We start from the raw sequence: 66,681 nt of genomic DNA, 5'->3' as shown, positions 1-66,681 counted from the left end.
CCGCAGGGAGCCGGGTTGTGGTGGAGCCTCGGGGTCAGCCCAGGGCAGGGCTTGGAGTAGGTGGGGTTGGCCTGAGAGCTCTCTCATTTGGGCTGATTTCTAATGACCGTTTATTCCCTGGGCATAGCTTTCTCACCTCTTAGTCCTCCTTGTGTCTTCTGCTTCCAGCCTTAGTCCCTTGTCCACACGGCCCGAGTAGGATCTTTCCAAAATGCAGATCTGGTGGGGCCACCGCCCTGCTCAGATGCTTTCTGTGGGTCCTAGAATTAGCCTAGAAGGCCAGACTCTTAGTGACATGGCCCTTGTCTTCTTCCTCTCCTGGCCCACCTCTCACCTCTGTGCCCGTGTGCCCATGCTTCCCTCGGCCTGAACTCCCTCCTGATGAAGACCCTCGTCCCTCCAGGCCCAGCCCAGGCAGCCCTCTCTGTGATGCTGACCCTGAATCCTCTCAGCCCAGCTGTTAGCACTCATTGGGCCCCCACAGCTCTTGGTACAGATGTCACTGCCCTGATCAGAGTGGCTGCCATCTGCGACCAACTGGTTCAGGTGGGCATTCAGCTGGGTCACATGCAGCAGGCATCAGTGACCCAGCTGACCACCTCTTCAGAGTGAAATGGAATAAAGCTCTTTGAGCCTTGGTTTTCTCATCTGCAAGATGGGGATAATGATAATGCCTACCTAGTGTTCCTCACTGGTTATCTGGAGCATGACTCAAGATGATTCTTGTGTGTGCTAGGCAAGGGTTCTGCCAGCTGGGGACGCAGCTCTGTGGTAGGGCCCTCGCCTGGTATGTGTGAGGCTCTGGATTCTAGCCCTAGCACTGGGGTTGGGGGTGGGGAAGGTTGGGAAACACTTGTTGGGTTCTATTTACTCCTCTGCAGTTAATTATTACCTGCCCCAGCCTCAGGGCTAGTGCAGGTCCCCCTGTGGGGTGCTGTCCAGGGTGCTGAAAAGGCTGATCCTCTCCCAAGAGATGAGGCTAAACTCCAAGACCTACCCAAGGTCAGGTGCAGTCTCTCCTTCCCTTCCAGGCTATGGCATCCTGGGTCCCTGCCTTCACAAGGCCAGCAGGCCCTGAGGGATGTCCAAAAAAATGTAATGTAATCCACATACATAATTGAAAATTTCCTAGTAGCCATTTTCTTTTAATTTTTAAAAATTGAAATTAATTTTAATAATATATTTAACCCAATATATTAAAATATGATCATTTTGACATGTAATCAATATAAAAAATTACCAAGGTGGTTTACATTCTTTTTTTGTATTAAGTCCTTGAAATTGAGTGTGTGTGTATGTGTGGGTATGGGAGTGTGTTGTGCAGTCCTAGGTATTGAATGGAGGGCCTTGTATATGCTAGGCCACTGAGCCACATCTCTGGCCCTTTGTGTGCGTGTTTTTCTTTTTTCTTCTTTTTTTTTGGGGGGGGTTCTGGGATTGAACCCAGGACACTTAATCACTGAGCCTCATCCCCTGGCCTTCCTATTTTTATTTTGAGACGGGGCCTCACCAAGTTGTTGAGGTTGGCCTTCTAACTTGTGATCCTCCTACCTCAGCCTCCCAAGGAACTGGGATTACAGGTGTGTGCTACCGTGCCTGGCCATGTGTATTTTACACATACAACAGAGCTCAATTCTGTCTCATCACATTATGTGTGCTCAGTCCACTTGTGGCTGGTGGCTACCGCACTGGACAACACAGCTCTAGGCAGAACAAAGGCAGTGCCTTTGGGCAAGTTCATTCAGTGTCACCTGTGAAAAGGAGGCATCTCTCTGCAACCTACCTCACCTGAGTCACAGACAGGGCCCCAGGGGGGTGATATAGGAAGAGCTCCCCACAGTGACAGCTTGAAGGAGGTCCTAAGTCAGTGATCCTGGATCCTAGATATTCTAGGGCTACAGGTGGACATGGAAGGGGGGTGGGGAAGCAGAGGACAGTCCTGAGGAGCCCTGAAGGCTGATAACAGGCCTGTCTCAGCAGGACTGGGGGAAGGGTATGCTGCCCACCTGACCCCCAACGCCTGCTTCTCCCCTCCCACCTACAGCCCCAGACCCAGGCACTCAACACACACATTAAAGCTCAATTGGGTTTAATTCACTTTCATTAAGCACCAATTAAAAGGAAATGAGGTGACCTGGGTGTCCTCAGGGAGGACCTGGGGTGGGAAGTTGCTGGCTCCTGCCTCACTGGGCTCATTTCTCTCTGGCTTCCTCATGCCCACCCTGGCAGCCGCCCAGGGGCCCACAGTTGGGATTTTCTAGGGCCAGTGACTAGGACGCCCCCATAGTCCTTCCACTCCTCCAAGGCCACCTACTCCAGGAAGACTGCCACCCACTCAGGCCCTCAAGACACATGCTAAATGTCCAGGCCAGGGGACACTCCACTGAGGATTTTGGCCTTTAAGACCAGTGGGAAGCCAAGGAAGGCTCTGGCGGAGGGTGGGCACATCCGAGGGGATCTCGGGTGTGTGAAACGGAGGGGGAGAGCACCGAAGGGAGAGTAGACGCAGCGACCCAAGAGACCATCCAGACCAAGGAGACCTTTGAGGGGTGCTAGAGGAAGAAGCGGGTGCCAGCCCCAGGGGTGGACTGGGATTAGGAGAAGTCAAGGATAACCCTTGGGCTTCTGTCTAACCCTAACCCTGCCACTGGCTTAGGGGCACAGGAAGAAGACCAACTTTGGGGAGGACAATTAAGAATTGGCCTTGGGCATATTAACTTTAAGATGTGAAGCAGAAAGTAGGTGGTAGGATACCCAGGGCTGGAACTCAGGAGAGGGCCCAGCTAGAGTCACTGACAGGGCAGGAAGCAAGATTGGAGAGTAGTAGGCTTTTGAGGAAGTGGGGGATGAAGAAATGAAGGCAGTACAGACAATACTTGAAGTGGAGCTTTGAGAGAGGGAGAGAAAACCCTGGGCCTACTGTAGTAGGTTCTGAAGGTGAATTAGCTGGAGAGGATGTCCTTACCCTGTCCCCAGCATCCTACAAAATGACAGACCAAAAATAACCAGCCCTGCCACCCTGGGAGGCAGGGTCCTGAGACCCAGTAATGGATATCATCACAGAGATTGATTCTACTTATCTGTCGGGCTGTGGGCCAGCCACAGTTCCTGGATGGGATGCAGGGAGTATTGTGGGGGGTGAAGGGGGTGCTGGAAGGCACTCCACAAAGCCCGACTCCTAAACCTTCAGGGAGGAGACAGCTCTGGACTCCAGGAGGAAGCTTCCCGGCACAGATAGAGGTGCCAGCGCAGTGCCCAGCACCCCCTGCAGCCCTCACCCCAGGCACGGGCAGGGGTGAGCCCGCCCTGCAGGGTTCAGCTTCCCACAGGCCTGCTCCAGGCTGGTATGTCCCCATCTCCTGGGGTGGCACCACTGAGCCCCAGCCATCAATCCAGGCATCCCTAGAGTCAACCAAGAAAGTCAATATTTAATTTGGGCACCATGTTAATGCCATCGATCGCCACCCCCTCCCCCCTGACTTCCTCAGGCTCATTTGTCTCTTCCCACTCACTGCACACACTGGGGGTGGGGTAGGGTGCTGAACCCAGTGGAGGCAGAGACAGCTCGGGTTGGAGTTGCCTTGGGGGAACTGGCCGGTGAGTGGGGGTGCTTGCTCCAGCTGCCCCTTCCTGTTCCCCTGCAGAATCACTGATCGGAGGTGCTGGAGGTTCCCAAGCCCTGTCCCTGCGGAGGGGGACAGGGGGATCTTTCCTTCCACTTGGGAACGGGGTCTAATTCCCTTCATGTCCATACACAGAGCAGCCATTCCTGGGGATTGAAAGGGTGAGGGAAAGAGGGAGACTCACCTTTCCTAACATAGCATTGGGGGACAGGGGTGAGGACAGTCCCTGAGACCCAGAGCCCATGGGCTGTGCAGGCTCAGGCTTCCTGGGTCCTTCCTTCCTCGGTGCCCAATGTGTTTGTGTGATGCTATAGGACAGGGGGATAGACCTGGGTGAGGGTCTATCTTTAGGTCCTGGAGAGGGACCCAGAGGGACCTGGAGGGAGCAGGGAGCTTACAGGCTTGAGCCCAGCTGGGAGCAAAAGGGAGGATGGGGGAAGGGTGGCCCCGGGTGGAGGCTGGGCGTGGCTGAGCGCCACTTTGTTCTTGTCAGCTCCATGCATCAAGCGGTGGGCTGTGCCCCTTGGGCCAACTTCCTGTCACTGAGTGGACAGTCAGGGGAGCCGTGATCTATAGCACTAGACCACCCAAGGGAAAGATTGAGCCCTGCTTGGAACACCAGCAAGGCAGCAATAGCACAAGTGTACACACAAAGAAGCAGAAAGGAATCCTGCTTCAGTAAACTTATCCAGACATTTGCAATTGAAAAGCCAAAAAAAGTCATTCTTTATTTCATCACATGTGGAAGTATGTGATGCTTCACGGAATAGTGGGATTCCCATTATCAATTATGCATGGAAATGTCAGACTCTTTTAATGGGCACCTACATGTCTTCATCTGGCCCAGATGACTCCATCCTAAGCTGCCCAAGGATCTTCCAAGCCACCCAGGTGACCCATTCTGAGCCATTGAGTCCAGCCTGGCCTTGGTCATTCAGTAAGCACTATCTGTGCTGGGCCTTGGGCCTTAGGCACTGACAACCTGAAACCAAGGAAGACAGAGTCTGTAAAGATACCAAGGTGGAGGAGCTAGGAGAAGAGATTAAACTTCTTTCCTAGAGTCTCTAATTGTTCTTTTTGGGGGAGGGGGTACCAAGGATTGAACCCTGGAGTGCTGAACCACTGAACCACCTCCCCAGCCCTATTTTGTATTTTATTTAGAGACAGGGTCTCACTGTGTTGCTTAGTACCTTGATTTTGCTGAGGCTGGCCTTGAACTTGAAATCCTCCTGCCTTGGCCTCCCAAGCTGCTGGGATTACAGGCTTTCGCCACCATGCACAGCCATGATTGCTCTTTGAATGAAGTTAAGGCTCCTCTCATGGCTCAAAAGGCCAAGCATGATCTGGCTCCTCCCTACCACTCCAAAGTAATCTCCTGCCATTCTTCTGCTCACTGACTGAGCTGCAGATACATGGCCTCCTGTCTGATCTTAAAACTCATTTCATGGTTTCTTCCACCCCAGGGCCTTTGCATTGGCTTTATTCTTTACTTGAAAGACTCTGTCCCAGTTTTCTCCTTTGTTGGCTCTTCCTCTGTTGATTACTGCTCCAATACTCCCCAGAAGAGCCTTGCCTGCCTCTTGTCTTCTCGGAATAATTTGTTTTAATCACATCATCTTAATCTTTCCATTGTAGTGTTTCTCCCAATCTGAATTTATATCACCTATTTCCTGTTTATATATGTCTCCCCGATGAACTGTGAGCCTCTGAGGACAGAACAGGGTCACATTCACTGACATACATACTGTTGCCTGGCACATGATAGGAACTTAATAGATGCTGCCAAATTAAGGAAGGAAGGAAGGAAGGAAGGGGAAATATTGGGGGACAGAGGAATGTCCAGGAACCAATTGGTGCTGAGGTTCTGGGCCCCACACCCAGCCCAGAGCAGACTGTGTCTGTGTTTATGCCCAGGGTGGGGTGGGAGCCCTTGCCTGTGCAGGCCTGGGAGGGGGAGAGCCCCCAGGACACCAGCCTCAGGGCATGCATATTGCAGAGGCTCATTCCTTGAATATTAACTCACCGCTGGACTGGCAGCCCTGACTGTTTTCTGAATTTTTCACTGTCAGGGCCAATAGCTGACTGGGGATGGGGGTTGGGAAGACAGAATCTGCTTCCAGAAGGCCACATACGCTTTTGTGTGCAAGTGTCACACACAGCTCTTTTTCGGCAGGGGCTTGCTCCCAGGTGGCTGTACATGGTGCTGTGTACAGCGGTATTTCTGGGCATGTTCTGCCTCTAACTGGCCTGCAGGGTGCACAGGTTGGGTTGGGCTTAACATGCCATCACTTCCAAGCTCAACTGAGAGACAGAAGGGCCCTTAGAGACCATGGACTTTCACTCCCCCATTGGGCAGAGAGGAAAACTAGGTCCAGAAAGGAGATGTCATATTAGATGCCACGGAGGCTCAGGACTCCAGCTCAGTGAGCAGTGGGTATGTGCGGAGGGAGCCTTTAGCGTGTCCAGTCCTACACCGGGCACTAGGGACTCCCTACACCAGAAAAGCCAACAGTCAAGGAAGCGGGGCTTGGGGTGAGGGAGACAGAGCCTGAGCAGCAGGCTCTGGAGCAGGAGGGGCTCTCCTCTGCCTGGCGGGGAGAGAGGCAGGAAGACTGAGAAGGAAACACTTGCGCTGAGCTTTGAGGACTAATTGAAAGCTCAGCAGGCAGAGAGAGGGGAAAGGGCACTCCAGGCTGAGGGTGCCACATAAGCAAAGGCACAGAGGCATGAAACAACCTGGCAAGTTTGGGGAATTGCAGATAGTGCGGTTGGGCTGGAGAGCAGCGTGCAGGGAGGATGGGCCGCACAGCTGAGACGGTGAGGGGCCGGCTGACATCCCAGCGGGCCCTGGGGGCCACAACAGGGGGTTGGACTTTTATTCTGAGGGCTATAGGGGAACCACGGAAGTAGACAGGTTCTAGAAGAATTTCTATAGCTACCAAGGAAAAGTGCATTCAACAAATACATTTTGAGCACTTATTGTTGTGCCTGGTATCACTCTGGGTCCTCAGGAGACAATCCTGAATGAAGCGCACACAGTCTCAGCTCTGAGTTGGAGACGTACACAGACAGGTGCACCAGGTAGGAATCTTGGCAAACGAACAAGAAACAGGGGTTTCTATACTCTCTTTAAACCAGCTCCAGTCTGATTCAATCTAAGCCCTTTCCTACAAGTTGGCAGAAAATTCCAAACTCAATTGTAACTGGGGATACCCCCCCTCTTCTTCCATAGGTGTGCAATGACCTAATGGTCCCACCTCATTTAAGGGTGGAGGAGGTGCCTCCTGTCCTGGGTCACAATGCTCAGAGTCCTACTCCATGTGGTTCCTTGAGATTCATGACTCAGCTGTTCCCCTGGGGCCTCTGGTACCTTCCCTCCCCACCCACAGCTCCCATCACCTGTCAGGGAGGGCGCCACTCCTCATAGGACCCTCCCTCCTGCCCCCTGTACAGCTAGTTGCCACTCTCCTTTCTCTGTCCTCTTCTCTCTGTCCCTTGGGAACCCCTAGCACAGTCCCTTCCAGAAGGTTAGCTTCTTTTAAAAGTCAGAATGAGCCATCAGACTTCAAGCAGCTTTTGTGTTCAGCCCAGCACAGTTCCCCGAGGCTAGGAAAATCAAAGGCCCTGGCTACCAGCTTGGAAGGGGAGAGGGGAATACAGGGAGGCAAAGCAATTCACATCTCAATAAGTTGTCCTGCCTCTAGAATGACGGTGACTAGAGACCCAGGTATGCACTGGAGGTGGGGGCATGGGGTTGCTGTAGAAGCTCAGACAAGGGCACCTGACTCCCACTTGGGATCAGGAAAGGCATCCCAAGGAGAGGAGCTTCTGCCCGACTGAGCCCTGAAGATGGTAGGAGTTGAACAGGAAGGGTGTTCCAGGAAGAGACAGGAACTAACACCCTGGTGGGGTGGAATGCAGAAGGAGCCTGTGAGTGACTAGGGGCTGGGTGGTGAAGAGCCAAGATTTGGAGTTATCAGGACCATGTGAAGCCATGGAGATATTTTAATCAAGAGAGCGACACAGCCAGAATTCTGTTTTAGAAACAGGCTTGGCTATGAAGAATGGATGAGGGAGAGAGTAAAATCGGAGGCAGGGAGAGCAGTTGGCAGATGCTTCAGGAACCAGTGGCTGGGATGGAGAAAAGGCAGGTTCTAGAGATATGAGGAGGACTTGAGGCTGGGGACGGGACAGGAGGTGACCTTAGGATGGCGCCGATTTCTATCTGGGGAGAATTCTGGAGTTGGAGCACGCTGGACAGGAGGGACATCCAGGGAGAGGAAGGATTACCCGCGCCTCCCCACCTCCATCTCTGCGCTGCGCGATTCCCAAACTTCCCACTAGATGGTGCCGGGAGAACGGGCTCCGCCTCCCATCCTCCACCCATCTCCCGCAGAAGGATGGGCCTTGACTTGGGCCTCCCCAAACGCAGGTTTCTGAACTCGCCACGAGATCATATGTGTTTATCTGCCCTCTCTTCCTAGGAAGTGGTTTCATGGTCCAAGGATTATTAGTAGGGAATCTGATGAGATACCTCTGCCCAAGTGCCACGTGTGCCTCCTGGTGCCCACCTGTCCAAGGTGGTTTCTGCGCTCGGTTCCTCTGGCCTCCAGGACTGCCTAGGTTCTGCAGTTTAGAGGCTTCTAGTAACCGCGTCTTCCCTCCCTCCCTTCAACACTCTCCTTCTCCCTGAATCCACGCGGGGGGATAGAGCCTCCTTCCCTCACGCCTGTCCCACCTCCCAGCATCCGTGCCTCTCTGGACCTTGGGATAGGATCGAAGGTTGGCCAGGTTTGGGCGGTAACGCCTAGGAGGCGGGATCTAGATTTCAGTCCGCACTAGGGCTATGGGTGGAGCCCAAAGTGCTTCGGGGGCGTGGCCAATGGGGGGCGTGGTCAGGGTAGGCTGCAGGCCCCGGAGACCGCAGGGTGCGGTCGGGATCCCGTGAACCTGGAGGGTCCCTCCTCTCTCCCACCCTGGGCAGTTCCGTCGCCGGAGCCCCGCCCCCCTGTCCTGCAGCCCAATAGGCAGACACTGACCATCTGGAGGCTCCTTGGCCCCACTTAACAGAGGTCGTTCCTCAGGAGGTTGCGCCCAGCTCTCTGGAGCTGCCCGACCTTGCAGGGAGGGGGAACGCGGGACGCACCTCTGGGCCTAAGTCGTACCCCGGGGGCAGGTGATGACAGCCCCGCCCCACGAGCCTCTGCCTTTTTCTAGGTGGACGGCTGGAGGGCATGGAACTTGAAGCGCGAGAGGGAAGAGCTGGTCAGGCGCTTGCGCCCCCACGAGCCCCCCCTTCCCAGCCATTCAGCGCTCCAGCCCCGAGCCGGCTCTAAAAATAGCCCGGGGCGCCGGGACCTGCCCACCCAGGAGCGAGTCAGGGAGGCCTGAGTCACCCAGTCAGGCCTACCCCCGCTCCCCCCACGGGAGTGGAGGCCGTCTTGATGGCCGGGCATCACTCTGAGTCTCTTGGCTCGCCTCCGCGCTCTTGGCTGTGCGGTGCCCTCCTCCCAGGCCCGGCGAGCCGGTAGCAGCCACAGCCGGGAAGGATTAGGAGTTCCTTGGCCTGATTTATTTGGTTGTTTTTGTGTGTCTGGCGGGCGGCGCCCCCGCCTGGCGGGACCATCACGTCTGCACCTGCCCTTCCCTAGAGCCTAAGCTCACCAGTGTGTTCTAGGCTTCTGGGTGGAGACCTGGACTGGGACCAAAGGTCCCTACTCGGAGCTTAGAACTTCTGGAGCAAACATCCCTATTCTACAGGTAGAGAACAGAGTTCCGAATTGAGGAAGGGGCCATCACACAGGAGTGTGCTGTGATAGCCCTGAAGTCAAATCGCAGCTCTGCCTCTTACAGAGAAATGTTAAGAGGGCCACTTGCCTAACTTCTTTTAAAGCCTGTTCTCTCATGATTCCTATTCTTATTTTCAGAACTGGAGATTGAACCCAGGGCACTCTACCACTGAGCTAAGTCCCCAGCCCTTTTTCTTTCAAAACAGGGTCTCACTAAGTTGCTCAGGACAGCCTGGAATTTTCAGTCCTCCTGCCTCATTCTCCCAAATTGCTGGGATTGCAGATATGTGCCACCAACCGATTAAAATGACTTTTTAAAAAGCATGTTGCAGTCACTCCCAGCAAGTTAGTTACCACCTCCAGCACCTCTTTTCCTCACAGTACCAAGCAGGATTAATTAGTGTGGTGTGCGCAGCTCTCCACCTTGCAGCTAAGGTGGTGTGGGGAAACTGGATGGACACGGAACCGCTGGTAAATTGTGAGGGGGTACACTAAGCCTCCGTGGGGGGAGAGAAGGGATGGCATCCTAGGCCTCACACAGGTCTGGCTTTACCTCATCCCAATCCCCGTTCCAAGGTCGGGGCATGTTTGAGCCATTACAGGTTTAAGACCCTCAGACTTGAGGAATGGAAGGGGCTCAAGCGTTCCCAAGTTCAACCTCCCCTAAAATTAAATGCATCTAGACAGACCCTGGCCTTGAACCCAGGTTCTTAATCCTAAAGTCTTACCCCACATCTTCCAACCAGCTTTCCTCTTTTGCCTCAAAATACCAGCATCAGGCCTTTCTGAATGGTCAAGGAGGACAAATATTCCAGCTGGTTTTATTTTTTTACATATTATCTAGGCCACTCCACAGAAAATTCTATCTTATATCTGTCAGAAACTATATGACATCATCTATGTAAATAGTGAAATGGGGGGGAGGGGGAAATATCAGAGATGAACATGGATGTGAGCTGCAGAGCAAAAGGCTCTGGTAAATTACTAGCCCTCTCAAATGATAATAATTAACATCATTGAGTGTTTCCTGCGGGCTTGGCTCAGTCTTCATGCATTATCTCATTTAATCCTCACTACAATTCCATGTGGTTCGATATCTCCATTTTACAGATATGGAACCTATGCCTCAAAGAGGTAAAGGGAATTGTCCTAAGAGATCAGTGCCAGGAAGTAGCAGAGCTAAGGTCAGACCCTCTCATATCTTTGATTTTATTTTCTGCCTTGGTGAAAAGTTGGGTTTGCACCCTGAACATTCCCCAGCCCGGCTCAGGCAGTCCATCTTGCTAGCCCGGTTGTCAGGCCTCCCTAGCTAAGGCCCAGGGACTGACTCCTGGGAGGAGGTGGACAGAGCAGCATCCAAAGCTCCACTCCACCCCAAGATCCCAGGATTCTAAGAATTATCAGTTCAACAGTCTGAGGCGCTTGCGTGCAAAGAAGGAATCTGGGGTCCCCTGGCTGCCCCTCTCCTCCCCAAGCCTCACCTGGAGGCTCTTTGGTTTGCATTTCATGAAGGAGATGCTGAGTGTCCCTTTCACTCACATGGCAAGTATTTATAAAGTACCTGGACTCTCCAGGGCTCTTGGAGAAATGGTAGCAAAAGCAGGTCCTTCTGTGCTTTATGATCTGGCAGAGCACCAGAAGCCTGACACACCACTGACCAATAACTGATTATACCCCTCCCTCCTCCAAGCTTCTGCTCAGATCTACCCACTCTGAGAAACTGGTCCCTGCTGCCTTTCCTACCCACAGAGCAAAGACAGTCTCAAAGCTAAATGCTGTGGGGAGAGGGGGGCGGAGGGGAGCCCGCCACAGACTGCATGTATTGTGCAGTGAGGGTTAGACACACTCACTGTCTGTCTGGGGTAACTGGCATCTGTTGAGTTCCAGGAATCAAGCTCAGCACTTTACATGTACCCTCTCAGTGACCCTACCACATCCTTGTGAGGAGGGATGAATCCATTTTACCAACAAGAAAATTGAGGCTCACTCCAGGAGATGCAGTAATTTGTTAAAAGTCCACAGCTAGTAAATGGTAAAGATGGGATTCAAATTCAGGTATTTCAGGGATGGAGCCCCCACATTTAGCCACTATGTTACGCTCTTAATTGACTTATTATAAAATTCTATTTGAAATGTTTCTCTTTTTATTGACTCATTATAATTTTATATAACAGGGGGATTCATTGGTACATATTTGTACATGAACACAATATCACAGTATAACCCTTACTTAATTTTTATAGAATAAACTAAGGCCCAGAAAGGCCTAGGGGTTGACTCAAGGTCACATAGCACAGCAGGACTGACTTGAATTGGTTGGCAGCCAAAGGGATGCTTGAGTAAGGGTACAAACTATGACAACAAAGCCTTGGGAGGCCAACTCTTGCCCTGACAGATTGAGGTTCTTAGGGGTGGGACCAGGCAGGCCTAGGGGACCTCTATGCAGCCTGTACACCACCCTCACACCTTCTCTAGGAGACCTTGTTCTAAGGAACAGAGGCCCCAAAGGGTGCCTGAGAAGACCTGGCCTATATCCCACTGCCCCTCCTGTGCTTATTTTGCAATTCAGTGTCTTCTGTGCCCTGCTCTTCTGTGGCCACGGTCAGGAGAAAATGACGTTTTATTCTTTGCCTTCTGGGAATTTATGTCTGGCGAGGAGACAGTTGGCTGTGCTGCAGGTCCTGGTGTGGGACAGCAGGAGCATTCCCTAGGTGCCAGCACCAGGAAGGGGGCTTTCCCTTTGTCACCATCTCCTTTAATCCCTCAGCAACCCTAAGTGTCAGATAACTGTTAGAAGAAGAGAAATGACATCCCCAAGTGACAGGGTGAGCAAGAACAGGAGTTGGGATCTGAACCCAGGTACCAGGGTCTACCACTGTGCCTGCTGTGGGTTTCTCAAATGTGCTCCTGGGGCCAGCATCACTTGGGAACTTTGTAGAAAAGTGAACTCTACAAAACCAGAAGCTCTGGAAGGTTCATGAGGCCAATTGGGCTGGGAACTTGCTCAGTGGTTACTTGCCTACCATGCACAAAGCCCTGGGTTCAATCCCCGACACTGCAAAAATAATAAAAATAATAAAAGCTGCATTCAGAAGCCCCAGGGATGGGGCCCGACCCTCCATGTGTACGAAGTCCTCCCAGTGTAGGAACTACGCCCCTACCTATAGTACTTGGGAGTCTGTGGGTGACCTGGTTGCTTGAGATCACAAGCCACGGAATGAGGCAGAACTGAGTTCAGATCTCAGCTCCCAGCCCCCAACACTGAGACTCTGATCTTGAATCCTGGCCTTCCTGATGAAGTGGAGGCCACAGTGGCATCTTACCTCCTAGGATTGTTGTGGGTTAAATGAGATGGTGAATCTCATCAGACAGAAAGCGTGGCCCAGAGGGGAAGGATTCACCCAGGCACCTTTGTGGGCTCTTTCCCAGACAGTACTCTGTGGACCTGTTCCCAAGTGACCAGTTCAAATCCAGGCTCTATCTGTGTCCTCTGTGTGACCTTGAGCTGTTTCTTCCTTCCCTGTTTCCTCACCCTCAGAGTGGGGATGGCAATAGTGCCTGGGCCTCCCGTGGTTGTCATGAGACTGAATTGAGTGTCTTCATGAATGGTGCCAGCCGGCATTCAGAAGGGCTCCACAAATGCTCGCTGCTGTTATTAAAGGCAGAGCCAAGATCAAACTCGGTGTCCTGAGTCTTCTAATGACTCCCACCCCTGGTCAGAGTATGATTAAGAGTTTAAAGGAGGACACGGAATGTGGGATTCTGCAGAGCCGGAGCTTCCTCTGGGAGCAGTGCAGGGCTTCTTTGCCTTGGAAATACTGACATTGGAGCCAGCAATTCTTCATTGAGAGAGGACTTTCCTGTACTTGGTAGGATGTCTGCATCCTGGCCTCCACCCTCAGATGCCAGCACCTCTCTCCTCCTCTGTTGTGGCAATCAATAATGTCTCCCGACACTGTCCAGTATCTCCTGGGTTGGGGGGAGTATCGCCTCCCTGTGGAGCACCACAGGGGTGGAGTGAGCAGGTGCCCTGCTTTCAGGTGCTTTTAACACCAGGCAAGGTGGATCAAGCTGGGATCCTACAGGGTCAGAGGCCCAGGCTTACACAGTGGGTAAAGGGAAGACTCTTGTGCCTGCCACTTCTCCATAGTCCATAGTCTCTCAGAACAGGTGGCAGAGCCCAGAGGATAACTGAGGTGGGACCCATGATAACTGGAGTGTCGCCCTCCCCTAGCCTCTCCCCGCCCTGGCCATGGCCATGTCCACATCCACGCCCAATAGTGTCTGGCTTCACCTCTCCAGCTGCTCTAGGGTGGTCAAACCTAGCAGGTGCCTAGTAACATGAATGACTTGAAGTAAAATGTGGTAACTGGGCCAGGGTGATGGATGACCATCGCTAGGGCTCAGGGTGTCTGTGAGGGGCTTGCCATGGCCCTATAGGGCAGATGGGGCATAAGCAGGGTGGAGCGCTGGCCCTCCCACTAGGACCATAAAGCTGCCAGCCAGAGAAGAAAGATGGGTCTCCCTGCCACAGGAACGCGGACAGCTGTGGAGACGTGGTGGCAGTGCTGATTTAGGGCAAGGAGCACGGGAATGAGAGAGAGAGAGAGAGAGAGAGAGAGAGAGAGAGAAATACAGGGCCAGAAAGATGGAGCCCTAAACAGAAACAGAGACATGGGAAGACAGAGATAGGGAGAGATACCACTGAGAGAAGAGTCAGGGTAGAGCTAGATACAAAAGCATAGAGATGGCGGCATGGAAATCAGACATAGAGACAAAGACAGAGACACAGACACAGAAAGTGAAAAAGACAGAGACAGAGAACAGAGACCTAAAGAGACAGAGATACAGAGTTGGCATCCTGGAGCAGAGGGAAACGGGTGTCTGGGTGGGTTCCAGGATCAGTAGGGCAGTAGTAATGGTGGCCAGGGTCACTCAGAAGGAACACACACACACACACACACACACACACACACATACACACACACACATACACACACACACCAGAGCTGTGCAGGGTTTCCACCAGAGCCATGTGGTAGGCAGTGACGGGGGCCTGGAGGTCAGGGAAGACCACTCTGAGGAGCTGGCTGAGGAGGGGAGCCCTGGACAGCAAGGAGCCAGCCTGGCAAAGATTGGGGGTCCAACCTAGGTAGAGGGAAAAGCAGGATCAAAAACCCTGAGGCAAAAACAATGTGGTACATTCAGGGCTGAGAAAGGAAGTGGGGGTGGGGTGGGGGAGGCACAGCTTTTGGGGAAAGGTGGTCAATGGGAAGGCAGAGGCCAGATCATGAGGTCTTGGTGAGGCTGAAGGAAAGGTCTGGGGTTTTATTCTGTGTATACTGAGACCTGGAAACCCCATAGGTGGAGGTCAGGGAGTGTCTCCCTGGCTGCAGGGCAGGTGCAGAGCCGTGGTCCCCGGCAGTGGGCAGAACAGTTGGGAGCCCCTGCAGTGGGCTGCATCAAAGATGCTGGTGACTCCAGCCAGGGTGGTAGCAGCGGAGGTAGGGAGGAGTGCTCGGATGCGTCCTGTGTTTTGGGGTAGAAGTGACAAGATTGGATGGGACTGTTGGGGGAAGGAAGGAGCCAGGCTTAGGTTTTCAGCCTGCGCATCCAAATGAATTACGGTGATACTTACCAGGATGAGGAACCAGGGAGGGACAGATCCATAGAGAGCAATCCATCATGTGTGACACGTCTGTGTGCGCACCCGTGTGCACCTATGCCAAATCCTAAGTGTGTGTGTGTATGCTTGGAGGCCTAGGACCACTGCAGGCCAAGGGCTTGTGGGCCACCTCTGCTTGGATGTATGGGGGCTCCTGGGTCTATCCTGGGACCAGGCCCTACTGGGCTCTTTACTCTCCCCACTGCCCCAGGGTCTGCTGCTGCCAGATGGGGATTCCCAGAGGCCGGTGGGAGTACTTGGGGGGGGCCCTGAGCATTGCCAACATCTGGGCACAGGAGGCCCAGGAGTTCTACCCGGCAGCGTCAGGCAGGCTCCAGGGCAGCTGGTGGCGATTAGCAGCGTTGATTATCTTGTTGCGGTGCCATCTGGGGTGAGGGCACTGAGCCTGGCCCCACGGGATACCCCACTTGCTGACTTTCTGGGACTGAATGCATGTAAATGTGTCCACATCGATACATGGACTTACATACACACGTCAGTGTGTGCATGACTGGTGTTCTTGTGGGGACAGAGTCCATGTTGCCAACTGTGTCTGTGTGCACATGTTTTTATATACCACAGGTGTGCAGGGGTCTCTGCTTGCACAGCTGAGTAATTATGCCTGCAGGTAAAATTCTATGTGTATGTGTGCACACGTCTATGTGTACACACGTAGCTGTGTCTGCACATTCAAACACACGCAGTGCTGTATGCATACATTCTGAGAATGAAATGCCTGTCTATGTTTGGATTTGTCCAGGGGTATATTTCTGTGAGGTCCCCTGGTTCCTACCTATGTCCTTGTGTATCTGTTTAGGAGGGCATATGTTGTGCATGTGCACACCTATGTGTGAACATGAGTTCTATGGATGCATGTGGAGTGTGCAACCCAAGTGCTGCGAGAGAATGCATCTGGCTGTGTGCACATGGTCAGGGTGAGGAAGGCACGTGGCACATTTTTACATTGCGCTTATGATCCAAGCAGAGGGTGTGTCCCAGGCTTGGCTGTTGTGAGTGCACTTGGGGTGTTATGGGAAGGCATCTGGACTCCCCCTTCTCAGGTTCCTGGGTCCCTGGCTCTGGCTGCTCTGGCCCAGACACCCACTGCTTGGGGCATGAGCAGGGTAGGGGTGGGAGTGGCCAGGATGACACAGGATGGTGTTCAGGCTCAGGGATGGTGGTCTCTGCTGCACCACGGACTAGCTGCATGATCCTGGGCTAGTTACATTGTTCCTCTGCTTCCATTCTCCAACAGCAAGATGGGGTTGAGCATAGACTTCTGCCTCACAGAGTTGCTGTAAAGATGAAGGGCAGATGTGGGATTGTTCAAACAGCCTGGCCCATACATTTTCCCCAGTTCTCCCAAGTGCCCAGCCCTGGGCAGTACTGCTGGGACTGTGCCTGCCCACTCCTCAAGCCAGAGCCTCAGAAAGTCCCACCCCCTGCACTTCCTGCCTGCTGAGCTCAGCACTTCCCAGGCCCCACCACTGTCACCGCCACATCTGGGCCCAGCTCCTCACAGGGACCACAGTGGGGCGCCTCTGTGGCCTGAGGTAGTTGGGGTTTCCACTGACTCAGCGCCTCTGAGTCTGGAGGCGGGAAATCCCAGGCCTGGTCTCCCCCTGCCTGGGTTAGACCGAGCCACAGGCCTGTGGCTACACGCTGCTGCTTCAACAGGAAGCCCACTCCCCAAATCAAGGCCCTCCAGTTGCTCCCTGCCCAGCCCCACATCATTCCTTACCACTCCTGGGCTTCCTGAACCCATTTCTCTGAGGCCCCTCGATCTTGGTGCCAAGAAAGTTGTTGGCTGCCCCTTGGGGGAGACCCTTCTGCACATGGGCTCACCTTAGTCCATCTCCCCTGCTTCTCCCTCCTCAGAAGTCTCATCTTTCATCCAACCTCAATTCCTTTTGCTTCCTTAGAACCTGGATATAAAGCAACCACCCCACCCCCACCATCCTCTGCCAAGGATCACAATAATAATGAAAACAGCAGCAAATATTTCTCCCTTATGTGACAGACCATGTCTAAGTGCTTTCACAGACTAACTCATTTCCTTTAACCAAGGTAAATGAGGCAGATACTATGGTGACCCCATCTCACAGACGGGCAAGTGGAGTCCAGTGCATTTGAAGCCACAAACCACAGCAGAGGGCAGGGATGTGAGCTCTCCTCCTCTGGACTGAGAAGGAACAGGGCATTCCTCAGTTTCCCTTCTCTGCGAATGAGGCCAGAGCAGAAGGGGTTAATTTAACACAGGGTTGGGGGGCTGGGGAATCCTCTGTCCCGCTCCAGTGCGGACAGACAGACGGACAGACTGGGAATGTTAGGCCGAGGAACTGGAAAAAACTGACCACAGAAGCCTGCGCAGCAGCCACGTCACGGGTTCCAAGATCTTGGGAGGAGGGTCTCCGCCCCCCAGCCTTCGGCCGGCGGGGAAGAGGAAGGGGGGCCCAGAGGCCCCCAACTCCAGGCCTGGCTCTTCAGGCGCTGGGCCTCCCGCCGCCCGCAGGAGCCCCCTCCAGGGCAGCTCTGGGCACGCAGGTCCCGGCTCGCTCGCTCACCTGGCGGGGAAGCGGGAGGGGCGCGCCCGGGCGCTCGGCCAGGCCGGGAGGGAGCGGGTGCGCGTCCGACCGCGGCCAGCAGCCGCTGCCGCCGCCGCCCCTCCCGCCTCCCTCCTCCTTGGGCCCGGCGGGCTGGCCCAGCTGGGAAGCATTAGCCGCGCTGGCAGGTCCCCAGCCCCTGGAACCGCCCCTCTTCCCCCACCCGAGTGGCCGGCAGTCCCGGCAGGCGTGTGCCGGCTGCACTCAGCCCGGAGAGCTGGGGCGCCGGGAAGCTGGGGACCGGCCCTGCAGGGAGAGATCGAGGAACCCCAGGTGGCTGGTGGAACCCGGCCCCTGATTCCCCCAGCCCGCTGCCCTGAGGCTGCCTGGATCGCTCAGCGAGGTGAGGGCATACCCGGCCACCGGCCACTGGTAAGTGGGCATGGACTGGGCTGCCTCTCTGCTCTGGGCTCAAAGGCCCTTTCTGCCCCTGACTTGCTGTGTGTCCTGGGGCAAGTGGCATCCCCTCGCTGAGCTTCAGTCCTCTTTGCTAGGTAGGAATGAGCTCTAATCTCTATTCTGGTTCTACTTTCCCTGCCCACAAATCTGTCCCTCTGTGTTGAGGTGGACATTTCCTTGAAAGCCTGTCTCCTTCCATGCCTGCTCCCTGTAGCTCTCCAGTCAGACTAGGGCTTGGAGTGGAGGTCAGAGATTGGGAGCCAGAAGAGGACAGGAACACATCCACATTCACGCCTCCACATGTACCCACATGCCACCCACAGTTGGCAGCTCTACCATTGGCTGGCAGAAGCGGAAGGCCAGAATGGGGCTTGAGAGGTGGGATGTGCACACCGGTAGGGGCCTGAAAGAATAGAGTGAGGGCACACTTCTGTCCTAAGGAGAAGGGACAGGAGCCTGCCTCCAAATATTTTGGAACAAGGGGTCCCTTCTATTCTCATTTCCTATCCAGGACCAAGGGAGGGAAAGTAGGATTCCAATGGAAGGAATGAGGTCAAACTTGCATAAGAACTTCCCAACAGGAAGGCCTACTGGAGGGGTGGTCAGAGGCTGGCTGTGTGCATGTGTACATATGCAAATTGGGATGTCTGGGTTTATCAGGTGTCACACACGTGAGCATACCTGTGTGCAGGTAGGCTTGTATGCACTCACCCGTACCACGTGTGTGTCTGTGCTTGTGCATCTGCATGCGTTGAGCTGACACACACTTGGCTCTGTGCTCATGAGCTGCCTGTCCTGGGGGAGGCCGAATGATGTATAGCTTTGAGGGCTGCTTGCTGAGCCTGCATTGATTTATCTGGGCCCATCCATCAGGGTTTAATAAAACTAAAAGACGAGCATCCATCAGCAGGGGAGGTTGGCACCAAGGTCCGGAGCCCTGGCGACCTGCTCTACCGCCTACTGTACCCGTGGGGGAAGTTTCCTTGGCCCACACACAGCCCTGGAATACCTGCCAGGAGACTCATCCCAGTCTCTAGCCCCTGACCTTGTGGGTGCCTGGCAGGGCTGCGTGTGCTGAGCCCGGAACTGGAGTTAGGCAGGTACCGGGCTGCTCTCTGCCAGCGCGGTGCTCCAATACCGAATTGCTTCTCACTGTTTTGATAAATAGCTTTTACCTCAAGTTCCATCACTATCCTAACTTTCCTGGCCTCCTAGAACCTTTCTAGAGCTCTCTCAATCCAGAAAACTACCAATCCCCTTTAACTGGCACAGCCAGAGGTTGCCAGGGCTTGGTTTTAGTGCTCTGGCCAGTATTCTGCTCTGGCTGGCCAGTGTTCGTGCCATACCGGTGGTTAAATATTTTGATTATCATCCTTTCCCAGATGCTCACCCCAAGCTGTGGTTGGGCTCCTGAGAGAGACTGATGCCTGGCTAGACTTCTTGCCACCCCAATTCCAGAGCCAGGGCACCGGGGGCTGTCAGGATTCCCCCCCCCCGCCCCGTGTGGAGTTATTCTATGGGAATTCAGGACCTTGCCTTCCTGGTCTCTGTGGTTTTCAGGTGCTGTGGCTGTGGCTGACCCCTCTGGACCAGGATGTGGGTATCCTGGGCTCCTGGTCTGTGGCTGCTCAATCTCTGGGCCACCTTCAGCCATGGGGCAAATACAGGTGAGCTAACACAGGAGGACTGGGGTACCACAGGTCTGCAACTGGCTCCCTGAGGTGCGGGGGCCCTTTGCACATACGTGATCATGTATGTACTGGTCACGTGGGCATTCATGGGAAAGTCTAGGGGCTGGGCTTAGGATGGCCTGAAGCGTTGGCAGACTCAAGCCTGGAGAGTGAGCTGGAGAGTGTGTGTGCGTGTGTTTCTGTGTATGCTTCTGTCCCTGAGCACCTCTGTGTTTGCATCTTGGAGTGGCTCTCCGTGTATACACAGTCCTGGGCCTCTGGGGGGAGAACAGCCCCCTCTCCAGTACATAAACCCATCTTTGCGTGCCTAACTGGGGCCAGGGGGGTGGGGCGGAGCTAGCGCTGTGTTCTCCTGCAGAGAGCAGCTGCAGCATCCTGAAAGTGCCTCTGCTCCTTCTCATGGTGGAGAATTCATGCTCCAGCCCCGTGCTCCTCCTCCACCCCAACCTGGGTCTCCCACAAAGGGCTGCCCAGAAGTAAAGTCTGCCCCAGACTCTGGATAGAGTAGAGGGGGGGCACTTTCGAGGGTTCAAAGCCAGGGGAATTTGACGTGGCCAACTGCCCAGCCCTGCTGGGTGCCCTCTGGGCTTGGTGGCTGCACTGCCTAGCCAGGCGGGAGCAGAACTCCTAGAGCCCAAATCCAGCCAGCCAAGGGGATAGAAAAACCAAGGTGTGGAAGCAGAATAAAAGGGGTTGTGCAGCGGGGTAGGTGTGGCTGCCAATCCCGTGTGCTCTGTGCGTGTGCGTGCGTGAGAGAGGGCATGTGCGCGCCCACACGTGTGTTTCTGCATATGTGTACGGAGTTGTGCTCTCCTCTCCTTTACTAGGTCCCCTGGGGGGCTGGGGCAGAAAGTTTCAACATCTGTAAGGAATCTGGGCCCATTGCCAAGGGGTGAGTCACCCATGGCTGCTGCGATGCTGAAGACAGTGATGGTCTTTCTGTCCAGACCTGGGGGAGGGAGACGCCGGTGGGGTCACCATGCCCAGGAACACAGGATACCAGGGGGTCGCCGGCTTCTGGGAGCTGACTTTACTGTCTTGCCCCAGCTTCCCCACCTACCTTGATGGTAAGGCCCCTTTGATTCTAGCCTCTATGTCTCTGACATAGCACCTCCTCAGTACTCTGCCCAGAGACAGGGATCATGGCCGCCTGCCTTTCCCTTCAGAGCTTTGGAGACTTGCATTAAATTATCCCCTTCTTCTGGAGCCTTTACCCACTTAGTGTTCCCTGCCTGGGACCCGAGGCCCTGGTGGTGCTCTTGAGCTTGTGGTCCTCTGCAGCCCTCTGTCTCTTCTCTCTGTTTTACTAGATGGTTATCTAGGTGAAAAGTCATTCTGTTAGCTGGGACTTGTGTCTGGCCTGCTTGTCTGCTTTGGATGTGGGAAGCAGAACCCCACCCATTACAGAGAACACGTGTGCCAGCTGCACATGGCATCCTCAGTGGCAATAGTGTCCACAACTCACAAATGTGCAGATGAACACATGCACTCTTATACAACATGGAGTGTGCGCACACTTGACCCTTCCTCACCCTGAGGTGCTCCTCTGCTCCCGCCTGGTGTATATCGTGGAGGGAGTTCATGGATATCCCTGGCTCCCCACTCCACCTGTGCTCTGGGGCTCCCCAGAGTTTCTTTTCTCCCCTAACTTGCTGCCTTACCCTGATGGGGTGGGGGGTGCTGGGAGGTTCAGGTTCCTGGAGTTCTGGTCCTGTGGTCAGTGGCCTTGGGCTGGGCCTCAGTCTTCCCAGCTGGACACTGGGCTCCTCCTGGGCAGCCAGGGTCGGAGTGTGAGTATGGCCTCGAGGCAGGACCAGGCTAAAGGTCCAGAAAGAGGTCTCTAAACTTGTCCCTTCCCAGGTTCTCCAGAGCCCAGCTGGCCCGTACCCCATCCTGAGTCCCCCTAAAGCCCTTTGGTCCCTTCTCTTCCAGGTGAGCAATGTCCACCTTCACAGCAGGAGGGACTCAAGCTGGAGCACAGTAGTGACCTGTCAGCCAACGTGACTGGTGAGTGTCCCTCTCATCCCACTCTCCCCCTCCGCCGTCTTCCTGGAGTGGACTGTGCCCTCTTCACCTGCCCACTGAGCTCTTCCTCCCGTGTCTCCCCTGAAGGCTTCAACCTCATCCGCCGGCTCAACCTCATGAAGACCTCTGCCATCAAGAAGATCCGCAACCCCAAGGGGCCTCTCATCCTGCGGCTGGGGGCAGCCCCACTGACCCAGCCCATGCGGTAAAAGCATCAGTGTGACCACGGGGAATCGATACTGACCTCAGCCACACCCCAGCCACTCAATGTGGGGCCTGAGCCCAGGGGCCTTTCTGGGGGTCATGTCATCCAGGAATCAACCTGATCTCCACCTCTGGGGCTTGCAGGGTGGGCTGCAAGGGGGCGCCTGGTCGACCTACCTCCATCTCTGGCTAGCAGTGGGTGGGACCAGGTCTGCAACCCTTGGGCATCATGAGAACACCAAGATGGTGGCAGGAATCTCTCAAATGTCTTTGCAAATCTGTGTGTGTGTGTGTGTGTGTGTGTGTGCACGTGTGTGTGCCTGTGTGTTGTGTGAAGTCCAAATTCCCACCAGTCTCTGGGTGTTCTGGCCCCTGCTTACCTCCAGCTCCATTCCCCAGATGCTCCTCCCTCTTTCTTGCTGCGCTGGTCACGCTGAGCCCTCTCCATGTTCTTTTGTTTCATTTTGGTTTTGGCATCTCTCCTTCCACCCCTGGCCCAAATCTTCACCCCAGGGCGTCCTGGATTCCCCAGAAGCCCTCACTCAAATCATAGTGGAGTGAAATATCATTTTCTGGGGATTCTTTGTGTGTGTCCATCCTCCCCTCCCCACCTCCCACCACCATCAGCCTTCTCTGTCTTTTCACCACTTGTCTCCCCAGCAGCCAGTCCTGCGCCTGGCATCTAGAAGGCTCTCAGTAAATGTGCGCGGAGGGAAGGAGCGCCGTGTGCTTGGAGGTGTGTGCCTGAGTGTGTCTTGGGTGGGTTTTTCAGTCCTGAGCCTCAAGCACCCCCTGTGTTCCATCCCCAGACGAGTATTCCCTCGAGGCCTACCCGAGGAGTTTGCTCTGGTGCTGACGTTGCTGCTCAAGAAGCACACCTCCCAGAACACGTGGTATTTGTTCCAAGTGACCGATGCCGATGGGTACCCACAGGTGAGCCCAGCCCCCTCCTCCGCCCTCTTGGCTCCTTGGGGCGTCAGGGTAGAGCCAATCCAGAACAGCTTTTAGCCCAGTGTGTGACTCCTGGGGCTTTCCTGCTTCCCCCCACCCGCACCAGAGTCCACCCTATTCATTTAGGATGTATGGCTCCGTTTCCCCCACCCCGTGAAATAAACTTGAGGACCCTTGGCTTTGCTGTACGGTGGTTCTAGGACTCTGAACCTTTAGCCTGCCCCTTTTCCGATTCTGCACAGATTTCCCTAGAAGTCAACAGCCAAGAGCGGAGTCTGGAACTCCGGGCTCAGGGTCAAGACGGCGACTTTGTATCCTGCATCTTCCCAGTGCCACAGCTCTTTGACCTGCGTTGGCACAAGCTGATGCTGAGCGTGGCTGGACGCGTGGCCTCTGTCCATGTGGATTGCATCTCAGCCTCCTCCCAGCCTCTGGGGCCCCGGCGACCCATGCGACCTGTGGGCCACGTATTTCTGGGCTTGGATGCTGAGCAGGGCAAACCCGTCTCAGTGAGTGCTGGGTTGGGCCCTGGCTTCTTCCACCTTCTGGGACCCTGAGTGAGCGCCCTGGAGTCTGTATCTGGCCAGGTCCTGCCCTTGCTCAAAATCTTCCCTGGTTCCCCCAGGACCTCCAGATGCAGCCTAGCGTGGCATGCAAGCCCTTGGCGTCCTGGTTTCTGCAAGGGTCCCCGGCACCATCTTCCTTTACATCTCTCCATGCAGCTCTGCTCTGGTCCACTTCCTCCCCGTCACCCAGCTCACCTAGTGCTTTGCCACCTCCAGTGCCTTTGCCTGCGCAGGGACCTCTGCTGGCACGACTTCCCTTACAGACCGTCCTCTGCTGAGCCGGCACAGCTTGCATGGACCTCCTCTTGCCTGTCACTCTGAGCCTCCTCTCCTTCTCTCCTGTACGTGCAGCTTTGTTTTGCTTTTGGTGACAGCTCTATTTTTGATGGTCTCCCAGGCCAGACTGGACTCACACTGAGGTCATATTGTGGGGGGGACATCTTTGTGCCTCATGGGGGAGCATGCAGGACCCAGAACTAGTTGATAAAAGAAAAGGAAATTAACTTGTGTATTCCCTGCAGTTTGATTTGCAGCAGGCCCACATCTACTGTGACCCGGAGCTCGTGCTGGAGGAGGGCTGCTGTGAGATTCTGCCAGGAGGGGTGAGTGGTGGCCAGACACAGCCGCTGGGGCTGGATGCTGTCCAGGGGCACAATGGGCTGAAGATGGGGTGGGGGTCTGGAAGGGGACTTGGGGAGGTCTTCGAATGAGCCTGCCTCTGTATTGACCCCAGTCCTCCCCGTACACTGAACAGTGCCCCCTGGAGTCCTCCAAGGCCCGCCGGGACACCCAAAGCAATGAGCTCATCGAGATCAATCCACAGATGGAGGGCAAGGTCTACACTCGCTGCTTCTGCCTGGAGGAGCCTCAGAACAGCAAGGTGGGCAGGCAGGGCGGGCACCAAAGAGATGCTCCTCCCCTGACCTACTGAGGTCACCACCACAGTCAGTGAGTCACATGCCAAGCAAGGAAGGGCACTGGATGCCCTGTCCATTGTATACCACCCTGTAGGGTTCAGGGAGGCAGCCCACTGGGTGACCCTGGCCCCTTCTACCTGTTGGTATTGAGAGCTTTGCCAATCTAGCTCGGGCACTGCTCAGACCCTCACTGATGCCACTCAGACCCTCTGGTGAGGCCAGGACCCGTCTTGCTGCCCAGGTAGTTTGTCCAGAACAGGGGTACCTGGGGTCAGAGTCCTGGTTGCACTGTTTCCCCGCAGGGCTCCCTCACTCGCCCAGCACCATGGCCAGCTGCCCTGTCCACTCCCAGGTTCCTTGGAGGTGGCAGGGAAGTCTGGTTCCTCCCTCAGCCCCGCCCCCTGGCAGGGCCCTTGATTCCCATCCACCCGGGCTGCATGCCAGCCTTTGACTGCAGGAACACAGGATCCCATTGATTCCCAGCTTTATTTTCTCCGACATCACATGGGCACCAGGGTGCGGGGGGGGGGGGGAAGGGGCGCCTGTGGGGGTGGCCTCAGGAACCTGAGTAGGCCCTGATACCCTGGGAGGTGCCAGACGCCAGGCTGAGGGGGTACCTGGGGCCCACGTGCCCTCCCTAGGTGCTCCTTTCCAGCACAGGCCCAAGAACTGCCTCAGGGGGTCTCCCTTTGCTCTGTCTGTCCAGGTGGATGCACAGCTGACGGGAAGAATCAACCAGAAGGCTGACAGGGGAACGAAGGTAGAGATGGTGGGCGGGGGGAGGAGCCTGCGGTGCCCTCTGTCTGCCCTGTAGGTGTCCTGTGTAACCCCTTGGAGAAGACACCCCCACTCCTCCTGCCTGGACAGAGCCCAGGTTGCGTAGGTGCCAGCTCTGAGCAGGAAAGAGACACAGTGCCTGGCCCTCTCTAGAGAGCCCACTCCCGCTGGCTCTTGGGCAGGGGTGTTGGAAGAGTGCTTGACCTCTGAGTTCCCCGCCCATTCCCATGTTCCCCTCTTCCCAGGTCCATCAGGAGACAGCAGCCCATGAGGTAAGCCTGCCATGTGGGCTGGCCAAAGAACTCAGTTGAGGGGTATCACATGAACCTTTGGACAAGGCCTTGGGGCCCAGAGCCTGGACACTGGGGTGATAGAGGCCTATACAACCCCACATTCCCCAGAGATGCCTGGCCTGTCTGTGCACTGCCTCTTCCTGGGTTGTGGGTCAGTGGCCCTGGAGGGCGGCCTTGTCCATGGAACCCCTGATTTCTGCTCTTCACTCTGCCTTGCCATGCAGTATGACCCAGGGCCCACTGCTGTTCCACTCTGTCCCCTCATCTGGAAAACGACAAAATGGCTATGGGTCTAAGTGGGTGGGAAGCGAGGGGCAAGGCTTGTTTTTTAGGATTTCTGTCTTCATGCTGCTCTCAGATCATACCCAGGACATGTGTGATGCTCTATGGGTGTGGCATGTGCTATACGAGTGTGTGTGTGTGTGTGTGTGTGTGTGTGTGTGTGTTAGGTAGGTGTGGGGTGCAGAGGGCTGATCCCCGGGGCTCACAATTGACCTCCAGGCCTGTTCTCCCCTTTCAGTGTCCACCCTGTGTCCACGGAGTCCAAGAGAGCAACGTGAGTGAATGGAGGGTGTGCAGGATGGGGTGGGTGAGGGCTGGGCGTGGATGCGGCCTGGAGTCGGCTGGGCTGCCTCCTGGTTGAGGACAAGGGGGTCTTTGTGCATGTTCGCACTCCCTCCCTGCTGTCTCCCTGAGCTAGGCCTGACCCCACCCCCATCCCCACCAAGCCAGGGCTGCGTAGAAGATGGCCTCCTGCCCTGTGTTGGGGTCCAGGGTGGAATGGGCATGGGGTGGTGGCTGGCAGGATGGGATCAGGACTTGGCTGCTGATCCCATCTCTGCACTCCCCACAGGTCTCTGGCCTGCTCTGTTTGGAAGGCTTCACGCGTCACCTTGCAGGCCCAGGGAAGGGGCGAGCTGGCTCAGCTCACACAGCCCCCAGCCACATATTATTTCAGGGCCTGAGCAGATTTTCCTCTTCCCCTTTGGTAACTGGCTCTAGCCCAGTTCCCTTTGGGGGTCCGGAAGGACCAGGGAAAGGGGCTCTGTGTGAGCCCAGCTGGTACCCAACTGTGCCTCTTCCTGGGGCAGCATGAGTCACTGCTTTTCCATAGTTTGACATTCTGACATGTCACGCCCCACCTCCCTTCAGCGCCAAGCCCCCTGATTTTGAGGGACACATCAGGAAGCACCCTCTCTGCTGCCTTTTCCTCTTCCTATCCTGTCCTCCACCAAATCTAAGGCTGATGGTCCCCAGATGTGCAGGGGTTACCATGGCAACTGAGTGCCAGGTTATCCCAGCAACTGGGGGGTGGGGCTAGCCAAAGCCAGGCAGTTAGAGAAAGTAGATTAGACCCCTCTGAACGATCCTAGGAAACAAGCCTTGCCCCTCACTTCCCACTGACCCAGTTTTAAGGCCATGGAAATAGAGTCAGCATATCGACCGGCCTGGGAGGCAGAGAAGGGGCTGAGATTCAGGTTACAGGGTCCTGACCCTATGCTGTGTGACCCTAGCTGAATTGCTTGCCCTCTCCAGGCCCCTGGTTTCCTCCCCCTGTCCCAAGGCATAATACTCTCTTCTTTGTCCCCTCAGGTCACACTAGGTCCCTCTGGCCCCAAGGTGAGTCCTGACAGCGAACAAGGTGGTCTTCCCTTCTTTGGTGGCCCTCTCCCATCCCTTAGTGTGTAGCCCTGTGGTTGTCTGTTTATGTCAGGACTCTCAGCGGTATGAGTGTGGGGTGATTAAGTGTGTGTGTGCTGGACAGAGCAGGGACTTGTGTGTGTACAGAGATGTCAGGGCTGCCCTTCTCTGATGCCCTATTGTGCACTAGGCCTGGGGCCACACGTGGGCACTTCTATTACCTTCTTGGTCTGCTTAGCGCTTGTTCTGCAGGGTGAGTGCTCTCATTTTCCTCCAGGGGAAACAGGCCTTGCTGTGCCTATGTGTGTACGACTGGGTGTGTCAGAGCCGTGTATGTGGACATGGATATGTGCTTCTCTGGAACACATGTTTGCATGTGTGACAAGGGGTTGAGCCGAGTACCTGTGCCCAGGGGACCACAGAGCTGTGGTTGGTGGGGTGGGCGGCATCTGCCTATGCTCACGTGCGATGTGACTCCTGGAGCCAACTTCAGGGACAGTGGACTGTGTGCCAGGCTCTGTGCCACCACCTTGCCTGTAGCATCCCACTTCTTCCTTGCCACAACCCTCGAGGCAGGAGCTGGCATGAACCCCATTTTATTGATGGGGAAACGGAGGCTCAGAGAGGTGACCCGACTTGCCCTGAGTCACATGCTGGCCAGATGTGAACTCAGGCAGCCTGATCCTCAGCCATGGTGGGCTTCTCCACCCTTCGTGTGTGTGACTGTGCATGTGTGTCTGTGTACTTCTCCGGATGCACTGCATGAGCTGCACATGGGCGTGGGGGACGTGATACCCTTGCCATGAGACTATAGGTTTGCCAAATATAGCCTCTCGGGGTGGGAGGAGCATGTGGACGGTGTGTATGGAATCCATGTGCTGTGTGCACGGTGGGGGTTGTGGTGGGGCTGGATGCTGGCCATGCACATGTGTAGGGGGTGCACGTTCATGGAATGGGTGGGTGGAGGAGCCCAGGAATGGGGAGCACTTCCTGGAGGCTCCCACAGGCTCCCTCTGGTCACAGACCCCATCTGGCTTCCCCCACAGGGAGGGAAAGGTGAACGAGGCCTGCCTGGCCCATCAGGCTCCAAAGGAGAGAAGGGAGCACGGGTAGGTGCCCCAGCTGGGTCCTGGGGGCGGGACAGGATGTGAGCCATCACCCCATCCTCTCAGCATCAAGCCTGACCCAGCGGAGGCTGAGGGCAGGGTCCCTCCAGGGGTCAGCGTGTGGAGTCCTCTGTTTCCCAGGAATACCTGGGCCTTGCCTCATATAGCAGGTCTAGGGTGACTTCCCCAGAAAGCCCCAGCTCAGATCCCTGTTCCTCACCCCCAGGGCAGTGACTGTGTGCGCATCTCCCCGGACGCTCCACTTCAGGTAAGACCCGAGGTGAGGCCCACTTGGGGGCCAAGACGGGGTCAGCTTCTCTGCACCCCATCATGGCAGCCCGGGGCCCTCTCAACACCTTGTCTCCCTGTTCAGTGTGCAGAAGGCCCAAAAGGAGAGAAGGGGGAGTCAGGAGGCCTGGTGAGTGTGGGGGCAGGGGGAGGGCAGGGGCGGCGGTCAGGGCCACCATCTCCCTTCCTTCCTCATCGCTTCTCTTGTGTCCCCCTCCTTGCCTCAGGGACCCTCAGGACTCCCTGGCTCGATAGGCCAGAAGGTAACAGGCTAGATTTGGAGTGGCAGGTGGTGGGGTGGTCTGCAGGCCCTGCAGCAGCAGGAGGGAGGTGTCCAGAGTCTTCCTGGAGGATGGTGACAGTGGGCAGAGTGGGTAGTCCCCTCCCACTCCTCCCAGCCCCTGCACCTCGTGCCAACACCCACCCCCTCTAGAGGAAAATGTCACAGACTCCCTGAGTGAGTGGCCTGGCTGGTTTTGAAGCTCCTTCTGTTCTCTGCCCTCCTGTGGAAGCCATTCCGTTTCAGGGGAGGCAGAGACAGGGCTCTGGAAGGCTGTCGCCCCTCCCCCAGGTGGAGCTTCCAGGGTCTTCCAATCCTTTCCTGGTCACTTTGCCTCTTCTTTCCCCAGGGCCAGAAAGGCGAGAAGGGTGACGGAGGCCTCAAGGGCTTGCCGGGAAAGCCAGGCCGAGATGTATGTTGCTTGGGACCCTCCCCCACGACAGCCCCCAGCCTGGGATGGAAAGGCTAAAGTTTAGCCAGGACATACCCACCCCCCCCCCACCCCCGCCCTTGCTCAGCTGGGAGGACGGGGCCCAGGGAGGGGAGCAGCTGTGCTCAGGAGGCGCAGCAAGAATGGGGAAGAAGAGGCCCGGAACCCAGGCCTATAGACCCCGCCTCAGTGTCCTGAGGATGACATTTGACAACCTGGAGTGGGGCCAGGGGGCAGGCAGTGAGGATGGACCTACCGTCTCAGTGGGGAGGTGTCAGGCTGTCCTTCCACCCTGCCCTCCTCCCCACAGGGCCGGCCTGGAGAGATCTGTGTCATTGGGCCCAAGGGGCAGAAGGTGAGTGAGGGTCTGGAGGTGCAGAGGGCAGTAGGGCTGAGGTGGCCACCGTCTCACACCCACTTGTGTCTGTGCCAGGGAGACCCTGGCTTTGTTGGGCCTGAAGGTCTGGCGGGAGAGCCTGGACCCCCCGGTCTTCCTGGGCCCCCCGGGATAGGACTGCCTGGAACTCCAGTGAGTACCCTGTCGTCTCTCCTGATGTCCTTTTCTGAGACCCCCCCTCTCGCCCTGGCCACGGCTGGGGAGGGTAAGGCCTGCCCAGGGATCCTGGTTGGAAGGGGTTTAGGGTGAAAGATGTCACTGTGCCACAGCGATGGGTCCCTGGGAAACGTCCTTCCACCCTGTTTCTGCCCTCAGGGGGACCCAGGTGGCCCTCCAGGCCCGAAGGGAGACAAGGTAAGCCCAGGCAGGGTGTGGGCACGTGGAGGGGGGCTCCTGCTCAGTGTAGAGGGGAGAAAATGGGGAAGAGGGGTTCCTGCAGCAAGCGTGTCCCAGAGAGGAGGCCAGGCATTTGACTGAGGTGGCTTAGTTCAGCCTGGCCAGGCCCTTGGTGCTCACTGAGGTGGGCCTTGGCCTGTGGTCCAGGTAGGGGACAGGCAGGGGACAGGCAGGCCTAAGCCTGGTAATGACAAATTGGCTTTCACTGCAGGGCCCAGGCTCCTTTTTGATGAGCAAAAAGCCCTGAAAATATCTGTCCCTGAAAATGTCTGTTTGTCTGTTTGTTTCCTCTGGGGTCACTCAGGTCACCTCCTCACCTATTACCCCAGGGAAAGGCACACAGCGGCCTCCTTTTCTACCTTCTTTTGTTTGAGTTAGACATGGAGAAGAACAGGGAACAGGAAGGGAGGGCTTACTGAACAGATGGGAGATTTGGCAGAGAGTATCCTGCCATTCAAAGAAGGGACTGGATGGGGAAGGGGAGATTGGGCTGAGGCCACATCTTTTAACCTTCTTCTGACCATAGGGCAGCTCTGGCACGCCGGGAAAGGAAGGTCCTGGTGGCAAACCTGTGAGTGACCCTGATCTGGTGGGGGAGAGGAGAGGGTCCCTACCCAGCATGCCTGGTCTGTTCTTTAAGGCCTCTGAGGGTGGGGCCTAGGTCTTTTCTTGGCCCCCAGTGCCCCCACCCTGTCACTAATGCCCCCTGCTTCTTCTCCAACAGGGGAAGCCAGGGGTACCAGGGATGAAGGGAGAGAAGGTGAGTCCCAGGCCTGGTTGCCCAAGGTTGGGGTGGGAGTGGGAGCCCCTCTCTGCAGATAACACAGCCTCAAGGCCCTGGGTCCAGGCTGCTAGGCCTTCCTCAGTGGCCCTCCTCTTCTTTGCTCCTGTGGAATGCACTGTGGTATGTGGCTCTGCCATCCAGCTGGTCTATGAATGAGGTAGGTCAGTGAACTAGCTCCCCTCAACCCAAGCTTCAGCGGGACACATTCATTCCTTATGGCTTGCTGTGGGGTGTAGTTGTGTGATGTCCAGGAGGTGTGTGTAAGAGGCCCCTGCAGTGTTCCTGCTGTCCACATTTTTTTTTTTTTAGTTCCAGGGATTGAACCCAGGGGTGTTTAACCACTGAGCCACATCCCCAGGCCTTTTTATTTTTTTATTTTGAAACAGGGTCTTACAAAGTTGCTTAGGGCCTTGCTAAGTTGCTGAGGCTGGCTTTGCACTTGTGATCCTCCTGCTTCAGCCTCCCAAGATGCTGGGATTATAGGCATGTGCCGCCGCGCCCAGCCTTTCCGTCCACTTCAATGTTGGGGACAGTGTGCTGGCCACCTACCCAGCGTCTCTAGAGCCGGTGCAAGCAGGAGGCTTGCACCACTTGACGTTCCCTGGGGTCTCAGCCCCGTCCTGTGCTCCTGTGGCCTTTCCTTTCTTCTAGGGTGACCCCTGTGAAGTGTGCCCAACGCTACCTGAAGGGTTCCAGAACTTTGTGGGGCTCCCTGGAAAGCCAGGGCCCAAAGGGGAACCTGGTGATCCTGCACCAGCCAGGGTAAGTGCCACGAAGGGACACCCCTCAAACACACACCTCACACACAGAGACCAACCTGGGGGCATGATCATAGAGAGGAATGGGGCAGAGGGACTGGGTGCCTCTCATGGCCACAGAGTTTGTGGGCAGAAGGTCAAGGCCATAAGGGGATATGAACCATAGAGCTTAGGGATGAACTAGAGTGTCACCCCAGGTCTCCATGGCAACCTTCTAGGACTCTCCAAGAGACTTTAGGATGCCTTTTGGGGAAGCTGGGGTGGATCCAACCCTTATTGTGGGTGCCCAGGCCTGTTATTGGAAGAGGCAAAGGAAGAGAGAGGGCAGGGCTGGGCTGGGCTGGGATCTTGGCCTGGTCTCCCCACCCCACTGTCTCACAGATCCTCTGTTTCAGGGGGGCCTGCAAACTGCCGGACAAAAAGGTGATCGGGTACGTACAGGAGCTTTCCATGGGGGTGATTTCTCCTGGCCTCATTTCCCTCATTTGTTACATGGGCTGGCTGACAGCCATCCTTCTGTGGTGTTGACCTGGGACCCCTGGGTGTTTGAAGAGCATGTGTTGGGTCACCTTGCTGTCCTCATCTATGGCCGTGGAATTTGGGGTGCCCCGACATGCCCAGTCTCAGCCCATAAACCATTATTCTCTGCAGGGAGACCCTGGCATCCAAGGCATCAAAGGAGAGAAGGTGAGGGAGCCCCTGCCCTGGCTGCCCCTCTGCCTTCCAGGGAGCCTTTCTGATCCCTGCCTTCCTTCCCCAGGGGGAGCCGTGTTCATCGTGCAGCTCAGTCGTAGGAGCCCAGCATCTTGGGCCCTCTACAGGGGCTAAAGGAGATGTGGGCTTTCCTGGCTCTGGTTTGCCTGGCCTTCCGGTGAGTGAACCACCCTTGCCATGCTGGTGGCCTTCCTGGCTATTCAGGCCTTAAGTCTTTGGGCAGGGACCAGGAGAGGGGCCATGAGGCAGGTGTCCCAAGCCTGTATCCTGATCCCTCCCTCCATCCCTGCGCTGCCCTGGGCTGTTTACCCTGGGGTTTCCTCTGAGCCCCTTGAGGTGCCATTTGTATAGCAGAAGAAACTGTCCAGCTGCCTGCAGGGTGGGCATCAGACCTTCCTCTTTCTGGCTGGACACTGGGACACTGGGGTCTTGGGAACAGGCAGGTGCTGTGACTCTGGCTTGGTTGTTTTTCAGGGGAAATCTGGGGCTCCAGGGCTGAAAGGAGAGAAGGTGAGAACTGGTTTGATGCGAGGGATGCCAGGGCTTCTTGGCAGGGAGGCAGGGCAGGGGTGGTCCTGGGCAGGGCACAGGGGCAGAGATCAAGCTGTAAATTCACAGTGAAATGCATTCATCAGTGTTTTGCAGACCAGAGACAAAGAATTGATTTCTGAGAGCCTTCATGTTCTCCAAGAGAATTCTGTCGTGTTTGATGATAATCTAAAACCCTTAAGCACATTCAAGACTATATTATAGTAAAATAATATTTAGCATTTCTTTTCTGCTGAGTATGTGTTGGGCACTGTTCCGAGTCTTGCACATCGCTTGAGCCACATCCCTAGCCCCTGTTATTCCCATTTTAAAGATGAGGAAAGGGAAGCAGAGGAAGCTACCCAAAGCCACACACGGGTGTCTGTAGAACTGGGATTTGGGCCCAGGAAGTCTGGCTCCAGAGTCTATAATCTGCACTACTCGGCCGGGTCACTCAATTTCAGTGCCCGTGTTACCGTTTGTATTTATGATTGTGTGGGAGACAAATGACAGCGTTGAACTTCTAATGGGGTGTTACTCAAAGGAGGGGTTCTGTGGGCGTACGAGCACCCAAGTGTGAGAAATACCGAGCTACATGTGCAGACTCGACTCAAACAGGCAAATCTCATGGCATTTCTCAGAGTTTCTGTGCGCCTCCCCGCCTGCCCCGCCACCTGCTTCTCCTTCTAGTCTTTTCCATGTCAGCAAATGTCATGTATTCATAGCCCCAAATCCCAAACCTGGTGTCATCTTTGACTCCTCCTTTCCCTCTGTCATCCTCCCCACCATCCCCTCCAGCAGGTCCTGTCAGCTCTGCCGGCAGCTCCTCCCTCAATGCCCCCTGCTTCTCTCTACCTCCGATGCAGCCACCTCAGTCTGGGTCCCCATCATTTCTCACCTGGATGGCGGCAGCTCCTCTGACCTGCCTGGGGCCTCTGCAGCCCTTCAACGGTCCATTTATCATCCAGTAGCTAATGTGGCTTTGTAAAAAGGAGCTCAGATCACATTTTTTTGTCCCTGCTTACAATTCTTCAGGGACTTGACTTTGTGCCACAGTCCTACTGGGCTTCACCCTGGATGACCCCACCCTGCCTCCCCTTCCAAATTCGTCTGGGTCTTTCCCTCCTCTGCTTTACTGTGCTTTAGCCATACTGGCCCTCCTTCCATTCCCACCTGTTAGATTCTCTACTGGTGGCTCCCATTAGAAACATCTAGAACATTTTTCCTCCTCACTTTCCCCCTAGGTTTTTTTGTTTTTTTTTTTTAACCAGCTGATCTTATTTTCTTCTCTCTGGCAATATAATGTGTTGTTCCTTCTCTGACCACCTTCCTGTCTCATCATCCTGGTTGTCCCCTTCATAGCATTCATCACTGTTTTTGATTATTGTTTTAAAAGTTCCAAGTGTGCAGGCTCCGCAAGGTGTTTTGTCTGTGCTGCGCACAAACCCAGCACCCAGCCAGTGCCCAGTGCAGAAAGGCATTCAATAAACAGCTGTTGGGTAAATGAATCGATGCCCTCTGGGTGCTGGATCCCGGGCAAGGGTGGAGCTGGGCTCTGAAGTGAGACAGGAAGCAGAAGCATAGCTGCTAGCCTGTGGCTGCCACAGGCTCCCTTGGGGACTTGGGGAACTCCTTTTCCCTCTTCAGGCCTCTGCTTCTCCGCGCAGGAGACAAGAGGGTGGCCTAGACATCTCAGGGCTGCTCCTGCAGTTCCAGGCTCGGGATCGCCCTCTGCCACCTCCTCCTGCCTTTCACCATTTGTTCTCTGTTTGACCCTCAGGGTAATTTCGGGGAGGCAGGGCCAGCCGGCAGTCCGGTAAGGATGGTTTAGATGGCAGCAGCTCAGGGCCGGGCGGGGGGGAGGACAAGGCGGGGTGCTGCCCACTGACTGGGAACTGATAGGCCTGGGCTGTGCCTCTGCATGGCCCAGGGTGAGGCTGGGCATCATATGTGGCTCCTTCTTGTGTAGGGGCCACCAGGACCAGTGGGACCAGCAGGTATCAAAGGAGCAAAGGTGAGTCGGGGGCATCCCCTGTGTGTGGTGGGCATCCCCCACCCCCGGGGTGGACACTCATCTCGCTCTGCTGTTCAGCCCCTGAGCTCCTCACTGCCTGCAGGGTAAATCCAACTCCTTAGCCCGGCGTCAAGATCCTGATGACCTGGTCCCCACCCAGGTTTCTCCCCTGTGTTCCCACTGTCTCTCCTAGATGCCCCCTGCGCAGCAGAGGTGCTGCGTCAGCTCTGGCTATATTTCACGGCCCCAGATCCCAAGTGGAGCCCTAGGGCCCCAGGGCCTAGGGGCCCCTAACCCGGCACCCTTGCTCTGCAGGGGGAGCCTTGTGAGCCGTGCCTGGCGCTGTCCAGGCCTCAGGAGGGGGATGGCCGTGTGGTGCACTTGCCTGGCCCGACTGGAGAGAAGGGGGAGCCTGGGCTTCCCGGCTTTGGCCTACCAGGAAAGCAGGTGAGTCTGGGGGCCTCTGGAGGTGGCTGTGGGCAGGGCTGGAGAGAGCGGAGAGTCCCTCTGGCGTCTCTTGACTCCCTGGGCAGAGTAGAGCACTGGAAGTACCTGGAGGGGTTGGCGCCTCTGTCTTTAGCAGAAGGTGTCATGACGAGCTCTGCCTGGGACACAGCAGGACAGGCAGGAGGGTCACCACCCTTGGGCCAGACGGACCTGGCTTCTAATCCCAGCTCTGCCTTTTCCCGGATCTTTGGCTTGAGTGCATCAGTTCTGTTCCCTGTGCCTCTGGATTCTGCCCGTAGAATGTGGTCAGCTGCCCGTGTGTGAAGCCGTGAGCAGCAGGCACAGGCACGGCAGAAGCGACACTTACGGCCCTGAGCATTACTCTGTCACTGCCTTAATAGTAACATTAACATTGAATGGCAGCCTAGGGGACACTATGTGCCATGTGCTGCTCCGCACACATCAGCTCATCACATCTCAGAAGAACCCCATGGGCAGAAGCTCTACTAGTTTATCACCCCCCATTTGACAGATGGGGAAACTGAGGCACATAGGTAAGGTAATCTGTCATGTCACACAGGCAAGGAGTGTGGCTCAAGGCTCCTTGCCACCTACACAAGATTCCTCCACTAGCTGAGAGCAGAGAGTGCTTTTCTTTCTGTCACATCCTCTGGTCTAACAGGGCTGGGTGCTCAGGAGTGTCCAGCGTGGGTGAATGGGTGCTGGGAACGCTCTCTCCTCAGGGCAAGGCCGGAGAGCGTGGACTGAAGGGGCAGAAGGTGAGAGAACCTGGGCGGGCATGTGGGGGGGGCCCAGCCCTTCTCGGAGGCCCTCTTTTCCTGGCTGCCTTGTGCCCACTGTACTCCCTTCCCAGCCCCAGCCCCAGTGAGGGACTGTGAGTGTCTGCAGGCCCTAAGGGGGCAACCTGCCCCCAACTGGGCCACCCCACACTCCTTGAGCCCCACTTCTTACAGGGTGATGCTGGGAATCCTGGAGACCCCGGCACTCCAGGGAGCACAGGACAGCCAGGGCTGTCAGGAGAGCCTGGGGTTCGGGGACCTGCAGGGCCAAAAGGAGAAAAGGTCAGTCAAGGGGCGCAGTTTGTTGCATGGGCAAAAAGAAACCGGGTGGAAGCCAGTGAAGAGGGATTGCAGGGCAAGCATGAGCCTCCAAGGAGGCTAGAATCACTGGGTGGAGGCTCCGGAGTTCGTTTTAGCTTGGAGCATTGGGGACCCATTTTGATTTCCCAGGCTGACGTGGGGGCAGTAGAGAGGTAGGACTTTCAAAGGGGTGTGAGAACCCCTTTTAGTGCCTGTCGGCCTGGTTGCTAGTCCTGGCTCCCTGACTCCCTTCTCCATCTCTGAGCAGGGTGATGGCTGCACCGCCTGCCCCAGCCTGCAGGGGCTGCCGACCAACATGGCTGGATTGCCTGGGAAGCCTGGCCCCAAAGGAGAGCAGGGCCCAGAAGGTGTGGGCCGGCCTGGCAAACCGGTGAGCTGCAGCTGCCTGCCCTCTGGTCCTTCCCTCCTGGGCTTTGCCTTCTCTTCCTCCTGCCCCGCTTCCCGGGGTGATTCCACAGGCCCCTTGTCTTCCAGGGCCAGCCTGGTCTGCCAGGAGTTCAAGGACCCCCAGGACTGAAGGGCATACAGGTGTGTGTGAGTCTGGGGCCTGGACTGCCGCTGTGTGAACCAGAGTAGGGGACTTTGGGGGGCTGAGGGCTTAGAGAGGGAACGGGGACAGGTGTAGAGTGGGGAGAAGGTGAAGGCTAAGGAGGTAAAGGAGAAGGGGCTGGGAGGAGGGTGGAGGGTGAGTTCCGAATCTTGAGCCAGGGATGCACTTCTGCCTCTTCAGGGGGAGCCGGGTCCTCCAGGAATGGGCGCCCAGGGGCCCCCGGTGAGTCTCCAGCCTTACCTGTACCCTCCGCCTTCCCTCTCCTGCCCGTACCTGCCTCTCTACCTCCTGTCAGTAGCCCACTCCCTCCCTCTCCCCAAAGCACAGAGCTCTGCCTCCCCCAGACACTCAAGGGCCGCCTCTGGGACCAGGGGTGGGACAGCAGCCCTGGCCTGCTGTTGCTCTCGGGGTCATGGCTTTAACCCCCATGTCTCTGACCCTCGGGGTCTCCTTGGGGAGCTCCCCTGACTTTGAGCCAGTAGATGCCCCCACCATGGCCAGGTCTGCCAGTGGGATGGGGCCAGCGGGGCAGGTTGGCTGGGCCGCCCCGTCTCAGTCTGCCCTTTCTAACTTACAGGGAGAGCCTGGAGCCCAGGGTGTGCCTGGCATGCAGGTATGTCTGCCTTGGGCCTGACGGAGACCCTGACGGAGACCTTGACGGAGACCGGCAGGGGAAGGGACAGTCTGGGGTAAGAAATAACTGTGTTTCCATCTACAGGGATTTCCGGGACCTCGAGGACCACCTGGCCCCGCTGGAGAAAAGGGTGACCAGGTGAGCCTCTGCCGCTGTGGGCGTTGGACCCAGGGGACGCAGGGCCGGGGGCTGAGTGATGCCAATCAGAGGATGGTCCGAGACCCAGTCTGATGCATCACAGCTGCTGGATTATGCAGCTCTGATCCTGTCCCTGCAGTCTTTGTGTCCTCTCTTCCCCAGGGATCTCCAGGGCTGAAAGGAGCCACCGGACCCATGGGACCCCCTGGTGCCAGTGTTTCCGGACTTCCGGTAAGAGTCCCCTCTGTGCTCTATGCTGGGGATGTTGCTGGAACCAAGACACTGCTGCTGGGAGGAGGGCACCGAGCTGACCCTGCCTGTCCCACAGCTTGAGCAGGAGAGGGGAGCGTCCCTCAGCCTCAGGGAAGCAAGGTGCTCTGGGGGAGAGCTCTTGCGCTGTAACAAAAACGATCGCCACAATCTTTTTACTCTCCTCTGTTGTTTTTTAGAAATATTTTTATTAATTTTTCCTTTTAATTCACGTATAGTGATTGCACATATTTATGGGGTACGGTGTGATAATTTCAATACATGTATACAACGTGTAACGATCAGATCAGGGACTTGGCATTTCCATCTCATATCATTCCTTTGGGTTCAGTGCCTTCAGCTCTTCTTCTGCTTCTTCTCAAATGTTTAACAGGTCATGGTAAACTGTAGCTGTGGAGCACTAGAAAGGGTTCCTCCTGTCTACCTGTGTCTCGGTACCTGTTATTCAGCCTCACTCCGTCCTTCCCCCTCAACCTCTAGAAATCACCTTTCTACTCTCTTCAACTTTTTTTTTTGGGGGGGTGGGGATTGCTGGGGATTGAACTCAGGGGCACTTGACCACTGAACCACATCCCCAGCCCTATTTTGTATTTTATTTAGAAACAAGGTCTCACTGAGCACCTCGGTTTAGCTGAGGCTGGCTTTGAACTCACGATCCTCCTGCCTCAGCCTCCCGAGCCGCTGGGATTAGAGGCATGCGTCACCGTGCCCAGCTTACTCTCTTCCACCTTGAGATCAACTTTTCTAGTTTCTGCAGAGAAGGGAACGTGCCCACCACCGTGTTGTGAGCAGCAGCTGTGCTAAGGCCCCGTGCTAAGCTCTGAACACACAGCCTCACTTCCTTCTCCTAACATCCCTTGAAGGGAACTGTTATTGTCCCTGTTCCCTAGACAAGGAAACAGAAGGCCAGAGAGTAAGAGGCAAAGCCAAGAACTTGAAACCTGACCCTACTTCCAACCTTGGAGCCGCTAGAGACCGTCTATACCAGTACTCCCTGGGAGAATGGTCGGACCCGGGCTGCACTGCCCAAGAAAACGATTCCCGGTCATAAAGACATTTCCATTGAACAAATTACATAGATTAAGTCATAATAAGTGCATTTTCTCATTTTAGTCATCAAAGACGTGTCTAATAGTCAGCTTCCACTCCACATGAACCCACTAGAACTTTACAAGATGATATAATTTTAGCCTAAATCAAAGAAACGCTACCTTTCAGCTGGCTCAGGCCCTGCTGGGTCGTGGGCAAATGTATAATTTTTCTTGAGCTTTTGGTGATGTTGAAAATAGCCCAGTGAACCATATCCTTTTCTATCTTTGTGGATCCCTAGAGAAATTCTTGTTCCAGTTTGGGAATCACTGATGGATTCCTCCTGAGGGGGTGCCAAAGCCCAGAGCGGGTGGGGACTTGCCCAGGGCCACATGGCCAGTCTGTGATGCTCAGCAGAGCTGGGCAGTCAGGGCTCCTCCCAGGCCCAGGGAGCCACAGGGTGAAGGCAGAGATGGGTCCTGGTCCTGGGGGAGCTTTGAGTCCCAGGTGTGACTATCGAGGGTCCCCTAGGAAGGCAGCCCCATCCCACACTCACTAGCTGTGTGACCTTAGGCAAGTGACAACATCTCAGAGTCTCCAGTTCCTTGGTAATGAGAATAGGGGCTGAAATTCTCTTCTCCCAGCTCAGTCAACTGAGGTGACTTTCACCACAGGGAGACATGTACCATGCACTCAAGTGAGAAATGGGGAGCAGGGACTTGGGGCCCCACAGCCTGGGTGCTGTTGTGCTGTCGGATTGACAGTGAAATTTCTCCGAGCCTCGGTTCCCCACCTGTGGAAGGGAGCAGTCCACCAGCCAGCCTTCTTCTCCTTCCCTTCTCTTTTGCTCCTGGCCTCAGTCTCCTCCAGCAAGACCGGATGCTTCTCTTTGTCCCCATTGCCCTTCTCTGAGGCGGCTGGATGGCTGGCCACGGTCCAGTCTCACCCACTCACTCTGAGCTCTCTCCCTCCAGGGCCTTGATGGGCAGCAAGGACAGACTGGACTTCCGGGGGCCAGAGGAATGCCGGTGAGTGTGGGCCGCGGGCAGCAGGAAGCCCCGGCTGGCCCTGCCTCTGCGCCCCTGCTTTCTCACTGCCTGCTCCTTCTCTGCAGGGCGAAAAGGGATCTCGAGGAGAGAAGGTAAGTTCCAAGGACCTGTGGCCACTGCTCTGGGGGAAATAGCAGCCCCTACAGTCCCACACCAGGGGAACCTGTGCACATGGTAGTGTCCCCAGACCAGAGGACAGGAGCTGAGGAGACACCCTGGATTCCTTGCTGTACTTCCCAGTAGCCCCAGGTACTTCCCACTCTACATATTTGCCCAGGACTTAACCAGGATCCCAGGAGGCCAGAGAACTCCAAGGCCCTCTTAAGAAGGAGCTGCAGTTGCAAATAGGGTCTGAGTCAGAGGATGCGGCAGGAAGTACATTGGAAGGACTAGAGGTGAGAAGGCAGAGAGGTGAGGGTCCAGACAGAAGGGTCTAGAAGCAGGACTGCAGCTGGAGGAGCTGCCGTGAGAATAGCTGTGTAGCTACAGTGATGTGACTAGGTGACAGCAGTAACAGCAGCAGCTGCCCGTCACTTGCTGAATACCTGCCAGGTGACAGGACTGCTATACACATTAATCCAACCTCATGAGAGCCTCTAAAGTCCGAATCGTTATCCCCATTCTACAGATGAGGAGACTGAGGTCCACAGGTTGCCCGAGGGTAATTCTGGATTTAAGCCCTGGCCTCTCCATCTCTAGGGTCCAGGCTGACTCACAGATGTCCGTTTCCAGAGAGCCCTCCATCCTTGCCGCCTCTAACCAAGGCTCTTGTCTTTCCAGGGTGAGCCAGGGGAGTGCTCTTGCCCCCCTCGCGGGGACCCCATCTTCTCTGGCATGCCGGTAAGTGGTGCTGAGAGCCTTCCCCGCCCGGGGAGAGGCCTGGCCTCCAGCCTCGCCTGGTGCCCAGTGTGCAAGGGCCCCGCAGGGCTTTGCGCCCCAGCCAGCCGCCTCCCCTCGCAGCCCTGCGCTTGGTGTAGACGTTGCCTGTAACCTCTCCCCTTCTTTTGCGACTCCCACTCCCACCCAGGGTGCTCCGGGACTTTGGATGGGCAGCTCCTGGCAGCCGGGCCCGCAGGTGTGTGTCGCTTGTCTCCTCTGTCTCTCCTCTTGTCCGCCAGCGCCCCGCGGCTTGCCCACCTGGACTGGACACTGCTGCCCCCAGCAATGGGGTGAGTTTTCCCTTCTGGCTCTGATTCTGTCGTCTCTCCTTCAGGGTCCCCCAGGTGTCCCTGGACCTCCAGGCCCCCCAGGAATGCCCGGGCTACAGGTAAGGGGGAGAAGAGAATGAGGAGTTTGGGGGCCAGGCTCTGGCACTCTTGGTGGCCACTCCATGCTGGACCCTGAGGACACTGATCCCCTGCACTAGCCACCATGTCTTGTTGGTCATTTGTTCCTGCCTGCCAGGGTCACATGGAGGACACATGGATGCCTCAGGCCAGGCCGTGCGCATACTCAGCCCTTTTTAAAGGAATGTCCAGGTATCTCACCAATGGGTACCAAGCTCAGACCTTGGTCAACTCTCAGAATCTGGGTCAAGTCAAAGCCCTGTACCCTGGTACGGAGCTCTCCATTTTGGAGCAGAGTTCGACATCCATTCATTCATGCAACACACATTTTGCACATCTTCTATTTCCCAGGCACTGTTTTAGGTGCTAGGAGACAGCGGCAAACAAAAATGAAACCCTCTGCCCTCTTGGAGCTCGCATCCTAATAGAAGAGACAGGCAATAAGCAGGATAAAGAAGTAGAATATAGCATTTTGTAGCAAGTGGTGTGTGCCAGGGAGAAAAATAAAGCAGGGTGAGGATAGGAAATAGAAAGAGGGCAGGAAAGACGTTTGTGAAAAGAAGTGGACATTTGAATCAATACTTAGGAAATGCAAAATGAACCCACAGAGGAAACTGCTTCTGGTAGGGAAAGCAATCAGTGCAAAGGCCCAGAGGTGGGAAGGTGCCTGATGGGTTTGAGGAACAGCAAAGAAGCCAGAGATAGGGAGCGCGGAGTTGAGACCTGTGCGGCATTTTGATTAGAATTTGCATTTTGGAGCCAGGCATCCTGAATTGGAATCCCAGCTCTGCCATGTACTCGCTGTGTGATGCTGGGCAAGCTACTTAACCTCTCTCTGACTCAATTCCTTCATCTGGGGATGATTACAACACCCACCTGATAGGGCTTTTTGTGGGTATTAAAAAAGAGAATCCATGTGAAGTATACACTGTTCCTGGCACAGAGTAAACATTCGAGAGCATCAGCTATCATAACTGTCCCGATGGCTGCTTTTATTGTTTTACATCCATTTTTTCTTTTCATTCATTTGAGCCTCACATCAGCCCCAAGAGGCAGGTGGAGTCATCCCAGCTGGGCAAGCTGATCTGAGAGTTGCAATATAGTATCCAAGGTCACACGCCCAAGAATTGGCAACCTGGACTGGGGCTTCCCCCTGCACAGCACTTTCTGTTCCCGCCCACTGCGTCTCAGGACAGTGCAACCAGGAGCTAGAGTCACGCCATGTGTCTGGCAGCCCCACAGTTGCTGAAAGTGTCCAAACTTCCTGTACAGTGCCAGGAAGTAGTCATTTGTCTGCAGGGGGGCTTGCAATTGCTTGGGGAGGCTGAGAATCATTTCTTGATGACCCAGTAACAAGGGAGGGCTGATGTGGTATGAATCCTGCTGAGCTGTGCTGGAGGGTGGGCGGTGGGAAAGTCAGAATGCTGAGTGGTCCCAGGCACCAGTGTCCTCCTGTGGTGCCAGTGACTGAGACCAAGCCCAGGCTGCTGCTGACAAGTGGGCCAGGCAGAGTGCAGGAGGGCCGAGCAGCTCCTCCCTTTGGGTTCAGAGAGAGGCTCAGAGATGCATAGTCCTTACCGGCCCAAGACTGCGTAGTCCTGGTGCCTAATTACTGCATTTCATCCCAGTCCACTTCATAGATGGGGAAACTGAGGCACAGAGGTAGGAAATGTGCCTAAGGCTGTATAGCTAGTAGGCAGTTGAGCCTAGACTTAAACTTGGGCTGCACTACTCTCTTCTACAGTGGAACAACACAGGGACATTGAGTTCTGGGAGAGCAGGAAAAGAATCAAAGTCTCAGGCTAGGACTAACAGACCAGCCGCTGAGAATGGAGCAGGGGGTGAATCACCGTAGTTATCACATTCAAGGCACTTGCCCTGTGCCCGGCAGGGTTCTAAATCCTGATCGCTCTGGGCAACAGAGGGGGCTGGGTAGAGGCTGACTCAGGGCTGACCCAGGCCTGGGAGAGCCTGCCCTGAATAGGGAGGGCTGCTCTGGAGGAGGAGATGTGTTCCTTTCTGGAAGCTGGGACTTGAAGGGAGGCCAGATCTCAGAGTGGGCCAAGGAAATCCTACACAGGGAGGAGCAGGCTGAGCGGTGGTGCGTTCACTCAACACATATTTAATGCGCACTCCTCCATGTTGGGTGCTGGGGGATTAGAAATGGAGTATACTCCCTTGCCTCTGTAGAGGATTTAATATGCAAATGTGAACTGCCAGTCTGCAAGGGGAGCTGAGCGCTGCCTGGTGCTCACTTAACAAGAGTGTCCCGGTGCGTCCCAGGCTCTGTACCAAGCCCCTCACAGCCACTGTCTCCTTGAAGCCTTGCTGTAAATGATCACTGTTTTGCAGATAAGGAAAATGCAGCTTGGAAGTATTCTCCCCTGCCCCCAGATAACCTGCCCAAGTTATAGGTGTAGCCAGGTTTGCTCCTAGACGGGACTGATTGGCCAGCATCCGGTATTCTGGGGATGCCTTTTGAAGGATGATGTGGAATAGTGGGAAAGAGGGTCAGAAGCCGGTGGTCCTCACTCTGAATCTCAGCTCCGTGGTTATCTTGAGTTGTGGTCTTTTACATACTTTCTCTGAGGTCTTTCTTTTGTTTTTAAGATGAGATAAAACACCGAGTTCACCACCATAGCTGTGGTTCAATGAGGAAATACCAAGAAGCTAGTACAGAAAGAAACAGTTACTCTAGGGGAGACCCGCTGACCAATTGCTGACCTTCCCCTGCCGCACGGGGAAGACACTTCCAGCGGGGCTGGTTTCGGTGGTCACTCCTCTGAGCTCCTTGGCTCCTCTTTCTGAGCTGTCTGGAAACTTTTGAGCTAAGAATAGAGGCAGACTTGTGCTGTGCTGGCCGGGGCTCTCAGTTCTGCAGGATGAGGGAAAGGGCTGAAGACAGGGAGCAGGGAGAGGGCCAGAGAGGCGCCTGCTCACTCGTGTCTGTGTCTTCTTGCGCAGGGAGTACCTGGAAACAACGGCTTGCCAGGACAGCCTGGGCTCACGGCAGAACTGGTGGGTACCAGCCAGGACTCACCGCCCATCACCCTCCCTGCCCTTCCCAGGCCTGAGCTGGCCACGCCCACCCCTTTAGCAGCTGTGAGGGTCCCTGTTTTCTCCCCCTTCCAAGGCTGGGAGAGGCCCAGATGGCACGATACATCCTGAGACTATACCTGATCCCATAAGCCTCCTTCCCCTTTCTCCCACCTGCTAGAACCCACACATCTGTCTCTTGCAGGGCTCCTTACCCATTGAGAAGCACCTTCTTAAGGTAAGAGGCCACGGGGAGGGGGGCGGGTGGGGGGGGGCAGGAGCTGGCTGGGTTGTCTCCCAAGGGAATTCTCATAGTAAACCCTCAGCTGCGTGCACCTCATGGAGAGCACAGATTGAGTTTGCTGGTTCCCTGTTCGTAGGGAATGCATTCCAAGCATCTGTCTTAAGAGGGCCTGGCTGGTGCCTGGCTTGTAACAGACCCCCAGGCAACATTTGTTGAATGAGTGCTCAAAGGAATCCTGTGAAGGTCCCCACATGGTGGATGCTGGTGGCAGAATCCAACCCTGAAGCCTGCTTGCAGCAGCTGGCAATGAGCTCCTGTAGCACTCAGGTCACACCAGGGCAGGGCCCGGCAGCTTCCAGCACAAGGCACAGTGCAGTGGTGGGAGGCTGTGAAGGTCAGGTTCTCTGAAGACCCTGGGTGGGCCAGACTGGGTATTCCAGGGAGGAGGGGGATTTGGGGAACAATTCTAGCAATAAGAAAGGGGACATGATGCTTGGGAGGAGAGTCGGCCATGAATAGGCCTCTGAATAGCTGTAAAACCCAGCCCATGGTAACTCAGGCTCCTCCAGTCCTGCCTTGTGCAGTTTCCTCCAGATCTTAGAGCACAGTCATTGCTAAAGGCTGCCTTCTGGAACCTGGACTTCCTCCTCCAGACCAGCAACTTTGGGCCCTGCCTGTGCCTTGGCCTCCAGGGTCTCCCCCAAGCTCCCATCCTGGCCACCCTCTCCTTGTACTGGCTAGCTAGTCAGTGTCCTGGACATCCCACTCCTGGGTGGGCCTTGGTCAGGGCGGAGTACGGGGACTGTCTCTAGGAGGACTGTTGAGGTCCAGAGACCTGGGGAGCCTCTGAGGAGCAGTGGAGGGAAGGTCCATCCCTGCTCTAAATTCAGATGTTTCTGGAAGAGGAGGTTGGCTGACCTGGCAGCCGCCACATGTTGGATCATAGTACATTTGTGCCACTAAGGCCCCTGCTCCTCTCTCTAGGCCGCAGCAACGGCTTCTTCCTCCTCCTCCTCCTCCTCCTCCTCCTCCTCCTCCTCTTCTCTCCTCCTCCTCCTCCTCCTCCTCCTCCTCCTCCTCCTCCTCCTCCTCTTCTTCTTCTTCTTCTTCTTCTGCAGTGCTGGGGATTGAACCCAGAGCCTTGCACATACTAGGCAAGCATGCTCTACCACTGAGCTGCACCCCCCGTCTGTGTCCTAAGCGTCTGTCAACTCTGGGTTCTGTTAATCCTGCTCCTGAGCAGAAATCAGGCCAAACCCAGGATCTGACATTGCTTCTCATAGCATCTCACTTGTGGGCTTCGTAATCAAATGCCCAGCGAGGGCCCCAAACAGGATCTGAACATGGCCCATAGAAGAGGTCAGGTGGCAGCCCGGGTGCCTCCAGGAGTCCTGGCCATGGCTGTGTCCACAACCCAGAGGAAGCTTAGACTTAGCTGCAGACAGACGGGGCCAATCCAGGCTCCCACTTACCTAGAAGAAGTGCATCTCCTCTTTCTCAAAAGAGAGGCTCCCCCAGCTCCACAATGCTCAGGAGATTCCCTGCCTGCCTGCGCCCTGAGGATTGACTGTGATAACGCTCTGAGGCCTATTAGGAGGCCTGCCTCATAGCTGAGTAAATGACAGCATTATCCTTGGGCAATGCAGTGAACGGTGAAGGTGAGATGGGGCTCCTGCCTGGGGTCCCCGACACCATGCCAGGCCAGAGAGAGGCTCCAGGTCTCCAAGTCCTTTGAAACTGCAGGCCGGTTTTACAGGTGGGTTTTAGTGTATGGAAGGGAGGACCAGAGAGGTCTGTGAAGGAAATGCCTAGAGTAGGAGGAAGCTCTTCCTTCAAGAAGCCTGGAGAGGCCCAGTGACCTGGGGAGCCTCTGACAGTTGGTCTCTCTGGGCAGCGGAGGGCAGGCCCTCCCCAGAGGTCGGCCGTGGGCTCTGCTGCTCCTGCACCGGCTTCCCTGGCTCCCTCAGGCAGGGGAACTGGCTGTTGGAGCCAGTCTTTCCAGCCTAGATTCTCGTGGCTTGTCCTCACGGTGGGTGCAGGTTGCAGGAACAGCCGGGACAGATGGTCCCTCTGTGGGCCCCTGCGCCTCCTCCCACACGCCTGTCTGCAAAGTGCTGTGGCTTGGCCCACCAGAGCTGCTTCCTGGAGGAAACTCAAAGCCAATTGTTGGGATTGGGTCCCCTGAGGATGGAGCAAAGCTGCCGCAGGGACGTGGCTGGGGAGGGAGAGAGTGTGGGCAGAGAGCTCCTGGGCAGGGTGCCCCAGCCCTGGGTTCTGAGCGGAGTTCCCCATCTGGCCCATCCTGGCCGGCTCTGACCCAGGCCCCCCCACCCTCCCCATTTTCTCTTCAGAGCATCTGCGGGGACTGTGTCCAGGGCCAGACGGCCCACCCAGCCTCCCTCCTGGAGAAAGGAGAGAAGGGAGACCAGGGCATCCCGGGTGTGCCAGGCCTGGACAACTGCGCTCGGGTAGGGCCTGGGCTGGGGCAGCGCGTGTGCGTCCGGGGGTCTCCCGGCTGCTCCAGCTGACCGCCTCCCTTGTCCCCTGCAGTGCTTCTCAGAGCGGGAGCGCCCGAGAGCTGAGGAGGCGAGGGTGAGTGAGCTCTCTTCACCTCCTTCCTCTGGCCCCATGAGGAGAGGATCTGCTGCTCACTCTACCACCTCCGTCCCACCTCCAGGGAGACAGCATCGAGGGCGACAATGGCTGTGCGGGCAGCCCTGGCCTCCCTGGTCCTCCGGGACTGCCAGGCCAGAGGGGAGAAGAGGTAAGGAACCAGGCCCTCCCCTGGGCAGGGGTGGGAGCTCCTGTTTCCCTGGAGAGTTCCGCCCCTTGTGGCCCGGAGTGCCCCCTGCTCCCCTGGCACCCTGGCTCCTTGCTGCTTTCTCTGCCCACACTTCTTCAGCAGTCAGGTCCCATGTCCCCTCAGTAGACTTTCCTAACCACCCTCTTTAAAATGGAAGCTCCACACAACTGCAGCACCCCTGGCACCTCGCCCGTACCATCCTCACCGTCCTCTGCCACGCCTTGTATTTACCTCATTCAGGAATATTCTACGGATAGCGGCTGAGCACCCACCATGTGCCAGCCCTCTTCTGTGTGTTACTGTCCACCTTGCCTCTAGGATATAAGTGCTGCGAGGCAGGGATTTTTGTGTTTTGTTTATGGCTGTGTTCCCAGCTCCTGGACCAGTGCCCAATACATAATAACTGCTCAATAAATGTTTGTTGGGTGACTGAATGAACCAAATGAAAGCCATTTTATGTCAGCTGAATTGTCCTGTTTTGACATCGGCCCTCTGTTGCCTCCAGCTGTGGCAAGCTAGGAGGAAGGCTGCTGTGACCTGGGGCTCTGTCATCTGTTTCCTCTTCATCTGTTTCCCTTGACTTCCTTTATAGGGTCCGCCTGGCATGAGGGGCTCCCCGGGTCCTCCAGGCCCAGTTGTAAGTATCTGTGGTGCCCTGGCCTGCTTGAGAGGCTCTGCAAGGGGCCCTAACGCTCAGACGTCATTCTATTGCCTTGTCCAAGAAGCCCAGCAGGGCACAAGGAGAGGACACCCACTGCCCTTGCCTTTCCCTCCTGAGAGCAGCTCTGGGGACCATGCTCTCCACCGTTAAGTCCCCTGGAACTGCCCAGCTCTTCCCTTGGGCACGTCTTCACCTCTGCACCCAGGGAGGTCTGTGTCCTTCTGGCCAGATCTCTCTGTGCCCTTGTGGGGCTGAGACAGAGCTACCCTGGGTTGCTCTACGGGGCCATCTCTAGGACAGGTCTACAAAGCCCAGCCCTGGGGCACCCACCCAGCGTCCTCCGTGGTATTGATAAGGCAGGAAAAGAGAAATGATTAGAAATCTGGGAAGGCCTGGCACTGTGTTCTTTGGAGAAAAAGAGCTGGTGGCATCTACCCACCAGAGGGCAGGTGGCAGGCAGGCTGGGCAAGACCAAAAGGAACGGGCTTCCACTGCGGCCAGGGCATTCAGGAAACTCTGGAAAACTGGGGAAGGATCTGTGGACTCTGGGGCTGTTTTGCGTCTCTGCCAATGAAGGGGCCACCCTTTCGGGGCCACGAGGAGGAGCAACTGCCTTTTGGGCCGTGGAGGTCCAAGAGTCTCTTCTTCAGCTGCCTTCAGAGCACCCCCCCCGGACCTCCTCTCCCCATGGCCCCCCAGTTCCAGGGTGACTGTGCTTGTGAGATGTGACCTGCTGTTTCTCCCACCAGGGCCCCCCAGGCTTTCCTGGTGCTGTTGGCTCCCCCGGATTGCCTGTAAGAACCTAGTGCTGCTCCCGCTCCCCTCCCCACCAGCCAGGTCTCTGTGGCTTCTGCTTGTGTGCCCTCACCTCCGTGTTCGTTGTCCCATGCAGGCACGGTAGCTAACGACACAGGTTCCCTGAGGTCCCAGCAGTTGGACGTCCTCCCGGTCGCTGACTTCTTCCCACTCTCCCTTCTCCTCCTGCTTTGCTTCTCATCTTCTCACTTTCACTTCTTTCTGTTTTCCTTTCCTCCTTCTCTTGCCACGCTGCGTCCCTCCCCCTCCATCCTCCGAGCTCTTCCACCTTCTTATTTGAAGCTGGTGCCCCCAGGAGAACCTTTATTCCGCCCTTCTCACTCCTGCCTCCTGCCTCTCACCACCTGCCGTGTGGACTGAAGATTTGCTGAAAGTAGTTCTTGGGGCCTTGCCAGGCACCTGGCTCTGAGCCCGGCAGAGATGCCAAAGCTTTAGGGCTTCACATTGCAGGCTGGCACAGGTTTGCTGCCCTGCTGCTTGGCAGGGCTGTCCAGCGGCCCCCCGGGGACTCAAGGCAGCCCTGCCTGCACCCTTCGATCCTGCTGGAGGAAACCCTCAGCTTCCTCCTCCTCCTCTTCCTTGGCTCCAGCCCCAGTTTGCTCGAAGGCTGGGCATGTGACACCAGCCAGTTAGGTTTCTGGGTGTCGTGGGCCTCTGCCCCTCTTGCCCGGTGCCCTGGTCCGCTCCTTCTGCCAGGTGTCGTTAATTGCTCTGCCTTCGTCATCGTCACAGGTGTGTTTAAGTCACCCCCATCCTCGCTGTTGCTCCCTCCCGGGTCACGGAAGCTAACCTCCTGTTTGTCAGATTCGTGTTCCTGGGGCCTGGCTCCTCTCCTCCCAGGCCTGGTGACGGAGGCTCGGGAGCAGGGCCCCTCCTTGTTGCAGTTCCATCTGTCCCCACGTCCTCATCTCTGGCCGGGCCTTGTCTGTTTCTGCTTGCTTGGGTGAAGGGGCCATCTGTCTGTCTAGCCATCTGTCTTGTGTTGTGAAAAAGTTTGGGCGCCGTTTCTGGAGGGCACGAGGGACAGGGGACAGCAAAGGTGCACTTAATGTCGTGGCCAACCTACCAAGGCCAGGGTGAGGAGTGAGGGCTGGGGCTCTGGCTCTGATCGAAAGTGACATCCCCTTACACGTTACTGAGTGACAGGGGTCACTCTGGAGGGAGCCCTCTGTGCCTCTTCCCTGCATCCCTAAAAGGAAGTGATCTGGGGCTTGATGGGGACAGGGACAGGTAAGTGGTCTGTCACGGTACACTTCATGGGGAAGTCACTCTAGGTGCACCTCTCCTGACAGCTGCCCCTCAGAAGGAGATTGTATCTGATTTGTCATCCTTTTAAATGTGTACCCCAGCTAGCTACCATGGTAGGACACATCGGTGACACCCAGGTGACACTCAGGTGAGAGGTGCCATCTGAGAGTCACGCACTTCAGGGGCCATTCTCCAGAGCCAGCTGTCTTGAGGGCATGCTCCTATGGGCACCCATAGGTAGGGGTTGAGAGTCAACCTTCTGGAGCACAAACCCTGAGTGCCATTAGGGACGTCCACCTTTGCCGAGATTGTGAACAGAGGCTGCAGGGCAGGGGCCATCAGGGGCTGGGCGGGGACCCCCCTCCTCTGCAGTTTCTCATGAACTTTCTCTCCAAGGGCCTTCAAGGAGAACGAGGTCTCAGGGGCTTGACAGGAGACAAAGGTGAACCGGTAAGAAGAGATGGCCTGGGCTGGGGGGACAGGAGCCCTGGGAGAGGGGTCGAGCCCTGAGGAATGGCCGCTGAGCAGAAACTGGGTGGTGAAGCCCTGAGGCGTTCAGCGTGGGGTCTTGGCACCCTTGGGCTCAGAGGATCTGGGTGTCATGGGGCTCTGCCCTCCATGTGCCCGGCTCCGTCCTGCCCTCCCCACATCCCCGGGGGCTCTTCTCTCCTCGGCCAGTCTGGCCCTTCTCTGGCTCAGCTCCCAGGGTTCAGTTCAGCCTGGGCTTGTCGTGGCCGGGTCGGTGGTGATGGTCATGTCCAAGAGAACCTGGGGCTTGGGAAAAGGCCTGAGGTGGTAACTGCCCCGGGCTGGTGTCACCTGCTAGATGGCAGCTCTGGATATTCTGGCTGAGGCCACCTTTTTGCCCCCCCCCCCAACCAAAATGGGAGGCTTGTCCATTTTGTCTGCCTTTCTTTGCAGGGTCCTCCAGGACAACCTGGCTACCCAGGTGCCATGGGCCCCCCGGGACTGCCAGTGAGTAAGGGGGTCCTGTCTCTGAGGGTGCGGGGGGCTTGGGCTGGTAATCAGGACAGGACCGGGCTGGCATCCCTTAGCAGGCTCCTTCTGTCGGAGCGTTTTGGCCTTGGCCTCTGCCAGGCCGGTGGTGTAGTCCCCTGCATGCCCGACCGTAGCCCCTTGGCAGCATGGTCTGCCCCACTCTGCCTGGGGGCCAGTCTCTGTGAGCACGCTGGGAATCCCAGATATGGCAAGAACTGAGATCTACCTCCTGAGGTTGGGAGAGTTGGGGAGACAGCTGGGAGGTGCCACCCCCTCTCAGGTGGGTAGGCGTGCCCCTGCTTTCCACTGAGGGCCACAGTGGCAGGTGGGGAGGACACTGTGGCCCAGGTCTCTCCTCCCACAGCCATCTCCCTCGGTGCCCTCGACCTCCAAGTGCCAGTCTGGGTGCCTGCTGCAGTCTCCACCCCTCCTATTAGTGCCTGTCAGCGGGCCGCGGGCTAATTCTGCTTTCTCTTTGCGGATTGTCAGGGCATCAAGGGGGAGCGTGGCTACACAGGGCCGGCGGGAGAGAAGGGCGAGTCGGTGAGTAGCGGCTCCCGCGGGGGCGGAGGAAAGGCTTCAAATGAGCCGCCTCCACCAGGCCACCACCTCGGCTGGAGATTTTCCTAGCAGCCATGAGGAGGAGCCCATGACCCCTGCTGCCCCTGCCCCCAAATGGCTCCAGCTGTGTCCCAGCGCCTGCTGGTGGCTGCGGAGGCGGAGGCTGTGAGGAGAATCCCAGCAGGTTTCATGCAGCCAGGCTGCGGGAGGACGAGTCAGCTGGCAGAAGAGTTCCTCCCTCCCCTCCCGCTCCTGCCAAGGCAAGCTGGCCAGGGCCAGCCTGAGAGAGAGCCAGGCCTGAGTCTCTGTCCCCAGTACAGCCACCCTTCACAGAGGCCCCACGCCGAGCACAGGAGCCAGGGGGCTGCTATCACATGAGGACAGGCTCGCCATGTCATGACTCACCCAGGGTCCTGCAGCCAGTTAGCGAGTTAGTGGCGGAGCCTGGGCTGGGTCCCAAGTCCATCTGGTGACAGACCTCAGATCTGGGATCAGCCACGCGGGGACTGGAGTCTTCCCCTCTCCCCCTCACAAATTTCAGTGAGACCTCAGTGGGATTCAGCCACACTTTTATTCAATAACAGAAAGTTCTTTGGGGCTGCTGGGTGCCAGGCCCTCTTCTGAGGATACCGTGGTGAGCGAACGGGCAGCCGTGTGGCCTAAACATGAAAGCCGTGACACAGGAGACCCACTGAGCACACAGAGCGGGGAGGGGCCGGAGGGGAGGTCCCCACTGAGGAGGTGCCTTTGAGCGGAGATCTGAATGGAGGGAGGGGGAGTCACATGCTTGTCCGTAGGAGGAATCCCAGAGGGAGAGGCCACGGATGGGGCGTGGTAGGAACAGCCCGGAGCCATCCCGTGATCCCACACAGTTTCAGGAGAGTTAGAAGGAGAGGGGGGGATGGTGCTCATTCCGGGCAGAGGGGTGGCCACACAGAGGTCCAGGTAGGAACAGAGAGAGCAGTTCCAGGAACAGTGACCTTCCTGAGCAGAGTGGAAACGGGGGAGACAGACCTGAGGTGGGAGAAGGGAGCCCCGACTCCCAGCACTGAGGGAAACTGTGGGCCTCATTCAGTTGGCAGAGGGAGCCAGGGAAGGTTTTTGAGCACGAGAGTGACCTAATCAGAACAGTGCTGGAGGAAGAGAAGGTGGTAGCCATTTGCTGGATTGGGGTGAGCCGGGAGGTGGCAGGACTAGTTACAAGGCGGGTATCACAGCTCACACAAGAGGGGAGCCCAAAGAGACCAGGCAGAGGGTCCTGCCAGCTCCAGGAGCCTCCCACCACATGCCCAGCCCCCCCCCCAACCATCCTCATGTCCCCAGAGTGATTCTGCTTCTTCCCCTCTCCAGGGCCCGCCGGGAACAGAAGGCCTCCCAGGCCCCCCAGGCCCAGCTGTGAGTGAGGGAGGAGGCCGGGAGATGTGGACATGGGCCCCTGCTTGGCCCACCCTGGGGTCTGAGGACAGGAAGACTGGGATTCCAATTTCATTTTTCTCTGTGGTGATAGGGTCCCCGAGGAGAACGAGGACCCCAAGGGAACTCAGGTGAAAAGGGAGACCAGGTGAGTGAGGCTGGGACCTGGCTGGGGTGCAGGGATGACTGGTCCTCCCAGAGCCTCACCTGCTGGCCCATGGGCTTGAGGCTGCCTCACCCTGTCACTCTTTCCACCTGGGCAGCCAGGCGGAGAGAGGAGTGACACCCACACTGTCCCTTGCGTCTTCTCCTAGGGATTTCAAGGCCAGCCAGGCTTCCCAGGCCCACCGGTGAGCAAAGACACAGAGCTGTTCTGTCTGCTGTGGTCTCTTCGGGAGGGGAGGGGCAGGCCTGACCAGGCTGGGCTTGGGGAGGGGAGGGAAGAGCAGGGGAGCAACAGCCTGGGTGGCCAGGCCTGATTCCAGGAAGTGGGACCTGGAGTTGGGGCTTCCTGGGTGGGCCCAGTGGGCCAGGCAGATGTAACGAGCACCGGGTGGTGTTTCTAGGAAGTCAAAATCCATCCCTTAAGATGTGCACGCAAGGGAAAGAAGGGGTGCTGCCCACTGTAGCCTGCGTTCACTCCTGCCTGCTTTTCTGTTAACACAGGGTCCCCCTGGATTCCCAGGCAAAGCTGGAGCACCTGGCCCACCTGGGCCCCAAGCAGAGAAGGTGAGCAGGACCCCCAGGGTGGCCAGTCATGGATCTGAGCCCTGTAGCTTCCATGCTATGTCCCACCCCTCACATCAGGCCCCGGGGAAGTTCAAAGTCAGAGTTCACAGCATCAGAACCTGTGACTGCTGGACACAGACAGAGGATGTGGCAGGCCAACAGTCCTTGGATGGCCTTGGGCCCAGCATGCCTGCTAGCCTCTGAGCAACCCTGGCTCCTATCTGCTGGGAGAGGGGAAAGGCTGGTGGAAGGTGGGGAGGGGGCAGAGGGTATGGTGGAGGCAGACAACTGGAATGTACCAGGCCATCCTCGGGCCAGCCGGGGAGGAGATGTACATCTGAGACCAGGAAGCCCTGGAGGAGGACACCAACCTGGAGGGAGACGGGCCTCTCCCTCAGACAGCCATGCTTGGGTTGTCCCCAAGGGCCCAGAGAGGGCAGAAGGAGCCTGTTGACAAATGTGGGGAGGGGCAGCAACCTGGGGATCCTCACACTGGCTGCCTCTTAGTTTGGCTTCATGGATTTTGGAGACACAGCTCTGCTGTGGTTTGGGGCTTATATCCCTGTGTCACTGAGCCTCTGGCCTCCCTCGATGTGATGTGCTGGGTGGGTGGTGTAAGTGGCCCCAAGATTGACTTCTGAGCTTGGGGTGGAGGCTGGGGCCCAGAGGGAGGGCAGGAGACTGCAGATTTGGGAAGCGTTTTCCTTTGAAACCACGAAGTCCACCTCTCACTGTACAGGCAAGGAAAGACCCAACAGCAAGGGGCATCCCAGGGCACAGCGTGTTGGCAGCACCAGCACTGAGACAACCCCCACCTCCTCGCTCAGGAGAGGCCCCAGCCCTTCCCAGCCTCCCCGAGCTGTCAGTCAAGGTTGGGCACTGGAGATAGCCAGCTCCCTTCATCTCCCTTCTCTGTGGAGGACCCAGGAGGCAGCTCCTGCCCAGGCAGGTTGCAGCAGAGAATCCCAAACTCTGGCCAGTGGTTCTCTCGCAACTCCCAGTGGGGTCTGATATTGACTTGGGCTGTGCTGACCCCTTCTGGTGACTGGTGGCATTGCAATGCCCCCCAAGAGCTTTTCCCTCAGCTAGGCAACCCCCACAGCCAACCCAAGACACCACCCTCTCCCCACCCGGCAGTCCTTCCCTCTAAGCCTCTCGCCACCCCCTCTTTCTTCAGTAAACATTCCAATTCACACATCTGTTCTCATCACCTTCCTGCTCTGAACCATCAATGGCTCCCTAGTGCCTCTAGCAGTTTTGAGACTTAATTTTAGAGTCCCTGAGCCTTTTCCCACTCAAACCTCAACCTATAAAACAGAAAGAATCTGAGCTGCTGTGGCTAAGACAAGCATAGGGTCCTGGAGTTCCACCTTCTGGGTCCCCACTTCATTCCCAGCTTCCAGGGTCCCCCCAGTCGCCCCCAGAGCTCTGAGAAGTACAGATTGGAAACCACTTGCCTATTTGGTGAAGTTTAGCATGGCATTCAGGCCCTTCAGTCAGGCCGTGACTCCCCCAGCCCCCTCTCCTGCCCTGCCATCCCGCAGACGGAGAGCCTGGTCAGTAGGTGTGTGACCATTTCCAGATCTTCATCTTTCTCCCGAGTGTGGACTATATCAGGTCAAAACAGAATGAGGACTAGAAGCCAGAGGTCCTTGAACCCTGGGCCAGGCCTAGTCTCCATGGGCGGGGCCAGGCCCTGCTGACTGTTGGGGTGCTGCTTTCCAGGGCAGCGAAGGGATTCGAGGCCCAGCAGGCTTGCCTGGTTCCCCTGGGCCACCAGGACCCCCTGGGATTCAGGTAGGTGTGTGCCCTCAGCCTCCAGGAGAGGGCTGTATGCATGTGTGTGTGTGTGTGTATGTGTGTGTGTGTATGTGTGTGTGTATGTGTGTGTATGTGTGTGTGTATGTGTATGTGTGTGTATGTGTGTGTGTATGTGTGTGTGTGTGTGTGTGTGTGTGTGTGTGTGTGTGTGTGTGTGTGTGGTGGGGGTGCGAATGGGGTGAGGAGCAGGGAGTCGGGCTGGGTCGGCTCTCCCTCCTCCCAGGGCCCTGACACAGCCTGTAGAATCGCCTTTTTCCTGTCTCTAGGGCCCGGCCGGCCTGGACGGTCTAGACGGGAAGGATGGCAAGCCCGGCCTGAGGGTGAGATGGTGGCCAGGGAGGGCAGGCACCTCTTCCTCTCCTTCTCTAAGAGCCAAAGCCAAGGGAGCCCTGGTGAAGGGAACTGAAGTGCCCCTCCCCTTTGTCGGGGATGTCCATTCCCCCCTTGCTCTCTCCTGTTGCACCCTCCCCGGTTTCTCAGATCAAATGGCCTTCACCAGGCTAGACAAGGTTCTGAGCTGGGGCTCACCAAGGCAGGACAGTGACATTTTAAATAGAAACTCAGGCAACTAAAGAAACTAGGCTTTCGGAGAGAATCCGGCTGCAGACATGGAAGGCCTTGAGCAAGCCCTTCTCCCTGGGTGGAGTTTTGCCGGGATGGGACCAGGCAAAGGGCATCAAGATCACTGCCCCCCACACTGTACCCAGAAGAAGGAAAATTAAGGCCCAGAGAGGCCTGGATTCTCTCAGGGCCACAGCCAGTGAGAGGTCGAGCCAGGTCGATTCCTCCTCTGCCCCACGTGACATTGCCGCCACGCTGGGCTGGCCCAGGGAGGGCTGGAGCAGGGATGGCAACGGTGAATGAGTTGCTCTGATCTCTTTCCCTAGGGGGACCCTGGTCCCGCTGGCCCCCCCGGACTCATGGGACCCCCGGTAAGTTGAACTGCAGGAAGGGGCTGAGCCGCTGCAGCCTCAGCCTGGGTGGGTGGGCAGCTCCCAGCCTCCAGACCCCGTGCACCAAGTCAGGACTGGATTGGTTCCATTTGTTTAAGCAGAGGAAGGAGGCTCTGGGAGAAGCCTCTGGATGAGGTGAGGGATGTGATCGTTCCTTGCTTTTTCTTCCAGGGTTTCAAGGGGAAAACTGGACACCCTGGCCTCCCAGGACCTAAGGTAAGGGTGACTTCTGGAGAGCAAGTCTTCTCTGCTCTCTTCTTTGCCACCTTCTGACCTGAGGGCACCAGAGGGACTGTGGCTGGAGATAGGATAGATGGCAGGGTGCCTTTGATGAGGGATCCATTTGGGGTGGGTTTCCCAAGCTCTGGCTGACCCTCTCTCTTCTAGGGTGACTGTGGCCAACCAGGCCCCCCTGGTAGCAGCGGCCGGCCGGGCGCGGAGGTAAGGTGGGATCTGTGCACACAGCGGGCTTTCTGAATCTGGATGCAGCCGCTTCCTGCCACTCCTGCCCAAAGTGGCTGCCTTCTCTCCTGGCCTTCTGGGGCAGAGTTTCACCCACACTGCACATCTCCCTCTCAAGTGTTGTAACTGGTCCCCTCCCAAGAAACAGCTGTGCCACTCACCTACAAGGAGAGCGTGCTCCTCTGGCCATTGGCATTCCCACCTCCCTGCTCACCCGTCTCCCATCTAAGTAGCCACAGGTGTGCCAGGCAATCTGGGTCTGTGTCATCTTTTTTCTCTGTCTCCCACAGGGTGAGCCTGGTGCCATGGGACCCCAAGGACGACCTGGGCCCCCTGGCCACATTGTGAGTTACACTGTTTTTGTCTCTGCTTCTTGGGATGTCGGGAAGCCACTGTGGGTGGTGGTAGGCAAGTCACTGATGGCCTGAAAGGGCGCTTCCCTAGACATAGAGAGCTACAAGGGGCTGTGGGCTCACCCGATTCAGCGATCCCCAAGCTCTCCGCCTCTTGTTTTCTGGGCACATCCATGTTCACTTATCACAAAGGGCATTCGGTTAGTCAACAAATAATTATGGAGCACCTGCTCCCTGCCAGGCACTGTTCCAAGCATTGGGGCGACAGCAGTGAGCAAGACAGACAGGCCCCCCCCCATCTCATGACACTTCAAGGCAGGCACCAGACTGGTGCAAGAGCATCAGGCAGAGGTGATATTACAGAGGGGCCAGGAGTTGGCTTTGGAGGAACACTTAGTGGAGAAGGGACATTCAAGCTGAGGCCTGAATAAAAGGACGAGTCAGCTCTGAGGAATCCAGGGGAAGAGCCCAGGGCAGAGGGGTCTGCTGATGCACAAGACCAAAGCAGCGAGAAGCTTGGTGTGTCTGAGGAGCCCTGGGAGGGCTGCATGGCTGGAGTGCCATTTGAAAAGGGTGGAGAGTGGGGTCAGAAAGCTGAGCCTTGAGAAGGACACTGTGACATACTGGAGGCCCTCAGAGGTGCTATCAGGAGCATGGGAAAGTGGTGATGGGTGGCTGTAGTGGAGAGGGGACTCAGGATGGATCTAGGATGTGCTTGGCGGTGGCGGTCTGGGGCAGAGGCAGGGTGGAGTGGTAGAAAGAGCAAATAAGGACGACTCCTGAGTTTGGCCTGGGTGAGGTAAGTAGGTGGTGTGTTTACGAGATGGAGAGACTCGGAGAGGACATTCATTAAGCAATAATGAATTTCCCATCTACTTTACTCATCGGTAGTGCAGATAGCTGCCAATTGGTGCCTTTGATCAGTGTGACGGCACCAAGCTGATAGGGCTCCAGGGACAGCGAATACACTGGCGTTTCTTGCAGCCCTGTTGTGCTGGCTGCATAATCTCCAGGAGGCTTTTAGAAATGTTAAAAATAGTTCATGACCAAAGGAAAAAAAAAAGGAATTCTCAAGTCCCCGTGGATGTTTTAATGTACCTGAAGGGGTCCAGAAGCCCTCTCCTGGGGACCCCAGATCTAGACCAGTTCCTCCTCACTTTACAGATGAAAGGAGTCTCATACTCTGTCTTGTGGCCCCAGTGGAGACTCAAGGGACAGGGGCCAGGGTGTTGGGGGGAGGAGGTGAGGGCTCCTCCTCCTGTTCCTGTAGGTGAAGCCCAGGTCCCTTGCTGCATGAGAGTTCCAGTGCTGGACATTTCTATCCCAGGAGTCTTAGATGAGTGGAACAGAGGCCATGGCTTCTGGAACTTTCCATCTGCGAAGGTGGATGAAGGTGCTCTGAGAGAGAACTGAGTTCCCTGGGGTTCAGAGGTGTCACTGTGACCAGAGAAGAGACATTTGAGCTGTGCCTCAGAAACAAGGATATGGATCATCAGAGATGGGACAGCCCAGAAGGAAGGGGCATCCCTGGGGGTTCCTCACTGTCCCAGGGTCAGAGGGTTCCAAGAGACTAGCTTGAGTGCCTGGCTACTGAGCTTCTTAGTGTGTGTTGGGTTGGTGCTGAGCCCCCACCCTTCGCCCCCTGCTGTATAGACCCCAGATCCTGGTCTTCCTTCCTCCTTAGAATAGCAGGAAGTGAGGCTGCCTCTGGGAAAGCAGGGGTCTCAGAAGACACCAACAGTAGTTCATTCTCTTGGGCCCTTTGCCTTTGGCCTTTGGCTATAGCTCCCAGGTGTCCCACTCAGTGAGTATTAGCTGTGAGGGTCCTGTGTCCCGGAGGGAAGGAAGGGTTTCAGGAAGAGCATGGAACAGGGCAGTTCGGGCCTGCTCGAGCTCTCCGCCCTCTGCCCCTCATCTTGAGAGCCTGTTTCTATCCCACTGATTCCATCGCTTCTCTTTAGGGGCCTCCGGGGCCTCCGGGCCAGCCAGGTCCAGCTGGGATCTCTGCGGTGGTGAGTGACACTTCTCATTGTTCCTCCCTCCCAGGAGCGTTGCCCTGTTCTGCTGTGGGTTCCTTCTGGAGGTATCCAGAGGGATAGAAAACAATTTGTCGCATCCCCACTTCTGCCACCTGCCTTACCTACCTCCAAAGATCCCCACTCTGGGATGAGGCTAGGCCTTCAAAGGCTGGAGGCCATCCCAGGGCCCTGCTGCAGATTCAGGCAGCAACCTTCCTCATGTGGGGCTTGGGAGGTGGGGACATGGTCCCTGGTACATGGTGGACGGTCTGCCTCTGGCTTGGTGGGGTCCACTTCTACCCCCACCCACCATTCTCCTTCCTATTCTCTAGGGCATGAAAGGAGACCGGGGAGCCACTGGAGAAAGGGGCCTGGTGGGCCTCCCAGGTCAGCCTGGCCCACCTGGACACCCTGGTCCCCCGGTAAGACCCCTTATCTTATAGCACAGGTCAGAGGAAAGGGTCAGCTGGCTTTGCCAGTTGGGCTCAGCTTTGCACACCTGGGATCTCCAGCGGAGGAGAGGTGTTAGTATAGCAGGACCACAGCAAGGAGCCCATACCTGGGACAACTGCACACTGGGAGTGACAGGCCCTGCCAGCCAGTGCACACAGGTCACTGCCTCTGAAGATGTGCCACTGACCTCATGCAAATTCTTCAATGAGTTATCAGAGGAGACTCTGTCCCTGTCCCGCCCCCACCCCTGCCCTAGGGATACTTGCCAGCAACCACAGTCTTTGAAAATGTCAGGAACCAGAAATGCAGTGCTATTACTGTAACTTTCTGAGCTCCTCAGAAACCACAACGTGGTCTCAGCTCATGTTTAGCACTGAGTGATGCTATATTGGTCACAGACCATGTGCTGAATGGTGAGCTCGGTGCTTGATGCACATTTTGTCTTACTCTGTATGGCAGCCCCACTTGGTCGATCTGGTTGGCTCCGTGTTACAGATGAGGAAACCAAGGCTTAGCCAGGCTAAGCAGGTTGCTCAGAGTCACACAGTGGAAGAGCTAGACTCCCACCCTACTTGATTCTAGATCTTGAGTCCTTACCCAGTCTGCAAATATCCAGACAAGGTGACCCACATTAGCTGGAACTGATTGCTAGTCTCTGGGATGATAGCCTCTAGGAGACAGTAACTCAGGTCTCCTAGCCGCCCACCTCCCCGCCCATCAAGTTCTTTCCACCACGTGGGCTCTCCTTCAGGTAGCAGTCACAATGACCTGAGACTGGGGGCCTGGGGTGGGGTGGATGAGTCCAGTTAGTGTAGAGGTGGCAGTTAGCCCATGTGCCAGGACAGCCTAGGTGGCTTCTGCTGCTTATTCTGATTCTTGCCAAGGATCCTGGACAGGTCTTTCCCTCAGGAGCCCCCAGAACCCCAGAACCCCAGAACTCTATTACTCACTGGGCAGTCACAGATTCTTTGTCCCTAGCAGCCCGCCAGAAGGCAGATAAGCAGGGGGTGGGCAACCTCTCCTGTTGTGGGGAGGGAGCTGGCTCAGGCTCATCCTGGCAAATCTCACTGAGGACAGAGGCTCACAGTTCATGTGTTCCTTCAGCAAACATTTACCATATACTCAGAGCCAGGCAGTGTGCAAGGTGTGGGATCCCAAGCGAAGAGGCACAGTCTGTTCTTCCCTTGCAGAAATCAGTCAAGGAGGCAGCTGGGAGCCATCAGTGTGGGCTCCCAGACCAGGCTGGAGTGTGAGGCATCAGAGGGTGAGGGATGCAAGATTGGCACCTCTTGGTGGAGCTGGGTGTGCCTGGTGGGCAAGGTGAGGTTTGCAGGGTCAAACTGGGTCACAGCTTATCACATGTCCATTGCTCTCTCCTCCCCAGGGTGAACCTGGTGCAGATGGTGCAGCCGGCAAAGAGGTACTGTTATGCTGGCACCCTTACCCTTGGGAATGCTGCTTGGCTTTCTTAGTTCCCAGCTTGCCCTGGTCCCTCCTTATTCGTTCAGTCAGCACTCCCTGCGTGTGCAGACCATCTCCAGACAGAATCCATAGCCGCAGGTTCCATGTCTATGGATTCAACTGAGATTGAAATATTCAGAAAAAAAATTGCTGGACTGAACATATATAGATTTTTTTCCTTGTCATTATTCCTTAAACAATACAGTATCCCAGAATTTATAAAACATTAACCTTATCTTAGTATTAGAAGTAATCTAGAGATGATTTAAACGACATATGAAGATGTGCGTAGGTTTTGTGCAGATACTACCCTATTGAATATAAGAGACTTGGGTTTCCACAGATTTTGGTGCCCAGGAGGGTCCTGAAACAGTCAGGATTCAGGGGAATGACTGTATACAGGGAACTGGTAATTCTTGTTGCCTTGGGGGAGAGGAACTAGAGACTAGGGGACAAGGACAAGAATGGCAGTGAGTCTTGTTTTGTGCTTTTTTTTTTTTTTTTAACCCTGTAGCTGGTCAAAAAGAGACAGTAATGAGAACAGCGTTCCCTGGGCAGCAGGTCTTGCCCGGCCCTCCACTGACTCAGACTGGCCCTCTCACTCTGACTTCTTTCCACTTCTTCTCATCTGTGATGAGGGACCCAGCTAACAGGATCAAACAAGGCCATGCCCCAGGGGACATCATTCTCCCTTCCAGCTGTCAGCCCCTCTGTTGGCAGAGAGACTGTCATCTCTTCTTACACAGAGCCCAGCTAGATGCAGCCTGGGGCCTGGGCCAGTGAAGATGATCTTTTCATTGCATTGACCTCCCCAGAGGTCTCAGAGATGGTGCATAGACTTGACCCCTGACTTTGGTTTCTTCTAGGGACCCCCTGGAAAACAGGGACTCTATGGACCTCCTGGTCCAAAGGTGAGTAGGCAGCGGCTGGGTTTGAGAGGAGTGGCTCATGTATCAATCAAGCCTAGCTCTAAGCTATGATGTTAGTTACAGAAAGGACGTAGGAAGGCCAGTGGGCAGAACTGGGAGCAGCCACACCTGTGAGTCCGCCTCATATGGGGCCATTCCAGGGTTCTTAGCTGTGGCTGGGGATGGAAATCTCTGCTCCCTCTCACTCACATCCAACCCCCTTTTCCTGGCCTGGGATAAAAAGAGGCCCTTGAGCAGCAGTGCTCCCTGCCGTCCAGCCATATTGACCCTAGAGTAGGGCAAGTTTTCTACTTTTCTTTTCTTTTTTTTAAAATAGAAGACTGGACACAGCACTGTGGGATCTGGGGCTGAGAGAGGCTGTGTAAAGAACAGGGGCATTTCAGCTGGGGAGGAGGTGTGCCCTGGGAAGGGATGAGGGAGGGCGTCCAGGCAGGGAGAACTTAGACAGTAGGCAGGATCAGAGAGTTCCAACTAGGGAGGGCTGGCTGGAACTGGAGGTCAGGAAATGAGGCTGAGGAAGGTGTGACCAGGAGCATGTCATGAATGACCTTGAGTGCCTGGCAGGGAAGTGGGGTCTTTATACCAAGGGCAGTTGGGAGCCACACCATGAGAACTGATTTCTAGAAGGGTTAGGGTTAGCATTAGGACTAGGACTGCTCTGGTGACAGTGAAGCGGAGTAGGGAGAGATGCTGGAGACCTGGTGGGAACAGGGAGAAGAAGGGGTGCATTGCTGAGACATTGTGACACAGTCTTGGTGGTGGCTGGTAATGCTGGACTGTGACTTCCTCTTCTTGTAGGGTGATCCAGGACCTGCAGGACAGAAGGGCCAGGCAGGAGAGAAGGGAAGATCTGGCATGCCTGGCGGACCTGGCAAGAGTGGCTCTATGGGGCCTGTTGGGCCACCAGGTCCTGCAGGAGAGAGAGGCCACCCTGGGTCTCCAGGTCCTGCGGGAAGCCCTGGATTGCCCGGTGTGCCTGGCTCCATGGTAAGGAGAGGCTGGCAGCTCTGGGCACTGTCCCAGAGCAGGCATGTGGAATGGAGCATGAGTCCTTTTGGAAGCTCTTGCTGACATTCTGCAGGAAAGAGCATGACTCCGTCTAGGTGGCTCTTAACTGCATGGGGAGGGTGGGGGTTACAGGTCCCTCTCCCCAGCCAACTATGCTCTGCACAAAATGCTTGAGTAGCATCTCAGGGAAGGTAGGACTTTGGATTTAAAATCTGTGGGAGGATTCTGGACCTTTACCCTCCTTTATTTCCATAAAGGCTGCTCCCAGGAGAGAGTGTAAAATTGAGGTAGGTTTTCTTCTCTTCCCTCAGGGAGACATGGTGAATTATGATGAAATCAAGAGGTTCATCAGACAAGAGATCATTAAAATGTTTGATGGTAAGTGGCAGCTGGCTGGGTGGCAGTGGGGGCCACTTGCCCTTCCCAGCTACTTCTCCACCCAGCCCTGGCCTCCTTTCCCTTAAAGCTTCCATGTCCTCCCCTTCCACCGCCCACACACTTATAGGCCAAGGGGATGACAGACATGTATTCAATTATCCATCCGACCTTCCTTGTCACCTGCTCTGTTCAGAGATAAAAGGATTCCCTCCTGCCCTCCTGGTCTCTACTTGATCAAGGTGGCCGACAAGAAAATTGATTTCAAATGAACCTGCAGGGAATGATTCCTAAACAGAGGGGCAAGCAGCCATTGAAAGATGGCTGCTGTGGTTTATTTTAACTTTTCATCCAATGTTGATGAGCTGGGGGCTGGGGGCATGTGCACGCTGTCCTGGGGGGGGGGGGCTGGGCATCCTGCTTGGGAAGCATGCGGAGCAAGGAGTCGACTTATTTTGAAGCCAAGAGTGAACCAGTGAAGGGTACTGGAGAAGTGAGATGCTGAAATTAGATCTCCCCAAAGATCTGGGACCAATCCTCATGTTCCTTGTCCTGATGTCCTTTGGAGAAAGGCTGTTCCATATTGGTGCCATGTCTATGGCATTTGTGGTCTTGAGTCCCTGGAGCCCCCTGTGACCTGCCTTGTCCTTTCTTACAGAGCGAATGGCTTACTACACCTCCAGGATGCAGTTCCCCATGGAGATAGCGGCAGCTCCTGGTCGGCCAGGGCCACCAGGGAAGGATGGTGCCCCAGGTCGGCCAGGTGCTCCAGGATCACCCGGACTCCCCGGTCAGATTGGCAGAGAAGGACGACAGGGTTTGCCAGGAATGAGAGGTAGTTCTGCCCTCTGGTTCCCCATGGGCATATGCAGCCTTCTGGGGGCTGGCCTGAGCATTGTATTTGTATGTGTGTTTCAAGGAATCTATCATTTTTCTGCTCAGAGATAAGACTTCTTATTTCTCTTGTCCAGGGTTGCCTGGTACCAAAGGTGAAAAGGGAGACATTGGCATTGGCGTTGCAGGAGAAAATGGTCTCCCTGGACCCCCAGGTAGGAAAGCCCAGCATTTGAGTTGATGAATCCAGAGCCAGCAGAGGTCCCAATTCTTAATGTTCCTTCAATGACAAAGTGTGTAGAACTCCAAATATCTACAGAGCAGTCATCCACCATTTACAGCAATGTCACTGTGTTAAGACACTCTGCTAGGGGTGGAAAGAAAGACCCAGCTTCTGCCCTTAGTTTAAGCTGAGCTAGCATGATGTAGTGGGAGAGAGCTGTACACAGTGGGGGTCAGGAACCCAAGTTCAAGTCTTGCTCTGCATCCTACTGGCTGTGTAATCTTGAAGAGGTCACTTAGGTCCTCAGCGTTGCTTTAAAAAATGCAGGCATGGCAATGTAGCCTGAAAGAGAATAGCCACTGGGTGGCACCTCCCAAGATGACCTGGCTCTGAGGTCCAACTCTATTACTTAGCTTGAAATGCAACCTCTCTGAGCCTGTGTCCTCATCCACAAAATTAGATAATAGTTCTTTCCTCAAGGAGCTGTGGTGCAGTGACTAATGCATACAAATCACCCAGCCCCCTGCATGGTCACAGAAGCTCTCAATAACATGAGCCAGTGGTATGGTTGTCCTTGTTAGATCCATGTGAGGTTCAGATCAGATCTTCATGAAAACAGGTTGTGACTTGACAAATATGCATCAAAGGTAAATATATTACTAACTATGACCATTATTTCTTTTCTTCTTGTCGTCTGGTCTCCTGATTTCCCTTCTGTGACTCTTCCCTCCCTAGGTCCTCAGGGGCCGCCAGGGTATGGCAAGATGGGTGCAACTGGGCCGATGGGCCAGCAAGGCATTCCTGGCATCCCTGGTCCACCAGGTCCCATGGGCCAGCCAGGCAAGGCCGGCCACTGCAACCCCTCAGACTGCTTTGGGGCCATGCCAATGGAGCAACAGTACCCACCCATGAAAAACATGAAGGGGCCTTTTGGCTGAAATCACCACCTGCCACAAGATGAAGGACTTCATTGGGAATAATTGGCCAAAGTGTTCAGGACTCTGTGATAGGTTGTGAATGTTTGTGTGGTTGATGATGTTGTTGTTAATTGCTGTTAATATTTTTTTAACAATAAAGAAATAAAACTATCTGCAGTCCCACTTGCAGTGGGATTCCCCTGGTGCTGCAGCCACATCTCCCTGTCATCCTTTTCTTCTCTTTTGGTCCCAGAGCCACAAAGGCGTCATTGTCCATGGTCAGCCAAAGGCGTAGTGAGGTGCTGTTGTATAGGATGTCCCCAGCTTAATTTCCCTCTCCAGATGCTTCTGGTTCATCCTTTGGTCCTCCAGGCCTATGTCTTATCCTCATGGCTCACTTGCTCCAAGTTGGGGATCTGCTCAGTCTTTTCTCCCAAGGGAACCAAAAGCAGGTTTGAAGACTCCACTTCCAGCTTGTAAAGGACCCTCCCTGTTTCTTTCCTAAGGAAACCAGTGTGTGGTACCCCACCCATCCTTGCCCACCCTCCTCACTTCCTGATCCAGCTGGTATCTTGGGAGGTGCCACCCAGTGCTGTGGTGTGTTCGTCTACCTGGAAACCCTCCCAGGCTCTTCTCCATGCTCTAGTAATTCTGTGATTAGAAATCCTGGCCAACAGGAGAAAAGACAGGTTCCAGCCCCTTCCTAGGCAACCAGGGACTGCTTCTTGGAGAAATGAGACGGAACCTCCCGCCTATCCCAGTGCATGGCTCTGTCACCAGCTCTCCAGCTGCAGGCAATGACTTTCTGGACTGCAAATGGCATCTTTTGTTATTTGAACATGTGTGGTTCTTTTCCTGTACATCTTAGCCTAGGGCTTCAGAGACAGCCAGGCTGGATCAGTGAGAAAGGGTCACAGGCAAGCCACCATCAGATCTAAGCTTGTGGTCCTCAAAGTCCAATGGAGGCTTGGTGACCCATCTGCTGTCTCCTTCTCTGTATG

At 55.9% G+C, this 66,681-nt stretch overlaps 1 protein-coding gene and 1 long non-coding RNA gene across 11 annotated transcripts; one reads left to right on the top strand and one right to left on the bottom strand.

Annotated features, from left to right (window-relative positions):
* Window positions 1–11,533: 11,533 nt before the first annotated feature.
* On the bottom strand, window positions 11,534–17,713 carry LOC144367983 (uncharacterized). Of its 2 annotated transcripts, XR_013427677.1 has the most exons (3): window positions 17,432–17,608; window positions 15,051–16,372; window positions 11,534–14,941 (listed from the first exon to the last, which is right to left on the bottom strand). It is a non-coding gene; the product is annotated as an uncharacterized LOC144367983 (long non-coding RNA). The 2 variants fall into 2 exon arrangements; XR_013427676.1 differs by having other exon boundaries at window positions 11,534–16,372; window positions 17,432–17,713.
* Window positions 17,714–17,890: 177 nt separating this feature from the next.
* Window positions 17,891–65,851, top strand: Col16a1 (collagen type XVI alpha 1 chain). 9 transcript variants are annotated; one of them, XM_078025796.1, is made up of 72 exons: window positions 17,891–18,023; window positions 19,640–19,746; window positions 21,703–21,777; window positions 21,883–22,000; window positions 22,809–22,932; window positions 23,193–23,459; window positions 24,038–24,118; window positions 24,271–24,396; window positions 25,140–25,193; window positions 25,456–25,482; window positions 26,024–26,059; window positions 27,097–27,123; window positions 28,191–28,253; window positions 28,477–28,518; window positions 28,624–28,668; window positions 28,766–28,801; window positions 29,168–29,230; window positions 29,559–29,603; window positions 29,682–29,777; window positions 29,961–29,999; window positions 30,568–30,612; window positions 30,766–30,801; window positions 31,477–31,587; window positions 31,979–32,014; window positions 32,235–32,270; window positions 32,344–32,454; window positions 32,772–32,807; window positions 34,606–34,641; window positions 34,795–34,839; window positions 35,155–35,286; window positions 36,030–36,065; window positions 36,261–36,368; window positions 36,655–36,777; window positions 36,882–36,935; window positions 37,138–37,179; window positions 37,535–37,570; window positions 37,676–37,729; window positions 37,892–37,960; window positions 40,003–40,056; window positions 40,143–40,169; window positions 40,858–40,917; window positions 41,105–41,152; window positions 41,291–41,344; window positions 44,328–44,381; window positions 44,605–44,637; window positions 46,995–47,111; window positions 47,194–47,235; window positions 47,321–47,407; window positions 48,039–48,083; window positions 48,857–48,901; window positions 50,568–50,621; window positions 51,093–51,146; window positions 51,660–51,713; window positions 53,082–53,126; window positions 53,239–53,292; window positions 53,459–53,494; window positions 53,811–53,873; window positions 55,599–55,670; window positions 55,961–56,014; window positions 56,582–56,626; window positions 56,819–56,863; window positions 57,035–57,088; window positions 57,400–57,453; window positions 59,424–59,474; window positions 59,813–59,902; window positions 61,318–61,353; window positions 62,261–62,305; window positions 63,122–63,310; window positions 63,643–63,709; window positions 64,365–64,541; window positions 64,678–64,755; window positions 65,499–65,851. In XM_078025796.1, the coding sequence occupies exons 2-72, from the start codon at window positions 19,674–19,676 to the stop codon at window positions 65,699–65,701; spliced, it is 4,869 nt and encodes a 1,622-aa protein (XP_077881922.1). In that variant the 5' UTR covers window positions 17,891–18,023; window positions 19,640–19,673; the 3' UTR covers window positions 65,702–65,851. The 9 variants fall into 9 exon arrangements, with proteins under 9 accessions (XP_077881922.1, XP_077881921.1, XP_077881928.1 ...); XM_078025795.1 differs by having other exon boundaries at window positions 17,915–18,052; XM_078025802.1 differs by lacking the exon at window positions 41,105–41,152 and having other exon boundaries at window positions 17,915–18,052.
* Window positions 65,852–66,681: the final 830 nt, after the last annotated feature.

Source organism: Ictidomys tridecemlineatus, chromosome 11, assembly GCF_052094955.1.
Source record: "Ictidomys tridecemlineatus isolate mIctTri1 chromosome 11, mIctTri1.hap1, whole genome shotgun sequence".
NCBI lineage: Eukaryota > Metazoa > Chordata > Mammalia > Rodentia > Sciuridae > Ictidomys > Ictidomys tridecemlineatus.
This window is presented reverse-complemented; position numbering and strand designations above follow the sequence as displayed.

Excerpts from the sequence above, each read along its gene's own strand:
- Col16a1 (XM_078025794.1), top strand. The coding sequence starts at position 20,750 with ATGCCCAGGAACACAGGATACCAGGGGGTCGCCGGCTTCTGGGAGCTG. Across the intron at positions 48,902-50,567 it reads TTGGCTCCCCCGGATTGCCT|GGCCTTCAAGGAGAACGAGG; the intron begins GTAAGAACCTAG and ends TTTCTCTCCAAG. Across the intron at positions 64,756-65,498 it reads TGGTCTCCCTGGACCCCCAG|GTCCTCAGGGGCCGCCAGGG; the intron begins GTAGGAAAGCCC and ends TTCCCTCCCTAG.